The following is a 72,089-nucleotide window of genomic DNA, read 5'->3' as shown; positions in this document are numbered from 1 at the left end:
AACTTCCCTGCGACAAATGGGGTAACACACGATAAAGTAGATCCTGGGTCTATCAAGGCATAAGCATCGTGAGAGCAAATGGTTAACATACCTGTCACAACATCTGGTGAAGACTCCTGGTCCTGCCGACCCCCTAAAGTATAGCTATGAATTTTGATTACTACCTAAACTGGAACCTCTACCTCTGCCTCGACCTGTACCAACCGAAGACTAAGACTTGCGCCCTAAAGGATGCACAGACATAGATGATCCTGTTGCTGAATTCGCTGGTTGTGCCATACCCCAAGAATCTCTATTTGGGAAATCTCGCATCATATGCCCCGGACGTCCACATGTATAACAAGCATCGGAACCGGCTCGGTATTGGCCCAAGTGTCCTCTACCACAGATGTCACACCGCAGCATAAATGGCCATGTATGCCATGAACCTCGTTGTCACTGCAAACCCGACGCCCAAGAGCTTTCACCTGGTCCTGACTGAGTATAGCGGCCATACATGTAACCCTGTAACTGAGGTGGCGGAGGCCTAGGTGGCCGTTCAAAGTACTGGGGCCTATAACTACCCTGAGACTGCTCCTGAGACCTGGCAAATCTCATCCTCTTATGATGTCCTGACTGACTCCTATCCGTACCCTACTGCCGACGCCTACCCCTTTCTATATTCTGGGCGAATGCCTGAATCCGGGAGATATCCATACTATCCTGCAATGCAGCGGTAGCACATGCCTCGATCAACTCTGGGGCTAACCTTGCTATAAACCTGTGGATCCTGTCCCGCATAGTAGCAACTATGGACGGTGCCTATCTGGCCAATGAGTCAAAATGGAGACTATACTCTCGAACACTCATATTGACCTGCTTGAGGGCTAGAAACTGATTAACTCGAGCCTGTCGGATCTCCCGCGGTAAGTACTGGTCAAGGAAGGCATCTGAAAAATTTTCCCAAATAGCTGGAGGTGCATCACGTCCCCTGGACCTTTCCCATCTCTCGTACCAAAGGATGGCTATATCTCGGAGTCGAAAAGCTGCTAGCTCAACTGCCTCTTTCTCCGTGGCATGCATAACCCGAAAGATCCTGTGAAGATGATCTATGAAATCCTGCTGGTCCTCCCTCTGATCCGTCCCCGTGAACTCTGGGGAACTCAAAGCAATAAACTCTCGGACCCTTGAACTCCTAGACCCCTCAGAAGATCCTGCACTAGCGGGTGCCCTAGCATGTTGCTGGGTAGCTACCAACTATGTCAACAAATGCACCGCACTCCTCAAGTCCTGATCTGATGGAAGCGGAGGGAGAACTGGATGTGCGGTCTCCCTAGGAATCTCCTCAGGTGGTGGAGGAGCAGGTAATGGCTGGGTAGGGGTCTCTCCCTAGGCCTCCAATTGGACCCCATCTACTGGGGCTACCCTGCTGGTCCCCTCACCTACAGTTGTATATCTCTTCTAACTAGTCGTAGTCTTCCTAGTCACCGTCATATGTGCATGCAAATGCCAACACGTAAGTTTAACTCAAATTTCCTACAACTCAGTTCTATAGCACGATTTAGATTTGAAATAAGGGTAACAACTCCTAAATGCCCTATAGTCCCCTGCTTATATAATGTGGTGCACAACACATCTATAAACAAGACCCTACTAGACACGGCTTGTAGAATCCATAGGACAGAACTGCTCTGATACCACTTTTGTCACGCCCCGAACCTAGGAGGGGGCGAGACCGGCACCCTGTGCCTCACCTATCCTTGCGTACCAACTTGCGACTAAGGGACTATGAACATATAATGTCATACTTTGGCCATGGGCCACATTGCAAGACAATTTGCGAAGCAAAATATAAAACTGAATGGAAACCAACGCTGACTAAACATCAATATAAAGCTGGGCCGGCAAGGCCGTCATGACTACTACAACTGACAAACCAACAAAATATACATACAAGGCCTACAAGCCCAACATACTGCACTAACTGACAGGTTATGTCTACAAGCCTCTACTGATGGATGTACCTTGATCGGAACAGAGCTCCGACCTACTCATAACCTATATACATATATACACAAGATGTACATAAAACTCCTAGACCCGGCAACTCCGAAGGACATGGAGCTTACCGATAGAGCTGAACTCGGGCAACACCTACTAAGGAGGTCTACCCGCCTGTCTGTCTGAACCTGCATGCATGAAATGCAGTGTCCCCAGAGAAAGGGACGTCAGTACAAAATAATGTACCAATTATGTAAGGCAACAGAATAACTGAAAGTTGAAACTGAACTGGTAATATAATAACCGAAAGCAACTGAGAGTCAAAGATAATCTGAAGATTTGCCTACCTGCTGATACTGACTCAACTCTCTTAATATAGTAAGTAAAATAGATGTCCGGCCCTATAAGGCCCGGTATATATATAACTGCTCTATCGTAGTAGGCTCGCTCATAGGCACTCGACCATACTAGGCTCTGTATCTCTGCCAACTGAGCTCGCTCATAGACGCTCGACCACAGTAGGCTCGGTATATAACTTACCATCTGATCAAAGGTTGCCCAATAGGGGCCTGCCCATCGATTATAGCTCGATGGTAATGAAAATACTGTAATAATGTATATATATAGTCTCTCTGCTCTCTTGACTGGAAGAAGACAATACTCAATTAAATATGAAGTCCTGATAAGGAGAATACTGTAATTTATGAGACTAGGATAATGCATATAAATTCGGGAGTATGAACTTCTCTTTATGCCTCGTTATCAAATACATGTAAGATCATGCCAAAATGAAGGAAGGTCTTAGCCTTAACATACCTGAGCCGGTCCTCTGGACAACCCTTCTAGCACACGACAATTGTGACAAAATTCGTGACGGCAAGATCGGAGTAGGAAAAATACCGTATGATATTTTTGAGAAAGATTATACCGGACTTCTTTAGAATTGCCAAAAAAATATCACGTTTCTATGAGCTTGAATTCTTGAATTCTTGTTGAATCAGAAAATGTCACGTTACTAAGCTTCATATGAAATTGTTGAGAATCCAAATCCCATCCATTACTGAATCTCTTAATCCATCTCCTTAAGTGATTTTTGGAGGCATTTTTGTTATAGGGGTGGACCCCACATTGGCAAGGTGACTAAGCCATTGGTTCACCATATTTTGCCACTTTGAAGTGTGGCTTAAGAGCCACTAAATTGGGAAAGATGGGCTGCCACGTTGGGACCTCTTTTAGGACTTATCCAAGTCTTAATTTATTAATCACTAATTCCTTAATTAATTAATTAATTAATCTCCCATTAATCAATAATCAACCAATTACCCACATAATCAAGAATTATCTCAAATTACTTAAAATACTACTCATTTTTAATACACTTTATACATCATACTATCATGGTCATATGGTACCTTGTATGGCACTAGTCCATAAATACCGGGTATTATAGCTCGGACCGTATTTGTCCCAAATCGACAACCTTCAACGAAACTCATTTTCTTTGATTTGTTCACCCTTTATCTTTTACGGCACTTACTTATCTCTTGTTATAAATAGCATAAACGCTTATAATCTCAAGATAATCTCATCCCCGAGCTTACGTCGATTAACTTACGATGAAACTTTAACGTATGAAAACGCGAGATGTAACACTTATGATCTGCATGATTAGTTGCTTGCTATGCTCAACTTGGCTATGTCTATTTTAAGTATAAGTGTATCACCTAACTTTTGTCCCTCCATCACTATTGACTCTCCTTACTTGCTACTCATGCTATTCTGAACTCCTCATTACTAGCCGGCTGAAAGCCAAGGCTATCTAGGTTCTATTGTCGGCCTCCCTAGTGTGAGCACTGCTCGGGGTCCAATTGAGGCCCTTGTGAACTCTGACACACTAGGGCTTGGTCCTTAGTCACTCCCCCAATCTTAAAGTTGCTCCTATTCACTCTACTTCCCCCTGTTATGTGTTGTGTACCTAAATTGGTTGGTTCAAGTGATGTAACACTTGGTGTTGTGGTTGAGTAAATTGGTTTTGGACTCCTCTATGGATCCCTGAGTCGTGTATTGAATGTGGCTATTTATTGAAGGCATGGGTACGTTGTGTAAGAGTTATTGAAGGCCAAGGCAATGCTGGGTATTTATTTTTATTTGGTCCTGTTGTGGGCCTATTATTACTGTTATGAAACGTTGTTACTTTTACTCATTATTGGGCCTGTAATAATCTTTGTATAAACAATTGGGGTTGTTAGTAAAAGGGAATGGAGTAGATTTTAATATTTACGTACGATGGGTAGATAACATGCCTATAGGACTTAATAATGCGTTTGCTACATGTGCCGTTCACTCTCTATGTACACTATAGAAATCATGCTATTAGGAGAAGTACACACTCACACTACTTGTCTACTAGCAAAGCATGAGCTCAAATGCTTCAATTATCCTTGTTGCTGCATGTTATTACAAAACATGCCCATAGGAGTTGAACTTTCCTTCAATTTGCATTGCTAGAAATCATGCCTATAGGATTTGGATCATTTCATTTGCTACTGTATCGCACTGTTCACTAGAAATCATGCCTATAGGACTAAGTATAACAATATAATTAGTTCCAAGTGCTAATCGTTAAAGATCCTGCCTATAGGATACCATAATTCGCCTTAATAATGCCCCTCACAACATTGTTTATTGTTCACTTAGAACACTATCAAAAGCGTGAGTAATTCTGGGTTTCTCTCGATAGATTCCACTGTCTTTACTACATAAATCACTTAGATGCAACATCTACAGGATCAATAACTGGAAATCTGCAATTTCAACAATCAATATACGATAACTGTACAATCCTGTCTATGGGCGACTCTTGGTTTCTGAAACTGCTTGCATGCCTTAACACGTTGTCACATAGAAATGATGTCTATAGGGATCTAAGTTCTTAATTCTGAACTACTCAACATACAATTTGTCTTGCGTGTATTTGTTGCTTAAGTGTGGAGGCAAACTTGAGCCTTGACTACCTATATGTGAAGTCCAATGTGTTTCTTATGTCACCTAGTTTTGACATTTCTGAGCAGCCTAAGTGAGGTCTAGAACCATCCAAAGTAAAGGTCCAATACCTCCTGGACCATAGGTTTGGGACGGGTAGTGCACGCATAGGGTACGACCTATAATTGAATTAGAACGCTTTTTGGTAACAACTTTAACATAGTAATCGGGTAGTAGGAGATGATAGTCTTTGCCCGCTGAATAATATGAGTAACACCCCATCTTGAGGGAGTTACGAAGTATTATTTATGTTGCACGGGTTGATCCTTTAGGCTAAAAAACTTAGGACCCCTCTCCTCTTTATATGTTGTAATTATGTTCTTTGACTTCTAAATTCCCTTTGTTTACTTGATCACCTAGCTTAATCGTAATCCACATAATTATAAGTTCGGCCGGGACCCACAGTTGTGGACCTCGAGGAGTGCCTAACACCTTCTCTTTGAGGTGACTTGAGCCCTTACCCGATCTTTGGTGGCGTTGACTAGTCAAACATAGTTATCTGCATAATAGGTGCCCTAACACACCTTAAAAAATAGTTAGGTGGTGACTCTTCTCCTTTAGCACTCTATCTCCCATTCTAAAAGGAGTTGTCACGTGTCGAAGCCCGCTTTTTGCGAGAAAAATGGGGCGCGACAGTGTTTATATAAGGATACGCTATGTAACTGCTCTCCCCACTTAATTCCTAGCCGTTACCAATAATAACTACATTAATTGCCCATTGCTTAAATTATTCGTAACAGTTATGGTAATAATAAACAATCACGTATAATTAGGGATCAATGTTGATTCTTTTTCCATATTCGCAATTGTTCGATAAATCTTCCTCTTTTGTAGTCTTCATGCATCCCGTGGCTATCTCTTCTTTCCCAATTGTCAGGTATGATATCTTTTGTAAACAATCCCGTGGGTTTTTTTGTCGCGCCTCATCATTCTTCTTTATTGATCTTATTTAAATGTCACATGTCAATATATCATTAATCCACGTGTCATATCCATTTTCCACCAATACAGATAGTCCCCCCACTTTTCAAATATTCTCAACTGAATATTCGCGAAGTGGTAAGTATATTTATGGCGAGAATGCCTTGCCGCCTCTTCCCAATATCATTGTGTTTTCTTCATAAGCGAAGAGACATACATCTTTTTCATTTAATGCTTGAGACACATGTCACGCTAGGATTTGGCTCTGCAGTTTACACCGTCATTTTAAGGTTTTTGCGGTTGTGTCAGTTCGAAGTGACGATTCCATGATGATGGTTCATAATTACGTCTTTCTCTTATAAATACTGCATCACACACCATTAACAAACTTCCTCTACTGTCTTGCATTCCTTTCCAAGCTTCTTCTGCAATTTCTCTTCTCCTTTCGTGTTTCTACTATTAACAAAAAAATAGCTTCTCATTCTTCGAACCCCTCTCCATCATTTGATCCCCAGAAAACTATCATTGTAGACAAACTTCCTCCTTCTACAACCCAGTTAGAAGTAGAAGAGGTGGTAGACTTCGTAGTCTAAGTTCCATATCAAGTCGTAGCACCACTCTTTCCCAGGAGAATTCTTTTAAATCTTCTTCTTCTAAAGCTAAAGCTTCATCAACTCCTAAATATTCTTCCAAAGTTAGAGACCAAAACGAACCATTACCCGAGCCTGTTGTTTCTGAGATTGACCCTCGGGAATTTTCTTTCACATCGGACTGTGAAGCAAAGAGGAAAGAAGTTTCTTCCATAGCAACACTTAAACATGCCAATCATTACCCTTCTTTAATCACTACCGGCTTTCTTCCTTTAGTACGCCGTGAATGCCATTGGAAACCCAACTTCCCTGTCGTGTGATGTAGCATTCATGGTGGGAGATAGAGTTCTACTAAGAGTTTCACCCATGAAGGGTGTAATGAGGTTCGGGAAGAAGGGCAAGTTGATCCATAGGTATATTGGTCCTTTCGAGATCATTGAGAGGGTTGGTGAGGTGGCCTATAGACTTGCATTGCCACCCAGCTTATCGGTAGTTCACTTGATGTTCCATGTTTCCATGCTCCAGAAATATTATGGTGATCTATCACATGTGTTAGATTTCAGCTCAATCCAATTGGACAAGGATTTGACTTATGTTAAAGAGCCGACTGCAATCTTAGACAAGCAGGTATGGAAGTTGAGGTCAAAGAACATTGCTTCAGTGAAGGTTCAATGGAGGGGTCGACCAGTCGAGAAGGCAACCTGGGAGACCGAGCACGACATGCGGAGTCGTTATCCTCACATTTTCTTCACTTCAGGTATGTCTCTATGCACGTTCGAGGAGGAACGTTTGTTTTAGAAAGGGGAGAATGCAACGACCCGATCGGTTATTTTGTGTATTTGAGCCCCGTTTTTCTTTTTGATTCTTCACACATATGCATTTGTGGTTCTATGACTTGTGGGGATGGTTAGTTTTGTTTCGAAAAAGTTTTGGATTGATTTGGACCCTTTGGTTCTTAGTTTAGAAGCTTAAGTTGAAGATGTTGACCGAAGTTTGACTTTGGGGAAAACGACCCCAAAATGACTTTTTGATGGCTCCGATAGGCTCGTATTGTGATTTTGGACTTAGACGTATACCCAAAATTAAAATCGGAGGTCCCTAGGTTTATTTGTCATGTTTTGCCTAAAGTTGGCAATTTGAGGTATAAAAGTTTTTCTAAGTTTGACAGTAGGTTGACTTTATGTCTATCAGGTTCGTAATTTAGTTTTGGGGCTTGAAATAGGTTCGTTTTGCTATTTGAAACTTGTCTGCAAAATTTGGTGTAATTTGGAGTTGGTTTGATATGTTTCGGACGCTTGATTGCAATGATAGAGGTTCTTCAGTTTTCTTTTGAATTTCATGCGTTTTAATATTCGATTTGTGGTTCTAGATGTTATTTTGGTGTTTTGATCGCCTGAGCGAGTTCGTATGATATTTTCAGACTTATGTGGATGTTTGGTTTGGAGCCGCGAGGGCTCGAGTAAGTTTCGGACGTGTTTAGGAATTGTTTGGACTCAATTCTAGGTTGCTAGTGTGTTGGTGCTCCAATTATTGCTCCAGTTATCGCAATTGCGAGCACTAGCATCGCAATTGCGATCATAGCAGGGGGTCTCAGGTGTCGCATTTGCGATATCTTGATCGCAATTACGAAGAGAGGCTACGACAGGGTAGTTTCGCATTTGCGATTAAAATGTCGCATTTGCAATGGGAGCAGACTTCGCACAAGCGAAGTCAATGTCGCATTTGTGACTTCCCTTTAGGCTGTTTGGCGCCGCAATTGCGAACCTAGTGTCGCAATTACAACATCTGCACCTGAACAAAAGGGCTGAAAAGATGGGATTTGATCTCATTTCTCTTATTTTAGAACCCTAGACTTGATAGGAGGCGATTTTCACACACAATTATTGGTTAAGTGATTTTGATCAATATTCAACTATATTACATGATTAAATATGAGATTTCACATCAAATTCATGAGAATCTAAGAGAAAGTTTGGGAAATTTTGTCTATGTTTTTAAAAATAAAAATTTGGGATTTGAGAGTCGAATTGGACTCGGATTTAAAAACAAAATACATATATGGACTCGTGGGGTTATGGATAGTCGAGATCTACCCTTGGACTCGAGTTTTGACTGGGCGAGCCCGGGATTGACTTTTGGGGAATTGTGTAAACATCATAGCTTTATTAATCGTAATTGGTTTCTCTTTCGTTGTTTGATGATATTAAGTCATTTTTTATTAGATTTGAGCTGTGTGGAGGCGAATTTTAAGGGAAAGGCTATTTTTTGAGTGCTGATTTGGCCTAGTTGAGATAAGTATCTTGCCTAACTTTGTGTGGGGGAACTACCCCTTAGGATTGGGTTTGATTGTACTATTTGAGTTATGTGGAAGACGTGTACACGAGGTGACGAGTCCATACACAGGCTTATATGTAATATTTTACCGGTTTAGACTCTTAGGTTACCTATAAGCACTTAATTGAAGTTATTATTATTTGTTCTATCTTTCGTTGTCAAGTTTAGTCTTACATGCCTTGATTGAAGTTGTTATTACATGTTCTAGTTTTCATTGTCAAGATTACTATTATATGTATTTAGTTGTAGTTGTTGTTACATGTTATTCTCTCTATTGTTGAGTTATTTTCATGCATGTAGTCGTAGTTGCTATTTCTTTCTATATTTTTCATTGTAAGCTTATGTTATGTACTCGATTGGCAAGTTGCCATTTCATGAAAAATGCCTTCGTTGTTGAGTTATTGAAGTTGTAATTGTGGAAAGTTATTAACACGGTTGTGGTTGAAATTGTTGGTTATTGGAATACCTTTCCTTGTCGAGTTATTTCTCGTTCATTTTGTTGTTATTGAGATTCTTGTACGCATTGTAGTTGAGCCGTGGGCTATGTGTTGTGGTAACGTTCTTATTGTTGCTTTTGGAAAACGTTGTGGCATATGGGCATGTGTGGTGCGAGTAGATTATTATGTAGTGATATTGATACGCACGCGGCTGTATAAGAATGGGTATTGAAATACATGCAGTGAGATTGGAATTTATACGCGTGTTGCAGGTAAAGGAATTACTTGAAGCCACGCGGTGAGATAAAGGGGTTAAAACGCGTGTAGCTATTTTGAAAAAAATATTTTTAAAATAAATACAAGGCTCACGCGGTGATATAATGAAAATTGTGATTTATGAAATGGGAACATGAGGTATGGTACCTCGGTGTGATTTTTGGTGTACATTCTAAATTGGAAAGGTTCGTTGATTTGAACGGCTATTTCATTGTTTTCCTTAAATTCATTTCACTCATATTTTGACTGTATTTGATCATTGTTGCTTTTATCATATGTTCCCTCTTTGTTGTCCTTTATTGCTGTAAATTCCATTGTTAGCCGGGTTTGATAAATTGCTTATTTGTCATTTATTTTCTTTATTTTCCCGTTGTTAGATTATTATAATATTCTGTACAGGTTTCTATGTCTAGTAAGTATCTTGACCTGGCCTCATCACTACTTTATGGAGGTTAGGCTTGATACTTACTAAGTACCGTTGTGGTGTACTCATGATACGCTTCTGCATATTTTTGTACAGATCCAGGTACTTCTGCTCGTGTCGGACGCTAGTAAGTTGACCCAATTACTTCGGAGACTTCATGATATACATGATTGACGCTCGCATGCCTCGGAGTCACCTTCTTCTATTGCCTTCCTACTGTTTATCTTCGTTTCAAACAGAGTTGCGTTTAAAGATTACTAGTGCATTTTTCGTGGAGTTTATGACCCAATTCCACCGGCTTTGGGAATTATTTGACTGTTGTACCATTTTTATTTTATTATGATAGTTTACCAGTTTAATTTGATATCTTAATCATTATTTTTGCTAATTCTCCACGTGTGTTAGGCTTACCTAATCTTAGAGACTAGGCGTCATCACGACATCCTAAGGTGGAAATTTGAGGTCATGACAAGACCGAATTTTTTATATATGCCGCTTAGAAGAAGAAGAAGAAGAAGAAGAAGAAGAAGAAGAAGAGATCTGACACTAACAAGGGATGGAAAGAGTTTTCTGAGGCAGAAGAATACCATGGGTACTGATTCGGACAATGTCTTTGTACATCATCCGAAGAAAAGATCTGACACTAACAAGGGATGGAAAGAGTTTTCCAGAGGATAGTCAAAGTAATCCCCGAACCAATCCCAACCTACTCAGTTTCTTCTCTGAGCTAGATGACGTTTCTATTATCGTGGTGGATGATAGAGAGAATTCTCTAATTTGAGAAAGATATAAGTATTGCAAACACGTTTGTCTAAATATTATTCGGTACTGTAGAAAATTTCTCTGAGTATTAATCTTTCCTTGGCACTTTAAGAATTTATCTGAGTACTCATGTTTAGTCTTATATATATATATATATATATATATATATATATATATATATATATATATATATATGAGCACCTAATTTTTGACTATATTTAAATTTTTATCATCTTCTACTATGTAAATATTTTCAAAACTTTAATATATATTTTTTAGCTTTGTTACACTTTTTTTATATAGGGTAAAAATTAATAATAATTTAAAAGGTCAATTATTATTATTAGTATTATTTTTATTTTTATTTTAAAATAAAATGAATTAAAAAACCAAAAAGAAAAAGAAAAAACAAGTTAAATATATTTTTTTAAAAGAAAATCGGATGGGAATTAAAAAATAGGAAAAGTAGAAATATATAATTAAAAAATAAAAGTAGGTGAAAATTGTTTAATAAAAAAGTAAAAGAAAGTGGAAAAATAAAAAGTAAAAGTAAAAGAATGTGAAAATTTAAAAAAATAAAAAGTAAAAAAAAAGTTGAAATTAAAACATAAAAGTAAAGATAGCTGAAATGTTTTTAAAAAAAATTAAAGAAAGTGGAAATTAAAAAAAAGAAAAGTAAAATAAGTAAAAAATAAAAAAATAAAAGTAAAAAAAGTGGGAATTTAAATATAATAAAAGTAAAAAAGTGAGAAATTAAAAAATAAAAGTAAAGGAAAGTGGGGAATTATATTTTTTAAAAAATAAGAAAAACGAAAAGTGGGAATTCTTTTTAATTAAAAAATAATAAAATAAAACAAATCTGAAAAAAATCCAAAAAATTTTCTATAAATAGAAGAGAAATGTGAGGAGAAATAAAGGAGAGAAGGAGAAAAAAAATAGGGAGGAGGGAATTGAGAGAAATATTTTTGCTTATTTTACGCTAAGGGAATTTCTATTCGTGTCATTCTTTCTTCGACTTTATTTCGAAAAATCCAGCAATCCATCACCAAACTCTAACCCCGAAACCAAATGAAAACCAAGCTAAAAAGCATGATAAAAACGAGCCGAAAACCCAGCAAAACAGTCCCCTTTTGTATAGAAAATAATAGCTCCAAAGTTGAGTTGTCGAGTTCGAGCTCCGTTTGTCGATTTTGGTCGAGGCTCCATTTGCATCCTTGTCCATTATTCGAGCTTCAAAACAGTCTTGTAAAGGTCCATTTCTCCCATCATTGTTTTATTAAGATATTATTCTTGAATATATAATTTGATCTTATTTAGCTTCATGAAAATTGAAACGTTTTTTTTTGTATTAATTGTTAGGTCTCATTAGCTTTGTTAAATTTTGTTACTTTCTTGTTTGATTAACATGAAGATTGATGAAATCATGAATTTTGGGTACGTGGTGAATGTTTGAACTTTGGGGATAAAATCCATGTTTGCTAGTTGAAATTGAAAAATGAGGTTTGGACTTTAAAAAAGAAAATAATTGGGCCTAGTGATTGGGCTTTGCTTAATGAAATATGTACTACTGCAATTGACTAATGGATAGTGGAGTAGCTTGATGAACTAGTAACTGGGCATACTCATTAATTGGCTTTAAAAAGTCAATTGTGTTATGATCAATTTTAAGTTTTCTGGGCTAGAATAATTAAGAGAAAAAGTTGATCCTTTTCCACAATTGATTTCATAATTCATGGCCTCACTAATCTCAAATATTAGGAGAATAAATAATATCCGAATCTCGTAGCTTGCTTTAGGCACGATTAATAATAAATCATTATGACTATGGGTACGGTTCCCGTGGTATAGTCATGATATATAATTCTAAACTCAAGTGCGCGTTTCACGCGACTTGATCCCAACTTCAAATAATAAAAATCAATAAGTTGTAGATCGCGGGTGCGTTTTACGTGACGCGATTCGTAATATGTACAAAAACAAGCGAGTGCGCGACATCGCGACTTGTTTAAATAAATTTCATAATTGTTTAAAATAATTAAAATCGGTATAGAAGCATTAACACATAAAGGGTACTAAAACATGTAATAAATTAGATAATTAGGCCAATTATTAATAGTTAAGCGAACGTGCTAAAATTACGGAATTCGGGAGTGCCTCACACCTTCTCCCGGGTTAACAGAATTCCTTATCCGGTCTTTTGGTTTTCGCGGACCTTAAAACAGAGTCAAATTTTCTTGATTTGGAATTTAAAATAAACCGGTGACTTGGGACACCATCAATTATTCCAAGTAGCGACTCTAAACTAAATTAAATAATCTCATTTCGATTAATGTCACCTTATTTGGAAAAACTCTCTATCCCCCGGAAAAAAGGAGGTGTGACAATATATATTTGGATGCATAATTTCTGTGTGATGTCTTAAAGTTGTACCTTGGGGTATTTAAATTTTAAATAAAAGAGGGTCCTCATATATTTTTTAAACGTTATGAAGAGGACGTCTCCTCTTCACTCAGGCGTAAATAGGATTGATTGATCCGAATAGACTTTTAGTCTGAGGGAGTTTTAATCCTAGTAAGATATTGAGTCTAAGGGAATATATATATATATATATATATATATATATATATATATATATATATATATATATATATATATATATATATATATATATATATATATATATATATTAGTAGATTTGGCCCGAATAGATATTTAGTTTGATTGGATGTTGAATCTGAATTGGAGTATATGAACATACTTCCAAGTAGAGGGACACATGTCCGAAAATGATATTTGAGATTTTTATTAATGTATACGGGATAATCGATCCGAATATAATGTCAAGTAGTAAGTCATTTACTAATAAAATGGGATAATATATCTGAGACATAATAAAATAAGCCGTTAAGAAAGGCTTATATATTTAACTTGAATGGTTATTGCTAGACCAAATATAAGTCACATGTTTGTTCAAAGTAAACTTTTTTTCCAGTGGTATATTTGTGTGTATTGATCTTAGAAAAGTTTCATTCTCGACTCGGATATAAAACTCTCGTATTTTTTATCGTGGAATTCGTAACTCTGATATGAAGTTCTTGATCCTTTTTGTGCACGTGTAGTATATGTATTTTTGAAGAATTGGTTCAACACTATTTGAAGTGTATATGCTTGATATGAGCAAGGCAACTGACTGATTTGAGATGGTGATAAATGATGCTGGAATACTCTCAGGAATTCTATCTCCCAAGGCGATCGACTGTCTGTATCACTTCAAGTATATGTAGTCCCCTAGTGTTTGAGTTTTGAGGTATGTGAACTCGAACGCGAAAATCATAATTTGACAGTCCCGAGTTTAATAGTCCCAGTAGGATAGCTAGTTTCGATGTTGATAGAATTTCAAATGGTCCGATTCCTAGAAAGAGAAATAAAGAGACGACACCGGAACACTTTTTATCAAATAATTTTTACTCTGGCTAGGAACTACGGAGGTTCTGAAATATTATTGAGGATCATGTCATATTTTGATTTGAGCTAGTCTTACTGGCTTTGATGAGTTTTCGATTTAAAGCCTTATTACCGGAGTAATTTTACAGCTCCCTTTATGAATTTCTCGCATCACATATTCTGTTTGTCTAGGTCCTTGGAATTTAGTTTTGGAACCCTTGAATATTCTCTATTATAATTCTCCTTCAACAAGGCAATATGGGAGATGCGCATTTGAGTTGCCGAGAGACGCGTACTTATCTTATTTTCATTCTAATTGATGATAGATCAGGGATCGTTCGAATAAAGGATGACTCGATCTCGAGACTGTTTGACCAGAAGACGATATTTCTCAATAAGAGCTTAGAGTTGTTTCCGAATTTAGTGATATAAGCAGTAGATTTGAGACCAGCGCATGTGGCTGGGCTATCTCGGACAGCATAGTTTTTTTGGATTTGATTGATTAAGAGTTAAGAATTACTCTTTAACTCAATATTTTTGCTCTGAGTCCCTGAGCTAATTCGAGCCATGTAATATATATACTTCATACTCGGCTTCGTTAGTAATAAAATAACTTTTATGAATTTTTTTAACTACTTCCCCGATAGGTGCATTAAGTATTATCCCTAACTCGAAAACTTTAATATTTATGAACCTAATCGTGTAGAAGGTCCAGATCCCAAGAATTATCTTGAAAGTAACATGTACTTCTTTTTCAACTTTGGATAATATGTTCGAGCTAAAAATCAACCATGAAATCTACTAAAACTTATGAATTTATTGCCATATGTGGCTTGTAAATAATACCATATTCACTAAGTTCGACTATCCATTTAGCTAGCCTTCCTGACAATTCGTGTTTATGCAAAGTATTGCATAATAAAAATATAGTGACTCTGGAAAGTGGATGACATTGAAAATAAAACCTTAGGTTTAGGTAACTACTATTAATGTCAACTTTTCAAAACGTAAATACCTAGTTTTCGTGCCTAAGAGTATTTTATAATAGATATGAGATAATGTACTTTTGTCTTCTTGAACTAAGAATGTACTTACTGAGACCTCTGAGACAGCTTGGTATACCAACAATCATCCTCCTCCTCGGAGTTGTGAAAGCAATGGTGGGTTGGTGTTTAGCTAGCGAGTCCGGATAATTCGAATTTATGGACTAAACTAACCTTTCGAAGTTTGGTAACTTTATTTTTTATTATTTGACTTTGTTTCTTCTTTTGCTTGATCGGATTATAGAGCGGGCCAATATTGAGCATATAGGTCATTACCTCCGGTGGTATATCTGTCATGTTGGCATGGGAGCAAGCAAAGCAATTTGTGTTAGTACGTAAAAATTTAATAAACTTACCTTTAAGTTCAAGGTCGAGTCTCGACCAACGTAAGCTTTCCCATATGAAAGTCAATGATAGTTTCTATTTTCTTCGGTATTTGACCTCATGGCTTCTGACTCTTTCGGTTTAATAAGTGTGTCAAAAAATATTTGTCTAATTTTTTATCTACATTCGAGTTTCCTTCAATTGATGGCCCCGTGAAATTTTGCAATTTAGCAAGGTGATTTCGTACATGTTTGGGAAGGTCCGGATCTTTTCCAGCCCATGAAGGAAATCACATCTCTCTTTTCTTGGACCTGTTTTTCAAATTTTTGCATTCAGATTCGGATCTCCTAGGAATCACCTATTTTTGGTCTCTGAACTTGTTTTCGACTTTCGATTGAAGCTCTGTATCTTCCTCTATTTGGAGTTTCGTATTACACCGGTTATAAATTTTATTCCATGGTTCCGGAAAGATCCGACGTTATTCTTCTAACTCCTTCGATCATATTCGGAATCATCTCTGTTTAGTTCCCGAACCTATTTCTGAACATCCTATTAGTGTCGATTCGACTTACCGTGTCTTCTTCTGTTTGAAGCCTGGTGATGTAACGGTTATGCATATCATTCTCGTGGGATAGTTGGAAATTACCGGAGGTGTTCTATCCGCTCATTTTGTTTCTTGATCTGTTTCTGTAAGGTTAGATCTAAATTTTGCGAATCGAAATTAACTGGTGTGTCTGAACCTCCTATACTAATAGTATGGTACCAATATGTTTAGTACTGTTGTCCATTCTCTATTTATCTTTGTTCATTACTTACCTATCATTATTATGGCTATTCTTCCATTTTTATTTTGCCTGGTAAAGCCATCTCCAACTTGATTGTCCTCAACTATATTGATTGGTAAATTTCGACTATGATGAAGGTTTAAACTGGTAATAAGTGAAGATTAACAAAAATTGTTAGTATCTTTGGACGAATAAAAAATTTGCTTGAGTTCTCGGCAGCGGAACCAAATTGTTTAACCAAAAAAATATCTTTCAAGGTCAAAATAATTAATTTTATATGATGGGCCACAAGCAACCGATTCGATCCGAAATATATAAATTTTCATTAACACAACATGATAGAGAAGTCAAAAATGAATTCAATGACAGATAATATAGTAAAAATAATACAAAGAAGAAATAATTCCTATTGGATGATCCTTGATAGGATGATGAGCTGAACAGAGCTTGAAGAGCTGAACTATGGCAAACTTGGAAGCAAATTGCTATGAATTACAATGTGTAGAATTGTAGAGAAGAAAATTAGATGATTACAATGATGGTAAAGTATGTCTATTTATATGATTAGATCTAGGTAACCATTCTTCTTGAAATATGGATCCATTGTGAGCATTTACTCAATCCATCTGTTACTTTTGGAAGACTTGTAACGGCTAAGTAAATGCTGAAATTCTGTAACTGATGAGTTAATTCCATAATTGATGAGTCAATTTCGTACCCGTTGAGTCAATTTCGTACATGTTGAGTCAATTTTGTAATTGATTGCCTTGTTTTGCCCGTTACAACATTTATTGCATTTATTATACTTTACATAATTGATTTGTAATTGATGGCGTAATGATGGTAATTGTGAGCTATTCTCCGTACCTGATCTGGGCTATTCTATGATGATCAGTTCCGAGACTAATAGGCACAGTATAAGTATGTTCGGTCCCGAGGGTATTTGACATATCTTTATATGTCATTCTTCACTTTTCTAATAACTTCGCTGACACGTTTTGCCAATTAATAGACTCATGTGGCGAGTCTATTTTCCACTTATACACTTTTGTTAATTATGTTAGAATTATCTTTATTTTTGGAAAATAAAGGACAAAGCACACATATAACCCTAGATTAGTTTACTTTCTACCCACTGATATTTTATCAAGGCTTAACTATTGAAAAAGATGATAAAACCCTATAAAGTCCAAAAGATGCCTTTTTCTACTATTGCGTTGTACCTAAAATGCAGAAAAATATCTGGATTACTTTTTCCTCCCAAATTCAACACAAGTACAACATCTTCATTTAATAGTTAATTGTTTACTAGGGGGCTGGCTTGGGCACGTTACTTACTGCTTTGCTTGGAAACAAGCCATGGGAGTTGGTTTTAATTTTAATTTTTTGTTTACTGTTTACTACATGTTAATTGCTAAAGCGTGTGGAAAACCGTAGACCTAATTTAGGAAATGCATTCTTATTCTTTTATTTATATTTTCTTCTTCTCTCTAACTAATGGTTATAAGATATTAGGACTAACGACTAACCATTATGGAATTCAATTACTCTAAATCACTAACATAAAATAGTAGCAAAATATTCATTTACGTTATACCTAGAAAATGGTGTAAAGATGATGAATGTTAACTAAGTTCTAAACCTTTGCGCATTTTTTCTTAAATGTTGCTAGTTGAAAAGACAAACTACAATGGTATAAATGGAATTAAAAAGTCCTGATGTCTTAGCATAACACGATTTCCTTTACAATAAAATCTAATTAGGTAGCAGTTAATATGATTTAAAAAATCATGGACAATTATGTAAAATGAATATAGTGTCAAAAAGAAAAAGAAAAACATTAAGAATGGAGACAAGTAGAAACAATAGAACCGGCAGGTAGAGAAGAAATATGACTAATTTTTCAACCAAGAAAAGAGGCTGCATGGTCAACAATACAGTTTACCTGCAAGACTAATCACAAAGAAGAAACCTCTGTTTTCTCCTTTATGCTTCAAACACATTTCTAACTTTACAAGCTTCAATTCACCAAAATCTTCCATACTTCAAATAACCAACAACAACAACAAGTTTTTTGGCAAAGACAAGAAGTCCAAGAAATCTCCTTTTTAACACTTGCATTTTTTTTCCCTCCCCATACAAATATTACACAGGGGATTATGGTTGGTGTGTTAGCTCATCTCCTCTTGTCATCTTCTCACAGCTCTCCTGATTAACCAAACTTCCCTCTCCCTCTCTAGACTTTGATTCTCTACCCTCTTTTCATCTCATTCTACTATGGAACTTCCGGTTACAGCACCGGATTCCGGTGGCCGGAATAAAATTTCTTATACCATAGAAACCAGAAATCTTTCCTACGCACTCCCTAGTTTATATGATGAATTCAGTTGGGTTTTTTGCTGCAACATTCCTAAGAATTCCCAGAAGTTCATCATTAAGGATGTAAATTGTGAAGCAAGGCCAGGACAGATTACAGCTATTGCTGGTCCTAGTGGGGCTGGTAAAACAACACTGCTAGAAATTCTTGCAGGGAAAATATCACCAACAAAAGTCACTGGCCAGGTACTAGTTAATGGTCATCCTGTGAATGCCAAATGTTTTCGAAGATTATCGGGGTATGTCACCCAAGAAGATGCTTTGTTTCCTCTGCTTACAGTTGAAGAAACACTCATGTATAGTGCTCTTCTGAGGCTACCAGGTGGGAAAAAAGAGGCTGCAAATAGAGTTGGAGTGCTGATCAAGGAGCTTGGTTTGGAACATGTAGCTAGTTCCAGAGTTGGGGAAGGATCTAACATGGGAATTTCAGGTGGTGAAAGGCGTAGGGTTTCGATTGGAGTTGAACTAGTACATGACCCTGCTGTGATTCTCATTGATGAACCAACTTCTGGGCTGGATTCAGCATCAGCACTTCATGTCATATCACTCCTACAGCTGATGGTGGCTAATCAAGGTAAGACAATTGTCTTGACTATCCACCAACCTGGTTTTCGGATTCTTGAACTGTTTGATCGACTTGTTTTGCTGTCAAATGGTTGTGTTCTTCACAATGGTTCACTGAAATACCTAGAAGAGAGGATCAAGTTTTCGGGTCTCCAAATTCCACCCCACATCAATGTGCTTGAATTTGCCATTGATGTCACAGGAAGCATAGTAATTCAAACTTCTGAAACTCCCAATATCCATTTCTATCTCAAGGATCATGGTGAAAAAAAGGAAAGCCTAAGGGTAGATGATGAGGGAATTACAATTTCCAACCACAATGACATTGTAGAGAAGTGTCCTTTCTACTCAAATTCTCACATTGAAGAGATTTTAATGCTGGGAGGAAGATTTTGCAAGAACATATTCAGAACCAAGCAACTTTTTGCAACCAGAATAATACAAGCATTGGTAGCAGGCTTTATATTGGGGTCAATATTCATGAATGTTGATAACAATCTAGGGCAGGTTGCTTTACAGACCAGACTAGGATTCTTCGCGTTCAGTCTAACATTCTTGCTCTCCTCCATGACAGAAGGCTTGCCCATTTTCCTGCAAGAGAGAAGGATCTTTATGAGGGAGACTTCAAGAGGAGCATACAGAGTATCCTCTTATGTTGTGGCTAACACCTTTGTCTTCCTTCCTTTCCTCTTAATGGTTGGCCTTCTCTACACAGTCCCAGTTTACTGGCTCGTTGGTCTGAGGCGAAACATGGATGGGTTCCTCTACTTTGCTATGGTGGTTTGGATGGTTGTCTTAATGTCAAATTCTTTCACTGCATGTTTCAGTGCACTTGTGCCAAATTTCATAATGGGAACATCTATTATTGCTGGCTTGATGGGGTCTTTCTTTCTGTTCTCAGGCTATTTCCTTTCAAAAGAGAAGATACCTAATTACTGGATATTCATGCATTACTTAAGTCTGTTTAAGTACCCATTTGAGTGCTTCTTGATAAATGAGTATGGAGGCAAGGGAGGGAAAAGATGTTTAGAAAGTGAAAGAGGAGAATGCAAGTTGTTTGCAAATGACTTCTTGAAACAGCAAGACCTCAAAGAGTCACAGAAATGGAGCAACTTAGCTGTGATGCTGTGTTTCATCTTAGGTTACAGAGTCCTCTGTTACCTAATTTTATGGTACAGATGTTACAGAACCAGAAGTTAGGCTTTTCATTCTTTTGTCTTTTCCAGTTTTCTTTCGCTTCTTATTCAGATTATTAAATTGATTGGGAAAGTAGATGTAATTACACTGAAGAAGATGGATTAGTTATTAAGGTGAATATATTCTTTCATGTTCAGAGTTCATATGCAATAAAAGTTCTCCGATTCATGTTATAATTATGAGACCTTAAGGTAAACTTGGTCCACGGCAAATCTTACATCAGGCGAATCATTACTGTCATTCACTATCCATGTCTACAATGGCGAAGCCAGAAAATTCAACACCCTTTGCCAGTGGGCTATGCAATGGTGTTCAAAGTCTATTTTTAATCAATAACAAGTAATATTTTACCTTATACGTAGTAAGTTGACCACCCTTGGGCAAACATAGCTTCGCCCCTGCATGTCCACAATGCACTTCGCGCATAGGGAGAGTAGTGTATACTGTATACTGCTGGTGACCATGTGAGAATTACGGCAAGATAATTAATAAATGATGACTCAAGCCATTTGCAGTGAACCAATACACCAACACTGTAAATTCCTTGGAGGCTTTATGCTTACAAATCATTGCGCATTTCCAAGAACATTGTCTCTCGTGGTACAATATGACATGTACTTAAATAGAAAAAAATGGGAAAAGTCTCAATGATTCATCGACTAATTATACAAATTCGAGGTCATATTTACAGCTTAGAATACAATTGAAGTGAAAGAACTCCTAATTCCACAAGCTAGAGAGCAAAATCTTACCAAGAAATAAACTCAATAGATAAAAGGATGATAGACAAGGACATGGGCTTTACCATGCTGTGTTTAGCTCAGCTATTTCGGTCATTTATTGATGTGAAAGTCATAGTTCCATGTGTCATTGTTGTGTTCATAGATGAAGAGGAATCAACTTGTTTTCCTGAGCCAGCAGACAGTGAGTCTGATGAGGTATTCTTGTTACTCCTGAGACTCAGTAGGTCTGATAACATGCCTGGTTCAGATATCTCTTCGGCATCCACTTCCATCTCACCAATCAGCAATTTCACAACAGTGGACATCGATGGCCGGCTCTTGGGCATGACTTGGGTGCATAAGAGAGACACCTTCAAGAATCTGCAAGCCTCATCAACATTGAAGTCGTCTCCCAATGACGTATCTACCAATTCAATGAGCTCCCCCTTCTTGTACAGTTTCCATGCCTGCATATCAAGTTATTGTATGTTATACAACTCTCCCTTATATCTAATTTCTATTTGAGCTGGGGATGGCAATCATATTTCTTTTTCATTGGTTGGCTAAATATTTGTTACATCAAATGTCAAAATTGCTATATTTTTTTTTCTGCTCTTAAGCAAGCCATTATGTCAAGATTATATCAATAAGCCTGCCTGAGAAAAACAATATAAACTACGGATTAGATGGGCTTCGGACTATAAGCTGCTTCAACCACGTTACTTTCCATTACAAGGTTAGGGTTGAAGGATGATGTCGGCAGGAGCGCAAATAAGAATTTAAACCAATGACCAAATAATTTAACAACCTACGTTGATCATCCCATCATGTTCTATGAGCAGTTGAGAATGCAATGGCTATATATCTCTCATATTTAATAATGTATAGAAACAATTCTGTTCTTCTTAGATATTTTCTTTCTGCAGGAAATAGGGATCCAACAGAAACAGAATAATGTTAAAAGCAACTACATACCCGTTCAAGTAGATATTGTTGTTCAATAGGTAACCGCTTGTTTGTGTTGCATCTTCCACTAACGATTTCCAAAAGGAGAATCCCAAAACTGTATACATCTGCTTTCCGGGTCAACTGCCCTCTGATGGCATACTCAGGGGCCAAATAACCTCTACAAATAAATAAGCACGTTAAAATTTATACACAATGAAAAACAAGAAAATAATGCCATGTTGTCTCTAGTTTTAGCTTAATGTATAATAAGACTATCAATAGCCTTTCTGCATTTTCATTTACAACATACCAGGATCAGGAAGGAGAATATATAGAGCTGGATGTGAACTGAAGAAGTAAGTATACAAAAGAAATAGCCCAGTTATAAACTGGAAAAGAGCGAGAGCCTATGAGATAGTCAGGAGTGGAACAGACTTAAAAAAGATCAAGGCATTGTGTCTCAAGGTAATGGCAAAAGCTCTTCTACATTCTCTTTCTTGCAGTTTAATCTACTAACACCAAATATATTGTGTCATTAACTCCTCACTACTGCTAAATTAGACAATAAAGTTGCACTTTGTTGACGAAATATAGTCACTGAGACATACTTATCAAAGAAAAAAGTAATCGTTACATAATTTAAACATCTGCCAATCTGCCTGTACTTCAAATTTTCTTTGTTACGTCACTTTAACATCACAATTGTTTTGACTAGCCTTGATAGTAAAAGTGCTACGCCTTACAGCACAATTCTTTTATTCAAATTTCAAGATGGAGCATTCCTCAATTTAGGAAGATCAAGTATTATGAAGAAGAACAAGATGCTTTGACATTGCGAAATTTAAACATCCAATGATAAATGTGAAGAATCAAATTGATATAAATACAATGTTTCATTGATATTTCACTCATTACAATCCCAGCTTTATAATCTAAATATAGTTTGTCCACTCACCAATTAATCCTACGACCGTCCAAATATAAGTCTGTCTATCCACTACAAAGAAGACAAGAAACTCTAGCTGGTATACCTAGAGGACTACTTAGCACTCTCACATCAAGCTCAAATCGATCAAACCACCCAACTCCAGGCATTACACATTCCTAGAGTAACTTACCATCTTGAGTTCATCATTCACAGTAAGGGAACTATTCTGGATTAAACAAACACTATACAACCTCAGCTATAACTCCTGGAAAGAGCAGTGCAAATATCACATGCAACTTAAACTCATTGCTTTGTTTCAGAGAATAAAGGCAAGGAAAATTATAAAGAACAAGATAAGGAAAGAAAGACTATCAGATGAGCGACATGCTTGACCTCTCCAAGATCCAGAGTAGAATTAGGAAATGCAGAAAGAAGTTAATGTGAAGGTCAAGTGCAAACTAGAAAATCCACCTCCTATAATTTAGACAAGGGAATTAGTATTCCTAGACTTGGAAGCTCATCCGTCGAATATAAAGCTAAAAATGGGAGCACTATGAATAGGAAAAAGATTATACCCATTGAGTCTGAACAACAAAAAGTAGTGAGACCACCACTCTCATGGTTCTTCTAAACACAAGTGGAAGAAGCGTTATCCAGACTAGAGGATAGAAGAGGACAAAAATATGAGTTAAAGTCAAAAATAAACTTCCACAGAGTCAAAGTCTGAAATAGGTAATTTTCCAGATCTGGTGTTGGTTTCTGAATCCACACATTTTAACCTTTCTATGCCAAAAGGTATTTTAGTTTTGGTATGATAAGATACCAAGTTAAAATATGTAAGATGCCAGTCTAGCCAAGCCAGACCCTCCTTCCGCCTTACACCGTCAAATTAGATCCAACTAAGTGAGACTCTCTATTCTTTTTATTTATTTTTTATAAGGTAAGATTTTATTGATAAAGTACCAAGATGGTACAAACTAGTACATCACTTAGACAGAAGACAAAAAGAAGCAAACTACTACATCCTTCTTCCTAGTAATCCAGAAAATTCATATACAGATCAAGATTAACTAGCAGACTGCTTTTACACCAAAAGTAAAGATTACGTAAACATCTATTTTTAGTTCTAAAAATATGTTCCTTTTCCCCCCTCAAAGTATGCCCTATTCCTCTCAAGTCAAATAGACCAAAAGATACAAAGATGGATTGTCTTCCATATCAGCTTGATCTCTCCAGGTATCACTTGATAGACAGCTTACCATTAAACCCTTAACAGACCTTGGTATCTATTTATTGTCCATCAAGAAATATCACATACGACAAGTTGATCTTGTATACCCCCCCCCCCCCCCTAGAGATCCTGATGATTATGTAAAGATATCTAAGGGAGCAATAGCTTGAATAAAAGGAATATAAATGTAAGCTCGCCAAACAATAATATTGTTACGAGTACTCATCATCTTGTTCTTTGGGTATTCTTAGCTCAGAACAATCCTCATTGTTTCTGAATGGCATATTCATTCTAATTCATAAACCAAACCAATGGATTAACCATAAGCATTTTGTCTAAGAAAATATAAAAGCATAATAATCTGTAAACTTACAAAGTTCCTGCCACACGAGTGCTAACATGGGTCATATCAGCTGGAATAAGCTTAGCAAGACCAAAGTCTGAGATCTTTGGGGTCAGGTCTCTGTCGAGAAGGATGTTACTTGCTTTAATGTCTCTATGAACTATATAAGGCTGGACTTCTTCATGGAGGAATGCAAGTCCTCGTGCAACACCAATGCATATTTTAGTTCGGGTTTTCCAGCTAAACTGGAGGCTACTATGGGCACCACCTGTGAGTAAGCAAACTTTACTATCCATGCCACAAGTACAAACCAAAGAAAAGGAAGAAGAAAAAGTTAAAAAATAGCAATGACAAAGGACTTCAACTTACCAAGCAGAGTTTGAGCAAGACTATTGTTTTCCAGGTAGCCATACACCAATATTCTATGATCCCCTTCCGCACAACAGCCATACAATTTCACCAGGTTTTCATGTTCTATGTTTGAGATCACCTTTATTTCTGTCAAAAACTCCTTCACACCTTGTTTCGATTCAACAGAAAGTACCTTAATAGCAGCCAATCTTCCATCTTTTAGCCTCCCCTAACAATTAGAATATAAAGTTAGCTTATTAATTGCACGGAATTGCAAAACCTGAAGATCTTTTTGTAGAGAATAAAATACCTTGTATACAGAGCCAAACCCTCCTTTGCCTATTTTGTTTACAGGGCAAAAATCTTCTGTTGCAGCCTGCAATTCCTTGTAATGATACACCCTTGCGTTCTCAATGGTTGAAATTTCTGCAACAATTCGAAATCTAGTGAGGAATCTTTACATGTATTGAATGAAAAAACAACTTGAATCATTTTTTTTTATGAAGATGGTGTTTGGTCTAGCTTGCCCGTACCTCGATTATTCCACCGGATACCTGCTACCTCCCACCAGCATAGGTACCGGGTAACTCTGCCAACCAAGGCTTAGGCAGATCGCTAGAAATCATCTACTCCACTGGGATTTGAACCTAAAACCTCATGGTTCTCCTCCCACTTCATTGACAACTACTTGAATTATTATTGAGAGATCATGTATGGAAAAAGCAATGCCTTTCCACGCTTAAGAAGAGCAAAGAATAAAAGAAAAAGAGCAGCCCGATGCACTAAGCATCTCACATTCACGCAGAATTCGAGGAAGGGCCGCACCCCAAGATCAAAGAATCTTTAATTATATTTTTTTTGATGAAGTAATCAAGGATCTTTAATTATAACAACTCTGCTATACTGCTAAAGAAGCTGGGAACAGTTACAAGAAGGAGAAGAGAGAATTGAGAAAATTTGAAATTTCAACCTTCATCAATTTCTGTTAGATTGTTGTGTGTTGGAGATGCAATCCCTCTTAGGCAGAGACCAAAACAAGTCATTTTTACACCACTTTTGCTGTTAGAGTCAACACACAGAAAAACGAAGAACTCTGCTGCCAAGCCTGTGACATGACAAAGCAACATGTTACCACTTCATTTCAACAAAATTTAGTTCCCTTTAACACTGATAAAGATACGGTAAAAAATGGAGAAAATTTACGTCTTGCACCTAAAATTCTTCCAAAGAAACGAATTGAATAAGAAATAACACCATAAAGAAACCCAAAAATATTTTCAAAAAAGCACAATTTTGAACCTACTGTTCAGAAGCTACATTTTCATCACTACTAACAATAAATCTAGACAAATTCAAAAGAACATGGCAACAAAGAACAGATAATAATTACAGCTATAACAAATTCAAAGATTTAAAAAAATAAATAAACTGAGAAGTAAGAAATTACGTCAAAATTAGTATGCGTTTATATGCAGCAGTAGGAAAATAAAGTACAGTTTCCAAAAATAGAAATGAACCTTTTAATAACAACAACAACAACAACCCAGTATAATCCCACTAATGGGGTCTGGGGAGGTAGTGTGTACGCAGACCTTATCCTACCCTGGGTAGAGAGGCTATTTCCGATAGACCCTCGGCTCCCTCCCTTCAAGAACTCCCCGTCTTGCTCTTGGGTGACTCGAACTCACTAAGGGTTAGAGAGGCTGTTTCCGATAGACCCTCGGCTACCTCCCTCCAAGAACTCCCCGTCTTGCTTTTGGGACTCGAACTCACAAACTCTTGGTTGGAAGTGGAAGGTGCTCAACACCGGTAACAAATAATGACTAAACACTAATAATAATGACTTAAAAGCAGCTCAGCAGATAAATTAAGAACCACTTTTTTTTAGCTCAGACCACACCCAATAAAATCGAAATTTAATAGATAGAATAAACGTATGTAATCCAAATCCACTAACTTTTAAGTTATTATAGATCTGCCACGAGAGAAAACACTAACCTGATTGACCAATGAAAAAGCACAAAAATCTCAAAGATCGCTTCAAGTAAAATAGCTAATTGTTTTAGCTCATTAAAAGCAGTGAAATTTACAAGAGAACAAAGATGAAAATTCAATAACAGGGCATAAATATTTGAATTACTTGTTGAAGCAGCCACCAGCCAGCAGCAGAAAGGCGTGGGCGGAATGAAGAGTAGAGAGAGAAAGTCTTTTTTTGACTTTGGGAGAGGAAGAGCTTGGTTTTGATTGCAGGCCATTGTTATATTTGTTAGCAAGTCATTAGCAAAGCAGTAAAGCTCTTACACGCTGAAAAGAATTCACCTGCGTCTTTTTCTTTTTATACGTGGAAAATGTGGACAAATGGTAAACTTTAGGATTGACGCTGTAAAATGTCAAAGCACATATTGTGAATTCAGACATAATTTCCTTAAACTTTTCTTAATATAATTTAAAGGCGGATCCAGAAAAATTAAATTTAAGAAATTCAATTTTTAAAATTTTTAGCCATAAAATATAACTCTTACAGAAATAAACTCATGTGGTCCGGCCTTCACTGAAACCCGCACATAGCAAAAATTTAGTGTATCGAGTTGTCCTTAGCATATAAAATATGAGTTCCTATCTGTTAAAAATATCAAAGCACATAATATTAATTCAGACATAATTTCCTTAAACTAGTCTAAATATAATTTACATATTTACAAAACTACATAAAAGTATCATAAGTAATGGAGTAATAGTTAATAATTTAAAATATTTAAAATATATATATTGGAATTGTAATAATAATTATTTTACTCTTTAAATAGTAGTAGTGTCACGTGAGTAAAAATTAAGTTCAAAATCCTACTTTGACTTATTTGGCTAGTAAATAAAAATATTATTTTAATTTTTTTCGATGAGAAATCTTCATGTTGGACTTTTTATAAGTCTATCACCTAGCTTCTTCTTTTTTCCAGCTAATCAATTCAAACAGATAATTTAGTGTTAAGCCACCTGTTCACTATATATTGGCGTCTAGTATTTTTATTTTTATAAGAAAAGAATACAACGGAAAAGACAAGGAGATAAGGTTGGCTGCACAAGTGAATGCACACGGCAAAATTATAGCTGCTCTTTCTTTATTGGACAAAAGAAAACAATAAAATGCTAATACCATAACAAAATTTTGCTCTCATAGAACACAGTAATAAAATTACTAAAATCTACTCTATTTATGTTACACCAGAAAAATTACAGAAAAAAAAAACATATAGTGACATCTCCCTTCCAACGGCCAATGTTCAAGAATTAACTATTGAGGCCTACATTGCCCGATTCATTAAACGTTCGCTATGTGCGGGTTCAGGAAAGTACCTCATCACAAGGGTCTATTGTACGCAATCTAATCTTATATTTTTGCAAGTGATTATTTCTACGGCTCGAACACGTGACCTCCTGGTTACATGACAATAACTTTACCAATTATGTCAATGCGCTCTTCTACCTATTGAGACTTACATTGAGTCATTGACCAAAAAATACTATCGGGAGTGGGGACTTAGGAAAAGGATTACTCCATTAAGTACTGAAATTGTCCTTTAGAATCATACTACTGCAACTTTGCTTCTGGCATACCTTAGGCACTTACAACATGCTTTATTTGGCCAATAGAAAGTTTGGAAAACTTACATAAATATCTCAAATAAGTCTCAACTTACCAATCTCTATCAATTAGTCATAAACTTACCAAAACTAATCAAGCACATATAAAAATTAAAAAATCAAATAAATAAGATTCTTTCTCTCAAAGAATCACATGCAAAAATCTTTTTTCATATTTTTAAACGTGATTAGCAACATTAGATGCAAGACGGAAAGGAAATTTCATGGATGAGGTAGCAAATAAGGTGATGAAATACAAAAATAAAATACAATATTCTAAAAATTTAAGCAAAAAAGGAATTTTTTCAATGGATATAGTTGAAATTCATTGAAAACATATAGATAAGTCAATATACAAAATTTGAGGAAGATTAGAGGTGATTTGAACTGGTTTTGTATCAAAATTCGTAATTAAATCAAGTTCAAAAAATGCTTATGCGACACATGTATCACGCATGTATCTCACACACGGATATACATGTGATACGCAATTGATACAAATATGATACATATGTGATACACAAATGATACACAGTGCGATAAACATCATTTTTTCATGTTCAGTTTTTACTTCGAATTTTCAATTCAAACCACGTCAAAACTTCACCAAATCATCCCAAAACTCAGATTCAAGCTCCTTAAGATGTACCCAATCTATTCTAATAACACTCGCTTAAAAGAAAGCAAAAATTTGACTTTTTTTGCTACAAATAATTAATTGGCTAATATTAGTAATATTTTATGAATTTGCCAATTTTTGTAATAAACTACTTATAAATGGACATAGTTGGTAATTTTTCAATAATATAATATGCAAAACATCGAACTCGTAGCTCTTGTGAAATCTTACCATAGCAAAATGAAATTTGGTGACGTTAAACGACTTTATTCCATAAAATTTAATGAATTTCAAGACTTTTAAATCAAAATGCCAGATATTGCAGCCCAATTGAAAGAAGTCTAATTAAAAGTCAATAGAAAATACTTGTTATGTTATTTCCATATTAGTGGCTAAACTTTTGCCTCTTTTGATGAGGTCGAAATGGAGTTTCCCTTATTGAGAATGTAAAACAAATCTGTAAACGTAAAATAACAAAATGCATAACCCATCCTTAACGCATATTCAAGATTAAAGAAAGGATAAACACATTCACTCGAAATCATCAGTTTTCGTGCTTTTTCGATATCAACGGTTGACTTCAGCTGCAGTTCCCACCTTACAAGTATGTGAATCTGTTATTGACTTCAATAATCCAGCAATGATAGAAACAACAAATGATGTGATCATGATACAAGAAAAGTGAATTATAAGAAGAGTGGAGAGTAAGAGAGTAAACTTGTGCAATTTTCATTTAATGATTCCAAAGGAAGAGTATAGAAGCCATGTGTATAAATCCTTATTCTCAGTAATCTACTAATAGAAACTACTAGCACATGGACACCGACTAACTTGCTTAAATAACTTCACTGACTAGCTAGTTGCTCTGCAGGTGTAGTCACACGGCCTTAAAGTAGTATATATTTTTAGAATATATGTATTCTAAGTCCACACCAATCGCTAAACAAGAGAAGTAAATGTAGTGATACTCCACACTACTGAATCTAGAATCCTATATTCACCTCTGTTATTACTTTGATGAGATTCAGCTTCGTCATATTATACCATGCTAAACCACAATAGTCTTACTAGCATGCATGGGGTAATTAATTGGCAACGGACAATATGATTCATGAGCTTGCTAAAACCATTTGACGAAAGATTGCTTACATGCAAAAGGCTCCGTTTTTGGTAATAAAGGAGACTCCAAGTGGATTGATTTACACTTTACAGTCACCAGAGATTTGTCAACAATAATAGGAGCAGCAAATCAGGAAAACTTCTCTTCTCCCAGGGGTACAATCGGAGTCAACAACGGTGAGCTACAATTAAATTCATTTTAGGTAGCCCAACTTTTGCATTCTTTAAGACAGAGAATAATCTAAGGGCTTTTCCTCCACTTAAAACATTGTAGGAAAGCAACTCAACTTTGAAATGTCTATAAAATAATCAATACCTCTTTTAACAACACGAATAAAAAACAATTGAGAAAACCAATCACCATTTGTAATCCACATCACAAACGTGTACTTGAGAATTCAGTCGTGGAAGAATTCCACCAGGCTCCTTCACGTTATCAGCATTCAAAAGAAACTTACTACGCCTATTTGTCAAAAAACATCCTTACAAGATGTATATTGTTTTTGAAGTTATAAGCGAACAGTTCCGTATTTCAATAAAACATCTCCACACATGTTATCCTGTCGAAATGAAAAACATAATACGACCCAAAGAGATGATGGCTTCTATTGTGTCCCCAGGCATCTTACATTAGAGTTCTTGATGGTCCGCTTGATGACAACTGCAGATTCAAGCTCATGCGACTGTAACTTATACTATTCAGAGGGAAGCAACAACAGACCCAGTATAATTTCACATAGTGGGGTCTCGGAAGGGTAGTGTGTACGCAGTTTTACCCCTACCTTGTTGAGATAGAGGTTGTTTCCAATAGACGCTCAGGAAGCATAAGCACCACATTAATAAAGATAAAAACAAAAAGCACAACAATGATGTAAAAACAACATAAATAACAACCAGATAGTAATATGACCAAAATGAGATAAACGACAGATCAATTGGGAGGGAAAGACCGGCATAAAAAGCGATGGCATTGAATAGGAAATTAGCAAATGCGACTGAGTTAACTCGTATACAGCATTTCTTTTATTTTAAGTGCACACTGATGGCCAAAGTTTATTACAAGTTTACAACTATGGGTAACTATGGGTGCCTATATAATCCTAAAGACGGAAGACAGGCAAAATGATTCTACTTAGAAAACCATCTTCTTTGCTAGCACTAGTACTTCCTTGCGGCCAATAAACTTATCTGCAATGGCCAGTGCAAACTCCATGGTAGTTCCTGGTCCTCTGCTAGTAACAAGATTGCCATCAACCAACACCCTATTTTCTGCTTCGCTTGGATCTGACAGCTTATTGCACATAGCTGGAAAGGCAGTAGCCTTTTTACCCTGGATAGCAAGAAACAACGAATGTCAACTAACAGAGCCAAATATTCAATTCAGATATGGAGCAGTCAAATTCTCAAACGCATAAACTTGTCTAATGCAAGCATGTTATTCTGCAAGAGACTTAAACCAACACGCCTCGTGCAGTGCTTGAGGTAATATTCAGGACTTTCAAGTCATGGCTTTCTTCTCCTGATAGCCAAGGTAATTTACAAATTGTAGTACTTGAGGTAATATTCAGTTGCTTTACAATAGTTCAACAATCAACTTCCAAGGGCTTGAAAAATATCTTCTTACCTTGAGCAACCCATGGTGCTCTAGGACTAGAGCCGGAGATGCACACATTGCTCCATACGGTTTGCTTGATTCTCTCTGCTTCTTCAGCATGTCAACCAACTTTTCTGAGTTGACAAATGCTTGGGCACCGCCAAGACCACCCTGTGTATTTGTAGATTACAGTAAGACAAGAACTTCAAGGAGCTTTATAACATTTCATAAGATTGCACTCACCGGCAGGACGATAAGATCATATGACTGCTTAGCAGCTTCATCAAGGAGCACATCTGCTACTAGCTTAACTTTTCTGGAAGCGACAATCTCCAATGTATCTTCCAAAGATGCCACTACTACTTGAGCATTTGCTCGTCGAAGTACATCGATAATAGTAGCTGCTTCAATTTCCTCAGAACCATTCGCAATAGGTACAAGAATCTGTCGAACAAGTATTTCAAAATATATTTAGTAATTTCAAAAAATATTTAGAAATATTAGGTAGCTGAATACTAACATGGTAATGGTTCAGCTCCAAAACTCAAAAGAGGTACATACTGCTGTTTCTTCAGAAGCTAAATATTCTATCTAGAAATTGGTCACTGCTATTACTTCAAATAAAGAATCTTATTAATAAGACTTCGCCTGAAATCTTGCTAAACCTACACTTTGGAGGAGTCCGGAATCAAAGAGCGGTTCTTTTGGACTCAAACGACAAAAATAGGTGCAAAAAAAAAACTGACTAACATTTGAACTTTCCTGCCCCACCAATAATTCAGCTGCACTTTACTGACCTACCAATAATTCACATGGGTATATACAGTGCATGCAGTATGCGCGTTACATATATAGTGCCTATTATGCATGCATTATACATGAAATAATTGTACCCCCGGGACTGGTTTTGTTTCTTATTTAAGGAGTTTCAGAATTTGGTAAAAATTCATTAAGGATCCTTCCGATCTTCCGAAATATTTGTTCGTTAAGTTATTTTGCATTTTGTCATAATATACGAAGAGCGAAAAACTAGGGTTTCATTATATCGGGGGGCGAGGTTGTGGTAGAGAGTACGCTATAGTTGTTCTCCATAGTGTCATGTTAAGTTGCCACTTACAATGAAATACAATAGATTGGTATCGTTGTTATTTAAAAAAATGAGTGTGAGCAAACGTTCGGTTAATATTAAAGTAACCGGAAGATATCCCTATTCTGTTACCCCGGAAGGTGTTGCTTGTCATACTGAGTTTAACATCGAGGACGATAAAACTATGACAGATTTTTTAAGGACTCCGGATGAACACCGGGAACTTCTTGTGATAAAAATGTTGGAAATGTACGTCAAGGCTGAAGACGTTCGCAATAATGAGGTTTCGCAAAATAGGGATATCCCTGAATCAATGGGTGATTTTTTTGGAGCAGTTTTATCCGAACAGGTTCCGGGTGAAAGAGTTTGGCCAGATCTAAACTTAACTCCACGGGCGAATGAGGAGCGAGGACATAATTTATCCCCAAGTTTACATAATCCACAAGCCGAGTGGCAAACTTCAATTTTCCTTTGTGTTACGAAGTTTATTTTTATGTATTGAATTTGTATTAAAACTCATATATTCCACAGGGGGTACCGGCCAGATATGAATTTTACAAGCTATGAACCAACGGACAGTTGGAATATGCATAGTTTTGGTGTGTTGCATCATGGTGGTCCATCCGGGAGTCATCAGCAACAAGACAATATGTATCATGGGATATCAACACATTTTGATTTGTAAGTCAAGTGATAAATTTTTTATGTAAAGTTTGGATGAATTTGGGAAACTCGTTATTTTATTGGTTGTGCAGTGAAAACGAGCAACTTGAAGGTCTTGTCCTTACTCAATTGCCCGAAGACATATTTAATCGGGATTTGGCAGATGCGCAGAATCAGGAAGATGATAGTGATTATGACAACAATGTTGATGAGTCTGGAGATGACACACCCTTCCCTTCCTTGATGAGGGTGATGATGATGAGGACGAAAATGATGAACCTGATTTGACGAGGGAGCATGCTCCACCTCCCGTTAGACCAAGAGTGTACGAGTCCCATGTGCTGTTTCATTCAAGGGTGATTCCCTACCTTGATCAGTTGCCAAGTATGCCGGATGTGAATGCCCTCATAAGGGATCTTGACGAAATTCAGACAGCAATGTGGGATGAATCTAGAGCAACAGCAATGTCAAAGGGCATGTTTTTTGCTAATAAAGCGCGCCAAGTAGGGCGGTGCGAATGTACAGCATAAAAGAGTGTCGTGAGATCGTAGTTTATGAGTCATCTCCGAAAGTATACAAGGTTATTTGTCGTAGATGGTTTCATGGTTGTAATTCGATGTTGCTTGCGAGAATGTTGAAAACAAATATGTGGATTGTGGGGAAATACATTGGCACCCACAATTGTGAAATGGACACATTCAGTGGGAATCATTTTAACTTGAATGTTGACTTGATTTGTCTTGAATGTTGACTTGTCTTGATTCCATACATTGAAGCGTTCATAAGGTAAAAGATCAAAGAGTGTATAACATTTGTCCACCAGGTATATGGATGTACCATTACCAAAAGAAAGGCATTTCTCGGGCGTAAACGTGCATTTGAAATTGTTTATGGTAACTGGGATAAGTCATTTGCCGCTCTACCCAGGTACATGGCTGCATTGCAACACTTTAACCCCGGGACTGTTGTTGAATGAAAGCTTGCGCGGAGTCCAGGAATACAAGAATACATATTCAGATGTGTTCTGGGCATTTAAACCAGTCATTAATGGTTTTGTGCATTGTCGGCCAGTAATATCCATAGACGGCACTCATGTCTATGGAAAGTATGATATTAAGTTGTTGATCATCGTTGCAGTAGATGCTAATGGAAGTATATTTCCCCTAGCATTTGCTATTTGTGCCAATGAAAGCCAAGAGACGTGGACATTGTTTTTGAACCACTTGAAGGAGCACGTTGTCAAACAGCGTTCAGGTATTTGTCTAATATCTGATCGGCATGGCGGTATTTTAAGTTATGTACAGAATTTGCGTGAATGGCAGGAACCGTATGCCTACCACCGTTACTGTGTTAGGCACTTGAAGGCCAACTTCCAGAGGGCTTATCCGAACAAGGACTTACATGATTTAATGTGGATGACTGCAACAGATCACCAAGAGTGTAAATTCAGGAGTCGAATGGAATTAATTAGACAAGAAGACCCAGAAGCCTATCGTTGGTTGATGCGGCAGAAGCTTGACAAGTGGACTTTGGTAATGGTACATCGATATACTTGGTGGACAGATGTTATACACTCTTTGATCTTGTACCTTATGGACGCTTCAATGTGTGGAATCAAGACAAGAGAAATCAAGTCAACATTCAAGTTAAAATGATTCACACTGAATGTGTCCATTTACCAATTGTGGGTGCCAATGCATTTCCCCACAATCCACATATTTGTTTTCAACCTTCTCGCATGCAGCATCCAATTACAACCTTGAAACCATCTACGACAAATAAACTTGTATACTTCCGGAGATGACTCATGAACTACGATCTCACGACACTCTTTTATGATGTACATTCGCATTGCCCTGCTTAGGTGCGCTTTATCAACAAAAAGCATGTCCTTTGACGGCACCGTTGCTTTAGATTCATCCCACATTGCTGTCGGAATTTCGTCAAGACCCCTTATGAGGGCATCCATATCCGGCATACTTGGCAACTGATCAAGGTAGGGAATCACCCTTGAATGAAACGGCACATGGGACTCGTATACTCTTGGTCTAACGGAAGGTGGAGCATGCTCCCTCGTCAAATCAGGTTCATCATTCTCGTCCTCATCATCATCACCCTCATCAGGGAAGGGAAGGGTGTGTCATCTCCAGACTCATCAGCATTGTTGTCATAATCACTATCATCTTCCTGACTCTGCGCATCTGCCAAATCCCGATTAAATATGTCATCTTCGGGCAATTGAGTAAGGACAGGACCTTCAAGTTGCTCGTTTTCACTGCACAACCAATAAAATAATGAGCTTCCCAAATTCATCCAAACTTTACATAAAAAGTTTATCACTTAACTTACAAATCAAAATGTGTTGATATCTCATGATGCACATTGTCCTGTTGTTGATGACTCCCGGATGGACCACCATGATCCAACATACCAAAACTAGGCATATTCCAACTGTCTGTTGGTTCATAGCTTGTAAAATTCACATCTGGCCGGTACCCCCTATGGAATATATGAGTTTTAATACAACAATACATAAAAATAAATTTCGTAACACAAAGGAAAATAGAAGTTTACCACTCGGCTTGTGGATTATGTGAACTTGGGGATAAATTATGTCCTAGCTCCTCATTCGCCCGTGGAGATAAGTTTAGATCTGGCCAAACTCTTTCACTCGGACCTGATCGGATAAAACTGCTCCAAAAAAACCACCTGATGATTCAGGGATATCCCTATTTAGCAAAACCTCATTATTGCAAACGTCTCCAGCTTTGACGTACATTTCCAACATTTTTATCACAAGAAGTTCCCGGTGTTCATCCGGAGTCCTCAAAAAATTTGTCAGAGTTTCATCGTCCTCTGATGTTAAACTCAGCATAACAAGAAACCCCTTGCGAAGTAATAGAATAGGGATATCTTCCGATTACTTTAATATTAACTGAACGTTTGCTCACACTCATTTTTTTTTACATAACAACGATATCAATCTATCGTACTCCATTGTAAGTGGCAACTTAACATGACACTGTGGAGAACAACTACAGCATACTGAGTTATTCTCCACCACAACCTCACCCCTCCAATATAATGAAACTCTAATTTTTCGCTTTTCGGACATTATGACAAAATGCAAAATAACTTAACGAACAAATATTTCAGAAGATCGGAAGGATCCTGAATGGATTTTTACCAAATTCTGAAACACCTTAAATAAGAAACAAAACCAATCCGAATGGTACAATTATTTCATGTATAGCGCATGCATAATAGGCGCTATATATGTAGCGTGCAGTGGCGAATCCAGAAAATTCAATAAGGGTGTTCAATTTTGAACACCCTTTGCCAGTGGGCTATGTAAGGGTGTTCAAAGTCCATTTCTAATAAATAACAGGTAATATTTTACTTTATACGTAGTATAATTTTTCGGCGAAGGGTGATCAGTTGACCACCCTTGGATCAACATAGCTTCGCCCTTGGTAGCGTACATACTGCATGTGCTATACCCATGTGAATTATTGGTGGGCCAGTAAAAATGCAGGTGAATTATTGGTGGGGCAGGAAAGTCCAAATATAGCGCTTAACGGACAAACATGTTGCACCTATTTTTGCCGTTTGAGTCCAAAAGAACCACACTTTGGTTCCGGACTCATACACAGATGCCCATACAATACCTCATCCTCGACTTGTGCTTTGAGTACATATATCATGATTCACACTGGTTTGCGAAGATATTTATCAGCTCAACAATGTATGCATCGACATACAAATAATAGTAGAATCTTTCACTATATGCAAAATTCAAATGGATCACTTGTTCAAGTACTAAGTACATAAATGATTGAAGAGAAGGAAAATGACAGAGTCGTACCCTGGACGGAAATAATTCTCGGTGAAAATCTTACCTGTGGCTTACTCGTAAATGTCCAATTTACTGAATTGAGCTCAGCAAATGCAAATTCTTCGATGTGATTTGGGCGCATCACCTGAAATATGAACAATTCCAAATTTTCATAAATAAATGGCACCGGGCAAATCCTGGACACCAGGACTACAGCATGACAGTAACATCCAATGGTCCCCTATAGCAAAGCTAAAATGATTAAGGAAAGCATCGACTTAGTAGAGTGTAATCTAATACCAGAAGAAGCCTAAGCAAGAGTGATTGAAAAAATTGTATGTATAACAATAACTATCAGGATATAGTGTAGCCCAAAGTGATATAAGATGAGGCAAGAAGATATGAGGTCTCAACGTTGCATTCTGCATCTCTATCTTGTATAAAATAAAGAAAGCCAAGCCAATGCTTTGAATTTTCAATTATATTCGTCATAATCACTCTACTCCTCCAAATGATTTAGTTTCTTTGAAAAAACAACTCTGGTATCCAGCCTTTAGCCAATCATGCATCAATTTAACACCTGAAATTCCTCGAGCTACTTGTTCACATCACTATGACATACGAATATATTCAGACTCATCCTTTCTGCAGCATAGCAAGATACTTTTTAACTTTTTAGTTGGTTCGCCTCCTCAGAACTAGAATCATGCATAAAAGCGAAAGGAATCCATTTGTTGTTTTAGCGTATCCACCACCATAAGATGCAGATGCAAATCACGTGTCCTCAATATCCCAAATTTTTAGATCTACAACACCTGTCGCGCATCTTGCCTCCTGTTTCATGATAATATGAAAGGGATGGATTATAAACATACGAGTGGGCCAGAAACTTCATCAGCCTTCTCTTTTCCATACAACTCCTCAACCAATGCAACAGCATACTCGATCGCAGTTCCTGGTCCTCGACTTGTCACAACTTTTCCATCCTTTTGGACTCTTGACTCAACAGCAATGGTATAAGATGATAGTTCCTCCATATACGACGGATAACATGTTGCCTATCAAAGAACCAAGAGAAACAGGTTCTAACTTTCAGGCCCTTCAAAAGAAACAACATCATTGAATTTTAAATAGCAAAAAAATGAACAACTTCTAACTTTCAGCCCCTTCAGAAGCCCCCATGATCCAAGTGCTACAGCAGGAGCAGCGCATATTGCAGCATAAAACCGTCCATTTTCAGCTTGCTTTTTTACTATGCTTTCCAAAGTCTTGCAATTCCTTAGGTTGGTTGCACCAGGAATCCCTCCCTGCAGAATGGAAACAAATGTTAACCAAAAAAAGAATTGTAACTAAGGTAAAAGGCTATCTTCATATGTCCCTTAATGAGACTTGAACATCATCAACGGTGGCGGAGCCAGAAATTTCATCAAGAGGTGTCAAAATATAAAAAATTAGATACATCGAAAAGTCAAGGGAAGTCAACGTATAGTAAATATACATAAAATAAAATAAAATATCTAGCAATATAGTGTAATTTTCCGGCGAAGGGGTGTCGCTCGACACCCCTTGGTTCAATGTGGCTCCGCCACTGAGCATCAAAAGTACTTAAATACCAAGCATCATATTGGTTAGGGAAAAGGGACAGTACAAGTAAGAAATCCTTCTTGTTGTATTCGTCATTTCCAGTTATCACCAATATAACCAGAGGCAGATGCAACATTTTCGATGCGGGCTTAACCGAAACCACCATTTTTGACAAAGAGTATATAAAAATTACTAAATTTTCAACAAATATTAAATTCCGAACCCATAATTCCAAAAGTGCAATAGGTTCAACAGTAAAATTTTAAAGGTCGAACCCATAGCTGAACATAACTAGAAGGGATTTACTTCCTTTCCATTACTAAAGGTCTGGAAAATGGACAAGAATAACGTATGCATCTTATTTCACCTCTCACGTTTCCCAGCCCTAAACACTTTGCTTCTTGTCCTGTATCTTTTTAACTCATAGAGAGTACAAAAGGTAATGTAAAATGCATGTCTTAATCTTTAATTGGATTAACACTTTAGGTGAACTCACACAAAGTGTATTTTGAGTCTTTGGCCAAACATCAGATAAGAAAATTAATACACGGTGAATAATATTACATGGAATCTTAGCCAGTGAATAACATAAGTTATGCAGGTATTATTAGTTATTCAGAGTGTTATACCCGGGAACAAAACAATCCCTCGGGACTTAGGACAGCTCAAGTCGTTAAAGCTATACAATGTTTATTCGCGAGTTTGAATAAAACGCATACCGGAAGTGAGATAAGGTCGAATTCAGTATCCGCACAATCAGAAATTAGAGCATCAGCAACGATCTTAATTCCGTGCACTCCTTCAATCTGAAGCTGCTTCTCAACTGAGGCAACAGTAACCTCCGCACCAGCTCTCCGCAAAATATCTATGGGCACTATAGCCTCAATCGGCTCGGTTCCGTTCGCAATCGGAACCAATACCTATAACAACCAAATGTATGTCACAAACATTTTTCAAAACGAGAAAAAATAATTGACGATTTTGATAATACGCACCTTCTTAGTAGCAGAAGCCATGACTGAAAATGAAGTTACGAGGGAGAATCGTTTCTTCTTACGAGGAGCGGAGAGAGTGAAAAATGAGTGGCTTTGGGAGAGTAATTGGAGTTTTATAAAGGAAGAAGGGACGGGAGTGAGGTGGCGCATTACTGGTGCTGCCATTTTGTTAAAGTCAAGAGAGTTTTCTGGAGACGTTGGCTTAGAAGGCTCGAGCCAACGATAGCTTAGTCGGTCTCTACATTACAGATTACAGTTGCACACATTTTTGCTCATGGGTCCCATGATGGATTCATTTAGGGTGTCTTTTGTGGCTTTAGCAATCTCCTCTAAGAGGTCGGTCACCGCAAGCTAAATACATATGGGGGCAGCTAAAGGTAACGCAGGGACAGGGGTAAACATGTTAAACATGCCGGGACAGTCCACTGGTCATCCGGTTGACCCGGGTCAACCCGGTCCGCTAAGGGGATGGAACGGGTTGGTGAGGGTTAGGAGTTTAGCCGGACGGGGCGGGCCTTTTTTGGTAATCGATGCCCCGGAATCCGGTAAGCCCGGTAACCCACTAACGAGTTTTTACCGGGCTACAGCCCGGTTACCGTTATGAAATTTTTTATTTTTTATATTTTTTTTACCGTTGCCAACGGTCAAATTCAAAAATGACCATTGGGTAATGGCCATATTTTGCATTTTTGGTCATTTCGGACTACCCCTTAAGAAAATAGCCACTGCCCCTAATAATTGATAAATTATATTTTTAACCTTTAAAAAACTATAAATCCCCCCCCAATAGCCCCCCTTCTTCTTTATTTTTTTCTCACAATTTGCTCTCTTACTACTCTAATTCTCTCTCAATTCTCTCTTGATAATATTGCTTATTACTCTCAAATTCTCAATTACTTATTATTTCAAGTTTTATTAAATATTTATTTTAGCCACTACAAAATTATAATTATCAAGTGAAGTGTGGTATAAATATCATCAAAAATCAATTGAAGTGTGATATCAAATTTAGTGCGGTATCCAGATTACAGTTGTACACATTTTTGCTCATGGGTCCCATGATGGATTCATTTAGGGTGTCTTTTGTGGCTATAGCAATCTCCTCTAAGGGGTCGGTCACCGCAAGCTAAATACAGATGGAGGCAGCTAAAGGTAACGCAGGGACAGGGGTAAACATGTTAAACATGTCGGGACAGTCCACTGGTCATCCGGTTGACCCGGGTCAACCCGGTCCGCTAAGGGGGTGGAACGGGTTGTCGGGTTGGTGAGGGTTAGGAGTTTAGCCGGACGAGGCGGGCCTTTTTTGGTAACTGATGCCCCGTGTGATGACCCAAAATGTCATTTTTAAATTTAATAATTAATTGTGTGATCTAAGCATTATTTACCATTACTCGACTTGCGTGTGCAGTCCGTAAAAATTTTACGGAAAGTTTTCAGGTGAAAAATGGATTAAAATGTGAATTAGATGTTTAAAACACAACTGAGTTGACTTTGATCAATATTTTAAGCAAACGGACTCGGATCAGTATTTTGACCATTTCGGTAGGTCCGTATCGTGAATTGGGACTTGGGCGTATGCCCGGAATCAAATTTCGAGGTCCCTAGCCCGAGATATGGAATTTTGATGAAAAATTTAAAGTTTAAGTTCAAATAGTGACCGGATATCGAATTATGTGCAAATGACCCCGGAATAGGATTTTGATGATTCCAACAGTTCCGTATGGTGATTTTGGACTTAGGAGCGTGATCGGAATTTTATTTGAAAGTCCGTAGTGGAATTAGGCTTGAAATGCCGAAAGTTAAATTTTTGGGAAGTTTGATCGAGGGGTTGACTTTTTTGATATCGGGGTCGAAATCCGATTCTGAAAATTTTTATAGCTCTGTTATGTCATTTATGACTTGCGTGCAAAATTTGAGGTCAATTGGACTGGATTTGATAGGTTCTGGTATTGTTTGTAGAAATTGAAAGTTCAAAGTTCATATATTTTGATTTGAGGTGCGATTAGTCGTTTTGACATTGTTTGATGTGGTTTGAAACCTCGACTAAGTTCGTATTGTATTTTGGGACATGTTGGAATAATTGGTTAAGGTCCCGAAGGTCTCGGGTGGAATTCGGAAGGTAAAGGGAATGGATTTCGGACAAAAAAGGTTACTGGAAATTTGCAGAAATTTCGCCAGAAATTTGCAGAAATTTTTCTGGTATGTTCAGGCAAATTTGGAAGCTTATATCTCGTAATTCATAAGGAATCAGAAAATTATCAAAACATGAAAGTGTAGTCGTTTGTTTCTAGTTTTCAGAAAATTAAACCATTCATTATTTGGACACTTGTACAGAAAGTTATGATGGATTGAATGAAGGCTGGTAGAGCAGTTTCGCTAGAAATTCTGATGCATGGAGCCGATTTTGGAAGATTATATCTCGCAATTCATAAGGAATCAGAAAAGTTGCAAAACATGAAAGTTGTAGTCGGTTGATTTTAGTTTCTAGAAAGTTAAACCATTTATCATTTGGACATTTGTACATAAAGTTATGATCAATTGAAGGAAGGCTGGTAGAGCAGTTTCTGGTGGACTTTTAGTGAAAAAAAATGGACTTTTAGTGACGGATTGGCAGAAACTTAAGGACCAAAAATGGTCATTTCATTCATTTCGTTTTGGATTTTTGGAGCACGGTTCTTGGGCGATTTTTGGGCGATTTTCACGGGAAAATATTGGGGTAAGTGTTCCTTATCCTATATTGATTATATTTCATGATTCCACACTCATTTACATCATGAATCCGTGAATTTATGGAAGAAAAATCAACATTTTTGCAAAATCTTCCAAAAACGAAAATTTAAGATTTGGAGATCGAGTTGTTATCCGATTTTGGTAAAATTGGTATGGGTGGACTCGTAATTGAATGGGTTATCGGATTTTGTAAGTTTCGCCGGATTCCGAGATGTGGGCCCCACAGGTAAATTTTGAGCTAATTTCGGATTTTAATGAAAATATAATATTTTCTTATGAAATTGATTACTATAATTTTTGTTGACTGTATCGAATTAATTATGACTAGATACGAGTTGATCGGAGTCGAAAAATCGAGGAAAAAACATAATACTTGGTTAAATTGGAGTAAGTCGAGGTAAGTGACTTGTCTAACCTTGTGTTTCCCGTAGAATTGATATTAATGTGATTATTAAAATATGTTGAAAGTCGTGTACACGAGGTAACGAGTGTGTAAATGGGCTAAATGTGAAAGATTATATTTTTAAATTGTGTAGATCATTGTTGCGCATTTATTAAATTATTTTATCTTGTTATATTCTTCATCATTGATCTGTGATATATATTTTTTAGATTTGTTTACCTGTTTAATTGAAACTTGGTTTCTTTTATACTGTGCACTATTTGTAGGTTAATTTTCTTTAAATTAAATATTATTAATATGAAGTATTTGACATTTTTAAATTTGATATTGAAGCAACGTATTACAAATTTGAAATATTATTTTTCTAAATTATTTATTCTTGAATATTTTCGTAAGATTTTTTTTGGATTATTCTGGCATGAGTCGTGAGCTCTTTATTATTGAAAAATATTGTTGTTGATTTTTTTGTGGAAAAATTAAAATATTGGGCACTTGATGTGCAAATTGTGATATATTGTGATATTGATACACATGCGGTGGTATAAGGTCTGGGTGTTGAAACGCATGCGGTGAGATAAGGGTGGCTTGATACGCGTGGCTAGTAGGGGTGACTACTAGAAGTCATGCGGTGTGATAAGGGTGGCTAAAACGCGGAATGCTATTTCGGAAAAAAATATTTTCTTTAAATAAATTGTGAAGGCTCCCGCGGTGATATAAGGAAATGAGATATTGTGAATTTATTTATGATTTGGGACTACGAGGCGGTATCTCGGGAGTGCCCTTGTTGATATTGATTTATGGCTGCAGTTGCCTTTGATTATTATTGTGATTTTCTTCAATTTGAAAAGAATTCTGTTTTATTTCCACGAGGTATTTATTTGCCATTATTTGATGTAATTAAATGTGACATACTACTTGATTTATTTCCATTGTCATTTTATCTTATAATATTGTTTAAACATTTTACCATGCCATTATTTATTCTCCAGTAGGGCCCCACCTGACCTCGTCACTACTCTACCGAGGTTAGGCTTGGCACTTACTGGGTACCGCTGTGGTGTACTCATACTACGCTTCTGCACATCTTTTTGTGCAGATCCAGGTACATTTTACCAGCCTAGACGTCAGTGAGTTACCTGCGCACGGAGACTTCGAGGTATATCTGCCAGCGTCCGCAGACTCCGGAGTCCCCTTCTATCATTTTATGTTGCTTCCTTATATTTTATTTATACCTTGACTTATAGAGACATTGAGAATAAATTCTTAGAAGCTTGTGACTTATTTCTACCGGGTTTTGGGAGTTGTAATCATTTGAATTGTAGATTATTTATTTTCAAATATTTATGATTATTCCGCATTGATTGGCTTACCTAGTCTTAGAGACTAGGTGCCATCACGATATCCTACGGAGGAAAATTTAGGGTCGTGACAAGTTGGTATCAGAACACTAGGTTCATAGGTGTCATGAGTCACAAGCAGGTTTAGTAGAGTCTTGCGGATCGGTACAGATACGTCTGTACTTATCTTCGGGAGGCTATGGAAATGTTAGAAAAATATTCACTTCTTTGATTCCTTATCGTGTGACATTGATTTAGCTTGAAACATATATCTTATATTCCTTTGTATCCACTTATGTATGACATTGTGCACTCGGTGTCAGTTGTGCGTCAATGGTTCGTGATGTCGTAGATGGACTATGAGGGAGCCAGAGATGCTCAAACATTGCCTCAACGTGTGGTTCCGACTAAAGATGCGGGGTCATGTATTATATCAGTTTTGGCCTGAAATGTATATATGTGGTACTGAAAGGTTCCCTAAAATTTACACATATTTAAGACCTGAGATTTTGTAGAGGATAAGGTTGGGACTTGCGGTATGTCCGCCTCCTTAATAATCCTATACTTCAGTACCAAAGGAGTTATAGAAACAACTCTAAATTTACAAAAGGTCTACTCAGCGTGGACGTCACGGTTGCGGATTTTGGGGTGCTTTGGAAGAAGTGCAGTTGTTGACGAGATTCTGGACTATGTGGTTCGTTCCAAGATTTGTCTGTATGGAGCTCTACTTTTGTGATCGTTGTGTATAAATAGGGGTAAGGGTTACCCCAAGGAAGAATCGAAGAGTGTGTTAAGAAATGGGTCAACTCAACAGTGTTAAGTCAACATAACAAAAGAAGAAATTTGCCTTGGGAGAGATAATTCTCCACCGGTGTTCGTGGCAAGCCTATGAAGAGGGCAGACCAGTCAATGCAACACCGCCCACTTGGCTCAGTTCTCAGAAACACTTTTGAAAGAGTTTATTTCCCGAACTCTCCGTAATGTGTGATGCATAGGGTTTGAACAGTTGTGCCATGTCACCATTGACGGTGTCAGAATATTCCATCAAGTTCAATAAGTTAGCCCGTCATACTCCTACTTTGCTTCTTACAGCTAGAGGGCGAGTCCATAGACTCATTAAAGGACTCAATTATGATCGTAAAATTTTGTACGACTCGGGAGCTATAAGCCGATACTTCATTTATGCTAGTTATACAAATTACAAAGATATTAGAATGTGTTCGGGGTGAGGAAAAAGGAAACTAAGGAGACCAAGACGTCTCGAGGTTCTGGGGGATTCAGTGGATTCTACTCTGCAAGTATAAATCACTATGGCGGGGGCTCGGGCAGTCGGCCAGCCCAGTCCGCACATCGGATTACTCGGGGTGCTCTAGTAAGTTCTTTTAATGCACCACCGACATGAGTTCCTACAATGGTTATTCCAGTTATCTGGCATAGACTCAATATGAGCAGCTTAACCCGCAAAAAGGTTGTTATGAATACGGTGATACTAGGCACACCATAAGAAAATTGTCCCAAACTTGGGAGAGACTTATTTCATCAAAGCACTCAGGATAAGTGCCCCATTGCAGTTACTACACCACCCACACGTCCAGTTAGGGGTGGAGGACAGACGGGTAGAAGGCGTCCTAGAGGTGGAGACCCAACCGTTGTTATATTTGTTTTATGGTATGGCGGAGGTCGCTAAATCAGTTGGTGTCGTTACAGGTACGACCTTGATATAATATAAAGGAATAATTTCCTTAACTTGATTCAGTTCTGAGTATCGAGACGAGTCCTCCTATTGTGCTCCACTTATTAGTGAGTTTCATAATTCTATAATCTACTTATGTATTTACTCCTGTTGGGAGATTCCATGGAGATAACTACGCCTATCATTCCATGTTGGTCACTAATAAGACCCGTGAGGCTAAATGTGGTTTTCTGTTACTCATTTCGGTAAGTTTTGATATAATTTACGGATAATTAATTACAAATTGTGAATTATATGCCCTACCGGTGTGGGGTTCATTATGTGTTCTGATTTTCTTTTTTAACGGAAACTATTTAGAATGAGCAAATGAAAAGTTTCAATTGGCACGATGTGCATATTACTTGTGATTCAGAACTGAGGACGAGATCCTCACATTTTTATATAAATTGATATGTTTAAACCGGGTTACGAGCTGCGGTGGAAGTTATATAAGGACGAGATCCTTGTGAGGAAAATTCTTGTGTTTAAGTTCTCCCTTGTGAAATTTAATTTGTACTATAGTACTAATAGGGAGTCATGCTTGTTAGGTTTATTTAAAAATTCTATATGAAATTCTCTGTGCATACTTGCCAATTTCGTGTTGTAATTATTAATTTTTAACCTACGAGGTAGGTGCCCGCCTAGGTGGCGTTAAATGTGACTCGTTAATTTGGGTAAATAATTATGAGGTCTTCATGCCTCGCATCTAGTTATCAGTATTGTGAAGGTTTGCAACGAGATTTTTGTTAACATGAGGTTAAATGACGATTCTGTAATTGATTATGAACAACTATTAAGACCAAATTGATCCAAGAGGGTGCCCCATTTACAGAGTCAGACGAGTGTGAGTTGAGCTTTCAGAAGCTCAAGATCACTTTGACTCCGACACAAGTATTGGTATTACTTACATGTTTAAGGTCTTATACTGTGTATTGTGATGCGTCGCGTATTGGTCTCGGCGCGATGTTGATGCAAGACGGTAGGGTGATTGCCTACGCGTCCAGACAGTTAAAGGTACATGAGAAAAAAATATTCGGTCCACGGCCTTGAGTTAGCAGCTATTGTTCGTGCCTTGAAGAATTTGGTGGCATTATTTGTACGGTGTCCATTGTGAGGTCTACACCGATCACCGAAGTCTACAATATCTGTTTAAACAGAAGGATCTTGATTTGTGGCAGCGGAGATAGTTGGAGTTGCTTAAGGATTATGATATCACCATTCTCTATCATCCTGGGAAGGTCAATGTAGTGACCGATGCCTTGAGTCATAAGGCGGAGAGTTTGGGCAACTTAGCATATTTACCGTTAGCAGAAAGGCCGTTGGCCTTGGATATTCAGGCCTTGGCCAACCAGATTGTCAGATTAGATGTTTCCGAGCCGAGTCGAGTTTTGGCTTGTGTGGTTTCTCAGTCTTCTCTTTATGATCGTATCAGGGAGCGTTAGTATGATGACCCCTATTTGCTTGTCCTTAAGGATACAGTTCAGCACGGTGATGCCAAAGAAGTCGCAATTGGAGATGACGGTGTATTACGGATGCAGGGCAGGCTATGTGTGCCTAATATAGATGGTTTTCGTGAATTGATTCTCCAGGAGGCTCATAGTTCGCGGTACGCTATACATCCGGGTGCTGCAAAGATGTAGCAGGACTTGAGGCAACATTATTGGTGGAGGAAGATGAAAAAAGACATAGTGGAATATGTATCTCGGTGTCTAAATTGTCAACAGATGAAATATGAGCATCATCGACCAGGTGTATTACTTCAGAAGTTAGAGATTCCATAATAGAAATGGGAGCGGATCATTATGGATTTCGTTGTTGGGCTCCCACGGACTCAGCGGAAGTTTGATGCAGTTTGGGTGATTGTGGATAGGCTGACCAAATCAGCTCATTTCATTCCTGTGATTACTACTTACTCTTCAGAGCAGCTGGCTCAGGTATATATTCGTGAGATTGTCAGACTTCACGGTGTACCAGTATCTATCATCTCTGACCGGGGTACACAGTTTACCTCACGGTTTTGGAGGGCAGTACAGTGTGAGTTGGGTACTCGGGTAGAGTTGAGTACAACATTTCACCCTCAGACGGACGGGCAGTCCGAACATACTATTTAGATACTGGAGGATATGCTTCGTGCGTGTGTAATAGATTTTGGGGGTGCTTGGGATCAGTTCTTACCACTTGCGGAGTTTGCTTACAACAACAGTTACCAGTCAAGCATTCAGATGGCTCCGTATGAGGCCTTGTATGGTAGGCGGTGCCGGTCTCCAGTGGATTGGTTCGAACCAGGCGAGGCTACACTTTTGGGTACAGACTTGGTTCAGGATGCCCTAGAAAAGGTTAAGTTGATTCAGGATCGACTTCGTACAGCCCAATCTAGGCAGAAGAGTTATGCGGATCGGAAGGTTCGTGATGTTGCATTCATGGTTGGTGAGCGGGTATTGCTCCGGGTTTCGCCTATGAAGGGTGTGATGAGGTTCAGGAAGAAGGGCAAGTTGAGCCCTAAGTATATTGGGCCTTTTGAGATTCTTGAGAGAGTTGGAGAGGTGGCTTACAGACTTGCACTACAACCTAGTCTTTCTGCGGTTCATCCGGTATTCCATATTTCTATGCTTCGGAAATAACACGGCGATCCGTCTCATGTGTTAGACTTCAGTTCAGTTCAGTTGGACAAGGATCTATCTTATGTTGAGGAACCAGTGGCTATTTTAGATAGGCAGATTCGAAAGTTGAGGTCAAAGAACATTGCTTCCGTAAAGGTTCAGTGGAGGGGTCATCCAGTCGAGGAGGCGACTTGGGAGGTCGAGCATGATTTACGCAGCTGTTATCCACACTTATTCACCAGCTCATGTACTTTTCTAACTCCGTTCGAAGACGAACGTTTGTTTTAGAGGTGGAGAATGTGATGACCCAAAATATCATCTTTAAATTTAATGATTAATTATGTGATCTAAGCACTATTTACCATTACTCGACTTGCATGTGCAGTCCGTAAAAAATTTTCGAAAAGTTTTCAGGTGAAAAATGGATTAAAATGTGAATTAGATGTTTAAAACACAACTGAGTTGACTTTGGTCAACATTTTGAGCAAACAGACTCAGATCAGAGTTTTGACAGTTCCGGTAGGTCTGTATCGTGAATTGGGACTTGGGCGTATGCCCGGAATCAAATTTCGAGGTCCCTAGCCCGAGATATGGAATTTTGATGAAAAATTTAAAGTTTAAGTTCAAATAGTGACCGGATGTCGAATTATGTGCAAATGACCCCGGAATAGAATTTTGATGATTCCAATAGCTCCGTATGGTAATTTTGGACTTAGGAGCGTGATCGAAATTTTATTTGGAAGTCCGTAGTAGAATTAGGCTTGAAATGTCGAAAGTTGAATTTTTGGGAAGTTTGACCGAGGGGTTGACTTTTTGATATCGGGGTCGAAATCCGATTCTGAAAATTTTTATAGCTCCGTTATGTCATTTATGACTTGCGTGCAAAATTTGAGGTCAATTGGACTGAATTTGATAGGTTCCGGTGTTGTTTGTAGAAATTGAAAGTTCAAAGTTCATAGATTTTGATTTGAGGTGCGATTAGTCGTTTTGATGTTGTTTGATGTGGTTTGAAGCCTCGACTAAGTTCGTATTGTATTTTGGGACATGTTGGAATAATTGGTTAAGGTCCTGAAGGTCTCGGGTGGAATTCGGAAGGTAAACGGAATGGATTTCGGACAAAGAAAGTTGTTGGAAATTTGAAGAAATTTCGCCAGAAATTTGCAAAAATTTTCTGATGTATGGAGCCAACTTTGGAAGCTTATATCTCGTAATTCATAAGGAACCGGAAAATTATCAAAACATGAAAGTATAGTCGTTTGTTTCTAGTTTCCATAAAGTTAAATCATTCATTATTTGGACACTTGTACAGAAAGTTATGATGGATTGAATGAAGGCTGGTAGAGCAGTTTCGCCAGAAATTCTGATGCATGGAGCCGACTTTGAAAGCTTATATCTCGCAATTCATAAGGAATCAGAAAAGTTGTAAAACATAAAAGTTGTAGTCGGTTGATTCTAGTTTCCAGAAAGTTAAACCATTTATCATTTGGACATTTGTACATAAAGTTATAATCAATTGAAGGAAGGCTGGTAGAGCAATTTCTGGTGGACTTTTAGTGACAAAAAATGGACTTTTAGTGACGGAAAATGGATTTTAGTGACGAATTGGCAGAAACTTAAGGACCAAAAATGGTCATTTCATTCATTTCGTTTTGGATTTTTGGAGCACAGTTCTTGGGCGATTTTTGGGCGATTTTCACGGAAAAACATTGGGGTAAGTGTTCCTTATCCTATATTGATTATATTTCATGATTCCATACTCATTTACATCATGAATCCGTGAATTTATGGAAGAAAAATCAAGATTTTTGCAAAATCTTCCAAAAACAAAAATTTAAGATTTGGAGGTCGAGTTGTTATCTGATTTTGGTAAAATTGGTATGGGTGGACTCGTAATTGAATGGGTTGTCGGATTTTGTAAGTTTTTCCGGATTCCGAGATGTGGGCCCCACAGGCAAATTTTGAGCTAATTTCGGATTTTAATGAAAATATAATATTTTATTATGAAATTGATTACTATAATTTTTGTTGACTGTATCGAATTAATTATGACTAGATACGAGTCGATCGGAGTCGAAAAATCGAGGAAAAATCATAATACTTGTTTAAATTGGAGTAAGTCGAGGTAAGTGACTTGTCTAATCTTGTGCGGGGAAAATTTTCCCTAGAATTGATGTTAATGTGATTATTGAAATGTGTTGAAAATCGTGTACACGAGGTGACGAGTGTGTAAACGGGCTAAATGTGAAAGATTATATTTTTAAATTGTGTAGATCATTGTTGCGCATGTATTAAATTATTTTATCTTGTTATATTCTTCATCATTGATCTGTGATATATATATTTTAAATTTGTTTGCCTTTTTCTGCTAATTGTTTTACCTGTTTAATTGAAACTTGGTTTCTTTTATACTGTGCATTATTTGAAGGTTGATTTTCTTTAAATTAAATATTATTAATATGAAGTATTTGACATTTTTAAATTTGATATTGAAACAACGTATTAAAAATTTGAAATATTATTTTCTTGAATTATTTATTCTTGAATATTTTCGTAAGATTTTTTTTGGATTATTCTGGCATGAGCCGTGAGCTCTTTATTATTGAAAAATATTGTTGTTGATTTTTTTGTGAAAAATTGAAATATTGGGCACTTGAGGTACAAATTGTGATATATTGTGATATTGATACGCATGCGGTGGTATAAGGTCTGGGTGTTGAAACGCATGCGGTGAGATAAGGGTGGCTTGATATGCGTGGCTAGTAGGGGTGACTACTAGAAGTCATGCGGTGTGATAAGGGTAGCTAAAACGCGGGATGCTATTTTGGGAAAAAATATTTTCTTTAAATAAATTATGAAGGCTCCCGCGGTGATATAAGAAAATGAGATATTGTGAATTTGTTTATGATTTGGGACTACGAGGCGGTATCTCGGGAGTGCCCTTGTTGATATTGATTTATGGCTGCAGTTGCCTTTGATTATTGTTGTGATTTTCTTCAAGTTGAAAAGAATTCTGTTTTGTTTCCACGAGGTATTTATTTGCCATTATTTGATGTAATTAAATGTGACATACTACTTGATTTATTTCCATTGTCATTTTATCTTATAATATTATTTAAATATTTTATCATGCCATTATTTATTCTCCAGTAAGGCCTGACCTGACCTCGTCACTACTCTACCAAGGTTAGGCTTGGCACTTACTGGGTACCGCTGTGGTGTGCTCATACTACGCTTCTGCACATCTTTTTGTGCAGATCCAGGTACATTTTACCAGCCTAGACGTCAGTGAGTTACCTGCGCACGGAGACTTCGAGGTATATCTGCCAGCGTCCGCAGACTCCGGAGTCCCCTTCTATCATTTTATGTTGCTTCCTTATATTTTATTTAAACCTTGACTTATAGAGACATTGAGAATAAATTCTTAGAAGCTTGTGACTTATTTCTACCGGGTTTTGGGAGTTGTAATCATTTGAATTGTAGATTATTTATTTTCAGATATTTATGATTATTCCGCATTGATTGGCTTACCTAGTCTTAGAGACTAGGTGCCATCACGACACCCTACGGAGGGAAATTTGGGGTCGTGACACCCCGGAACCCGGTAATCCACTAACGGATTTTTATCGGGCTACAACCCGGTTACCATTATGAAATTTTTTATTTTTTATTTTTTTTACCGTTGCCAACGGTCAAATTCAAAAATGACCATTGGGTAATGGCCATATTTTGCATTTTTGGTCATTTTGGACTACCCCTTTAGATGGAATGGTTGACCGAATGTTGACTTATGAGTAAATGACTCCGGAATGGAGTTTTGATGGTTCTGTTAGCTCCGTTGAGTGATTTTGGACTTAAGAGCGTGTTCGGATTGTGATTTGGAGGTCCGTAGTGGAATTAGGCTTGAAATGGCGAAAGTTGGATTTGTTTTTTAGAAAGTTTGACCGGGAGTGGACGTTTTGATATCGGGGTCGGATTCCGATTCCGAAAGTTGGAGTAGGTCTGTAATGTCATTTGTGACTTTTGTGCAAAATTTGGGGTCAATCGAACGTGATTTGATAGGTTTCGACGTCGTTTGTAGAAGTTGGAATTCCTTAGTTTCAATAGGCTTGAATTGGGGTGTGATTCGTGTTTTTATGTTATTTGATGTGATTTGAGGGCTCAACTAAGTTCTTATCATATTTTAAAACTTGTTGGTATGTTTGGTTGAGGTCCCGGAGGCCTCGAGTTAATTCCGGATGGTTAATAGATAAAAAGTTGAAGTTGAGAGATTGCTAAAGTTGGACTCTGCTGGTGCAACCGCACTTGCGGAGCTTTGATCGCAGGTGCGAGCTCGCAGGTGCGGGTTGGGTTGTGCAGGTGTGAGCTCGTAGGTGCGGGTTGGGTTGCACAGGTGCGAGTTTGGAGGGTAGTGTGCAGGTGGCCGCAGGTGCGAGGAAATTGCCGCACATGCGTGACCGTAGATGCGGCAGGGGGACCGCAGAAGCGGAATTGGGCAAGGGAGTTGGGTTCTGCAAAAGAGGCATGGAGTCTCGCAGAAGCGAGTCCGCGGGTGCGGAGGAAGGGACCGCATGAGCGAGGGAAGCCGCATAAGTGGGTATGTTGTTGCTTCTGCGATGCCGCATATGCGGCTAAGTTTCCGCAGAAGCGGAAGTGCTCGACAGAACACTTAAATACAAGGGTTCACGATTTTGCTTCATTTTAAACATTTTAAGGTCGGTTTTTTGCGATTCTTGAGAGGATTTTCGAGGGGTTTCTTGAGATAAATCCCTTGTGCTCATTATTTATCAATAATCTTGTTTCTCCATTGAGTTTTCCACCTAGTTGGTGTGTATTTAAGGTGTAAATTAGGAGTTTGAGGTTAGGGATTTGGAGAGTTTGATTTGGGGATTTGGGTGATGATTTGGTGTCGGATTTGGTAAATTTGGTATGTTTAGACTCGTGGTTGAATGAGCTTTCGGGTTTTGTGACTTTTTCGAATTTTGAGACGTGGGCCCGGTGGTTGGCTTTTGAGTCGATTTTTGACTTTTAATTAATAACTTAGTATTTTCTTATGGAGTTGATTCCTTTAGTCCGTATTGATTATATCGAATTGTTTATGGATAGATTCGAGGCATTCAGAGGCCGTTTCGCGAGGCAAGGGTGTGTTGGAGTAGAGTTTTGCTCGGATTGAGGTAAGTAACAGTTCTAAATTTGGTTCTGATGGTACGAAACCCCGTATTATGTGTCATGTGTCTAGTTTTGAGGTGACACACATGCCAGGTGACGGGCGTGTGGGCATGTACCGTAGGGATTGTGACTTGGTCAATTCCATGGAACTGTGTAGTTGAATAATCTGCTATTATCCGTACATTTTTCACGTATTAGAGAAATTGAACTGCAAATCATGTTAGAAATCATGTTTAGACCATGTCTTGACACTGTAGAGACCCACAGAGGTCGTGTACATGTTGAATTATCTGCTAATTTGTTATTTTGTGCTCAGTCATAGCTTTATTTGCATATCATATCTTAGTCTCTACTGTTCCTTGTTGATACAATATAATATTTCTTTTTGGGTTGATTTTCATGATTTTCGAGAGCCTGAGAGACTGGAGAGGTTGATGACTGAGTGAGGCCGAGTGCCTGATTGTGAGGATATTTATGGGATCGGGCTACACGCCACAGCATGTTTCATTGATATATACCATGATTGGCTTGTTATAACGCTTGGGCTGAAGAAGCCCCTCCGGAGTCTGTACACACCCCCAGTGAGCGCATGTACCTACTGAGAGGATGCATTGACTTCATTATTTTTGCACTTCAGCTGTCATATATCATTATCTTGAAATTTCTCATAGATATTATCTTCTATTTCAGTTGAACTTAACATAAATTAACTGTTTTGGCCTTAATTGTCGAACTTGAAAGCATGCCTACCTTCCTATGTTGAAATTATTGTAATTGAACTTTAACTGTGAAGCTCGTTACTACTTTTAGTTCTTTATTTAGTCTTGTTACTTACTGAGTTGGTTGTACTCACGCTACACCATGCACTTCATGTGCAGATCCAGGTGTTTCCGGACACGGTAGGTGTTAATTGCATCGCACAATTGATCTTTTAGAGATTTCAAGGTAGCTGCCCGGTGTTTCACTGACCTTGTCTCTCCTTCCCTATCTTTCCGCTTATTGTATTTAGTTTCAAACTATCGTAGACAGTATTTTCCAAGATTGTGATGTATAGATGCTCATGTACTCTATGACACCCCGATAGTTGGGAACTTCCGCGTTGAGTTTTGGGTTTCTATCCATGTTTATGAGAACTTTTGTTATTTAAACTGCTTTAACTCGTTTTCTGTTAAAAAGTGTTAGAATCATTTCGTAATGTCGTCTTGCCTAGTACTACATTAGGCGTCATCACGACCGGTTAGGATTTTGGGTCGTGACAATTTGGTATCATAGCCTATGTTACATAGGTCTCACGAGTCTTGAGCAGGTTTAGTAGAGTCTTGCGGATCGGTACGGAGACGTTTGTACTTATCTTCGAGAGGTTGTCGAACCCTTAGGAAACTTCACATTCTTGCATTCTTGTCGTGCGGATTTGTTGGTTCTGGTAACTAAACTTATGTATTCTATTCTCTCACATAAGGGGAGGAGACGTGCTACCTGACAGGATGGACAGCCACCAGTACCACCAGCTAGGGCCACGCGAGGCCAAGGTTGCGATAAGGGTCGCGATAGGGGCATAGGTGCGACTCGTACAACAGTTAGGGTAGCACCTGCTGTTCCACCAGTCGCTCCAGCTCAGGAGCGGGTACTAGATACAGTTTAGCCAGTGGGGCCAGCTCAGGCACCAACTGTGTCCATTTTGATTCCAGGCCTTCAGGAGGCTTTGGCTCAGATTCTGACTGTGTGCACTAGTCTTGCTCTGGCGATCTCTATTCCTGCTGCAGCAACCACTTCTCAGGCTGGGGGAGGTACTCAGACTCCCGCCGCTCGTACTCTAGAGCAGGTGATGTAGGAACTCCAGACATCGGGGGTACTACCAGCCCAGCCGGTTGTAGCTGCTCAAGCCTAGGTGGTCCCCGTTATGAATGATGATAAGCAGAGGATATTTGAGAGCTTTGGGAAGCTTCAACCTCCATCATTTAGCGGTATTGAGTCAGAGGATGCTCGGGGCTTCTTGGATAAGTGCCAGCGGATTCTTTGCACGGCTGGTATTCTGGAGACTAGTGGGGTCTCGTTCACTACTTTTCACTACTTTTCAGTTCACTAGGGCTTCCTTGAGATGGTGGGAGGCTTATAAGAGGCGCAGGCCGATCAGTGCAGCACCACTTACATGGCAGGAGTTCTCCATTCTCTTCTTGGAGAAGTTCGTACCGCAGTCTCGCAGAGAGGAGCTGCGCAGACAGTTTGAGTAGCTACGTCATGAGGACATGTCTATGATGCAGTACGAGATGAGGTTTTCTGAGTTGGCTCGTCACGCAGTTTGGTTGGTTCTCACTGATAAGGAGAGGATTATGAGGTTCATTGATGGACTCACATATCAGCTGTAGTTGTTTATGACTCGGGGGAGGGTGTCTGGTGCTACTTTTGATGAGGTGGTTGACATTGTTCGGCAGATAGAGATGGTCGGTAGCCAGGAGCGTTGAGAGAGGGAGGCCAAGAGGCCTCGTGGATTAGGTGGTTTCAGCGGTGTTCCTTCTGGGGGTCCGTTCCACCACGGCAAGGGTCACCCTTATAGGCATGCTCAGACGGCTCGTCCAGTTCACCGTGGTGCATCATCCAGCCATGGTTCATACAGTGCTCATCAAGGTCAGTCATCTCTAAGTACCCTTCCAGCTCAGAGTTCATCCCGCGCTCCATCAGTTCAGGGTTCATCTATGCTAGGTCCTTCTAGCAGTTATCCCAGTGCTCGGGGCTCCCTTCAGGCCCCACCACCAGCACTGGGGAGTTGCTTCGAGTGTGGGGAGTTTGGGCATATGTGGAGGTAGTGTCATCGTTGCCCGGGAGGTCCAATGCATTAGAGGAGACAGGTTGCGACTTCAACACCAGTTACTTCACCACCCGCCCAGCCAACTCGGGGTAGGGCTCGGTCAACTAGGGGTCGCCCAAGAGGGGGAGGTCAATCAGGTGGAGGTTAGGCCCGGTTCTATGCTATTCCTGCCAGGACCGATGTTGTTGCTTTCAATGCAGGGATCACATGTATTATCTCAGTATGCCACAATGATGCCTCTGTATTATTTGACACTGGTTCCACTTATTCGTATGTATCATCGTATTTTTCTCATTATCTATATATGCCTTGTGAGTCCTTAGTTTTATCTGTTTATGTATTTATGCCAGTGGACAATACTATTGTTGTGGACCATGTATATCGGTCATGTGTAGTGACTGTTGATGGATTGGAGACTAGAGTTGATCTCTTATTGCTTAGTATGGTGGATTTTGACATAATCTTGGGTATGGATTAGTTGTCTCCGTGTCATGTTGTTCTAGATTGTTATGCTAAGATCGTGACGTTGGCGATGCCAGGGTTGCTGAGGATTGAGTAGAGAGGTTCTCTAGACTATGTTCCCAGCAGAGTGATTTCATATTTGAAGACCCAACGGATGGTTGGGAAGGGTTGTTTATCTTATTTGGTGCTGATACTACTACTATTGATTCTTTTCCGGTAGTGCGAGATTTTCCGGATGTGTTTCCTGCAGACCTGTCGGGCATGCCTCCCGACAGGGATATTGACTTTGGTATTGACTTGGTGTTGGGCACTCAACCCATTTCTATTCCACCGTATCGTATGACACTAGTTGTGTTGAAGGAATTGAAGGAGCAACTTCAGGAACTTCTTGATAATGGGTTTATTAGGCCTAGTGTGTCACCTGGGGGTGCACCGGTTCTGTTTGTGAAGAAGAAGGATGGTACTATATGATTGTGCATTGATTACAGGCAGTTGAACAAAGTTACAATCAAGAAGAAGTATCCTTTACTGCACACTAATGATCTATTTGACCAGCTTCAAGGAGCGAGGGTGTTCTCTAAGATTGACTTGAGTTCTAGGTATCACCAGTTGAAGATTCGGGACTCGGATATTCTAAAGACAACATTCAGGACCAGTTATGGTCATTATGAGTTCCTCGTGATGTCTTTTGGGCTGACCAATCCCCCGGCATCATTCATGCATCTGATGAATAGTGTATTTCAGCCTTATCTTGACTCGTTTGTCATAGTGTTCATTGATGACATCCTGGTGTACTCTTGTAGCTAGGATGAGCATGCCCAGTATTAGAGGATTGTGTTGCAGTGGTTGATGGAGGAGAAGCTTTATGCCAAGTTCTCCAAATGTGAGTTTTGGCTTAGTTCAGTGGCGTTCTTGGGGCACGTAGTATCCAATAAGGGGATTTAGATGGATCCAAAGAAGATAGAGGCGGTTCAGAGTTGGCCAAGACCGTCCTCGGTTAGGAGATTAGGAGCTTCCTCGGCTTGGCCGGTTACTATCGTCGCTTCGTGGAGAAGTTTCTCGTCAATTGCATCGCCTTTGACCAAATTGACCCAAAAAGGTGCTATTTTCAGGTGGACTAATGAGTGTGAGGAGAGATTTCAGAAGCTCAAGACTGCCTTGACCACAACTCCAGTTCTAGTTTTGCCTTCAGCTTCAGGCTCTTATATAGTGTATTGTGATGCTTCTCGGATCGGTATTGGATGTGTCTTGATGTAGGAGGGTAGAGTGATATCTTACGCTTCGCTTCAGTTGAAGTCCCATGAGAAGAACTACCATGTCCATGATTTGGAGTTAGCTGCCATCGTTCATGCATTGAAGATTTGGAGGCATTATCTCTACGGTGTGTCTTGTGAGGTGTTTATATATCATCGGAGTCTCCAACACTTGTTCAAATAAAAGTATCTAAATTTGAGGCAACAGAGATGGTAGGAGCTGCTAAAGGACTATGATATCACAATTCTGTATCATCCCGAGTAGTCTAATGTGGCAGCCGATGCCTTGAGTAGAAAGGCAGTTAGTATGGGTAGCCTTGCATTCATTCCTGTTGGTGAGAGACCTCTTGTAGTTGATGTTCAGGCCTTGGCCAACCAGTTCGTGAGATTAGATGTCTCGGAGCCCATACGGGTTCTAGCTTGTGTGCTTTCTCGGGCTTCCTGATATGATCGCATCAGAGAGCGTCAGTATGATGATCCTCATTTGCTTGTCCTTAAGGACACGTTTCAACACGGTGATGCCAGAGATGTTATTATTGGGGATGATGGGGTATTGAGGATGCATGGTCGGATTTATGTGCCTAATGTGGATGGGCTGCGTGAGTTGATTCTTGAGGAGGCCCACAGTTTGCGGTATTCCATTCATCCGGGTGTCGCAAAGATGTACCAGGACTTGAGGTAGCATTATTGGTGGAAAAGAATGAAGAAGGATATAGTGGGGTTTGTAGCTCGGTGCCTCAACTGTCAGTAGGTAAAGTATGAGCATCAGAGACCGGGCAGATTGCTTATGGGATTAGAGATTCCATAGTGAAAATGGGAGCGGTTCATCGTGATTTTGTAGTTGGGCTCCCACGGACTTCGAGGAAGTTTGATGCTATTTGGGTGATTGTGGATCGGCTGACCAAGTCCACGCACTTCATTCCAGTTGGGACTACTTATTCTTCAGAGCGGTTGGCTGAGATTTACATCTGCAAAATTGTTCGCCTTTACATCACAGTTTTGGAGAGCCGTGCAGCGAGAGTTGGGCACTTAGGTTGCGTTGAGTATAACATTTCACCCTCAAACGTATGAACAGTCCAAGCACACTATTCAGATTTTGGAGTACATGCTACACGCTTGTGTCATTGATTTTGGGGGTTCTTGGGATCAGTTTCTGCCGCTCGCGGAGTTTGCCTATAACAACAGTTACCAGTCGAGCATTCAGATGGCTCCATATGAGGCTTTGTATGGGAGGCGATGTAGATCTCCGGTGGATTAGTTTGAACCAGGTGAGGCTAGGTTGTTGGGTACTGACTTGGTTCAGGATGCTTTGGATAAGCTTAAATTGATTCAGGAGCGACTTCGCACAGCGCAGTCTAAACAAAAGAGTTATGCCGACAGGAAGGTTCGTGATGTTGCTTACATGGTTGGGGAGAAGGTCGTGCTCAAGGTTTCACCCATGAAGGGTGTTATGAGGTTCGGGAAGAAGGGCAAGTTGAGCCCTCGGTATATTGGACCGTTAGAGCTAGGTACTTCAGAGGATTGGGGATGTGGCTTACAATCTTGCCTTGCCACCAAGTTTGTCGAGTGTGCATCCAGTGTTTCATGTTTCTACGTTCCACAAGTATGTCGGCGATCCGTCTCATGTTTTAGATTTCAGCAAGGTTTAGTTGGATGGTGATTTGACTTATGATGTGGACCCGATGGCCATTTTGGAGCGGCATGTTCGAAAGTTGAGGTCAAAGGACATAACTTAATTAAAGGTGCAATGGAGAGGTCAGCCAGTTGAGGAGGCTACTTGGGAGACTCCAGGTACGTTTCTAGACCCGTTCGAGGATGAACGTTTGTTTAAGAGGGGGATGATGTAACGACCTGGCTGGTCGTTTTGAGAGTTGTAGCCCCATTCCCCCATTTACTTCTCATTTTATACTTTATAGATGTTATGTGACTTGTCAGGGTAGTCCGTTCGGGTCCGAAGAGATTTCGAAATGAAATGAGACACTTAGTCTCAAGGTTAAAAGCTTAAGTTGGAATGGTTGACCGGATGTTGACTTATGAGTAAACAACTCCGGAATGGAGTTTTGATGGTTCTGTTAGCTCCGTTGGGTGATTTTGGACTTAGGAGCATGCCCGGATTGTGATTTGGAGGTCCGTAGTGGAATTAGGCTTGAAATGGCGAAAGTTGGATTTTTTTTTGGAAAGTTTGACCGGGAGTGAACATTTTGATATCGAGGTCGGATTCCAATTCCGAAAGTTGGAGTAGGTCCGTAATGTCATTTGTGACATGTGTGCAAAATTTGGGGTCAATCAGACGTAATTTGATAGGTTTTGACGTCGTTTGTAGCAGTTGAAATTCCTTAGTTTCAATAGGCTTGAATTGGGTGCAATTCGTGTTTTTTATGTTGTTTGATGTGATTTGAGGGCCTGACTAAGTTTGTATCATGTCTAAAGACTTGTTGGTATGTTTGGTTGAGGTCCCGGGGGCCTCGAGTTGATTCCGGATGGTTAACGTATCAAAAGTTGAAGTTGAGAGATTGCTGAAGCTGGACTCTGCTAGTGTAACCGCACCTGCGGAGCTTTGGTCGCAGGTGCGGGCTGGGTTGCGCAGGTGCGAGTTTGGAGTGGAGTGTGCGGGTGGCCGCAGGTGCGAGGAAATTGCCGCACCTGCGTGATCGCAGATGCGACAAGGGGACCGCAGAAGCGGAATTGGGCAAGGGGGCTGGGTTCCGCAGAAGCGGCTTGGAGACTCGCAGAAGCAAGTCCGCAAGAGCGGAGGAAGGGACCGTAGGAGTGAGGGAAGCCGCAAAAGCGGGTATGTTGTTGCTTCTATGACACCGCAGATGCGGCTAAGTTTTTGTAGAAGCGGAAGTGCTCGACAGAACACTTAAATACATGGCTCGCGATTTTGCTTCATTTTAAGCTCCGATTTTGGCGATTCTTGAGAGGATTTTTGAGGGGTTTCTTGAGGTAAGTCCCTTGTGCTCATTTTTGATCAATAATCTTGTTTCCTCATTGATTTTCCTACCTGGTTGGTGTGTATTTAAGGTGTAAATTGGGAGTTTGAGGCTAGGGATTTAGAGAGTTTGATTTGGGGATTTGGGTGACGATTTGGTGTCGGATTTTGATAAATTTGGTATGTTTGGACTCGTGGTTGAATGGATTTTCGGGTTTTGTGACTTTTTTCAAATTTCGAGACGTAGTCCCGGGGGCCGGCTTTTAAGTCAATTTTTGACTTTTGATTAATAACTTAGCATTTTCTTATGGAGTTGATTCCTTTAGCCCGTATTGTATCGAATTGTTTATGTCTAGATTCGAGGCATTCAAAGGCCGTTTCGCGAGGCAAGAGTGTGTTGGAGTAGAGTTTTTCTCGGATTGAGGTAAGTAACAATTCTAAATTTGGTTCTGATGGTACGAAACCCCGTATTATGTGTCATGTGTCTGGTTTTGAGGTGACACACATACTAGGTGATGGGCGTGTGGGCGTATACCATAGGGATTGTGACTTGGTCAATTCCATGGAACTGTGTAGTTGAATAATCTGTTATTATCCGTACATTTTCCACGTATTAGAGAAATTGAACTGCAAATCATGTTAAAAATCATGTTTAGACCATGTCTTGACAATGTAGAGACCCACAGAGGTCGTGTACATGTTTAATTATCTACTAATTTATTGTTTTGTGCTCAGTCATAGCTTTATTTGCATATCATATCTTAGTCTCTATTATTCTTTGTTAATACATTATATCATTTATGTTATATCAAATTTAGTGCGGCATCCAGACTTCTGATACACTCGTTCCATCTCTTTCTCTTCTTTGGTGTTTATTTTTATTATTTAGAATTATTAATTTAATTTTTTAATTTAATTTACATAATGGATATAGTTAGAGCAGCCAAAAAAAACATGTACTAGTATGGGTGGTGCTAGTAAGAGTAAAAATTCTAAAAGATCAAGAAGTGGTACTGGTTCTTCTAGTAGCTTTACACATATTTGTGAAAGTTCACTTGAAAATTTAAATGTAGATTATGAGCAACTTCAAGAAGATTAATGGTATAAATGATAATTTAGATGATATTCAATCACCTGATAATCTTAAAACACCACCATCTACACCTGGTACTGCTAGTCAAAATACTAGGGGTGATGGTCGTGGTAATACAGGTAGGCCTCCCCTCCCTATTAAGAAGAATCAAAGATTACGAAGTAAGTGTTGGCAATTTTTTGAAAGATTAGAAGAAGATAAAAATTATGTAAGATGTACTATTTGTAAGGAAGTTTATAAATATGATACCGGAGGTAAACAAGGGGGAACGAGTCAACTTCGTAGGCACATGGTAGATAACCACCCTATTACATGTGGTGTTGATGAAGAATCTGACCAACAAAAACTTAACACGGGTACTGACGGTTTGATGGGTAAATATGATATAGTGAAAGATCGGGAAGAATTAGCTAAAATAATTATTTTAGGTTGTTTACATTTTAGTTTTGCTGCTTCACCATATCTTGTTACTTATATTCAAAGAATTTATAACCCTTTGTTTAAAGGTATTCCTATAAGTACTTGTAGAGGTGGTATCTTTAGGCTTTTGGACAATATCAGACATATAGCTGTTATTTGTTCGCTACTCTTTCTTGTATAGTTTCTCTTACTTCTGATATTGGTCGTGCTGTTAATGGAAATAATTATTTGAAAGTTATATGCCATTGGATATATGATAATTTTTGTATGCAAAAACGCATTATTGCATTTAAATATGATGAAGATCAAAGTCATATTGGTGCATTTATAAGTGTAATGACCCGGCCAGTCATTTTGAGAGTTGTAGCTTCGTTCCCCTATTTACTGCTCATTTTGTACGTTATAGCCGTTATGTGACTTGTCAGGGTAGTCGGTTCGAGTTCAGAGAGATTTCGGAATGAAATGAGACACTTAATCTCAAGGTTGAAACTTAAGTTGGAATGGTTGACCAGATATTGATTTATGAGTAAACGACTCTGGAATGGAGTTTTGATGGTTCTATTAGCTCTGTTGGGTGATTTTGGACTTAGGAGCATGTTCGGATTGTGATTTGGAGGTCCGTAGTGGAATTAGGCTTGAAATGGCGAAAGTTGAATTTATTTTTTGGAAAGTTTGACCGGGAGTGGACGTTTTGATATCGGGGTCGGATTACGATTTCGAAAGCTGGAGTAGGTCTGTAACTTCATTTGTGACTTGTGTGCAAAATTTGGGGTCAATCGAACGTGATTTGATAGGTTTTGATGTCGTTTGTAGAAATTGTCCTTAGTTTCAATAGGCTTGAATTGGGGTGCGATTCATATTTTTTATGTTGTTTGATGTGATTTGAGGGCTCGACTAAGTTCGTATCATATTTTAAGACTTTTTGGTATGTTAGGTTGAGGTCCCGGAGGCCTCGAGTTGATTATGGATAGTTAACAGATCAAAAGTTGAAGTTGAGAGATTGCTAAAGTTGGACTCTGGTGGTGCAACCACACTTACAGAGCTTTGATCGCAGGTGCGAGCTTGCAGGTGCGGGCTGGATTGCGCAGGTGCGAACTCGTAGGTGCGGGTTGGGTTACACAGGTGCGAGTTTGGAGGGGAGTGTGCAGGTGGCCGCAGGTGCGAGGAAATTGCCGCACCTGCGTGACCGCAGATGCGGCAGGGGGATCGCAGAAGCGGAATTGGGCAAGGTAGCTGGGTTCCGCAAAAGTGACATGGAGACTCGCAGAAGCGAGTCCGCGGGAGCGAAGGAAGGGACCGCATGAGAGAGGGAAGCCGCATTAGCGGGTATGTTGTTGCTTCTGCGACGCCACAGATGCGGCTAAGTTTTCGCAGAAGCGAAAGTGCTCGACAGAACACTTAAATACAAGGGTTCGCGATTTTTCTTCATTTTAAACATTTTAAGGTCGGTTTTTTGCGATTCTTAAGAGGATTTTCGAGGGGTTTCTTGAGGTAAATCCCTTGTGCTCATTTTTTATCAATAATCTTGTTTCCCCATTGAGTTTTCCACCTAGTTGGTGTGTATTGAAGATGTAAATTGGGAGTTTGAGGTTAGGGATTTGGATAGTTTGATTTGGGTATTTGGGTGACGATTTGGTGTCGGATTTTGATAAATTTGGTATGTTTGGACTCGTGGTTAAATGGGCTTTCGGGTTTTATGACTTTTTTCGAATTTCGAGATATGGGCCTGGGGGTCGACTTTTGAGTCGTGGGCCTTGGGCCTGGGGGTTGAATGGACTCGTGGTTGAATAGGCTTTAGCCCGTAATGATTATATCGAATAGTTTATGGCTAGATTCGAGGCATTCGGAGGCCGTTTTGCGAGGCTAGGGTGTGTTGTAGTAGAGTTTTGCTAGGATTGAGGTAAGTAACAGTTATAAATTTAGTTCTGATGGTACGAAACCCTATATTATGTGTCATGTGTCTGGTTTTGAGGTGACACACATGCCAGGTGACGGGCATGTGGGCGTGTACCGTAGGGATTGTGACTTGGTCAATTCCATGGAACTGTGTAGTTGAATAATCTGCTATTATCCATACATTTTCCACGTATTAGAGAAATTGAACTGCAAATCATGTTAGAAATCATGTTTAGACCATGTCTTGACACTGTAGAGACCCACAGAGGTCGTGTACATGTTGAATTATCTTCTAATTTATTGTTTTGTGCTCAGTCATAACTTTATTTCATATCATATCTTAGTCTCTATTGTTCCTTGTTGATACATTATATCATTTATGTTTGGGCTTATTTTCATGATTTCCGAGAGCCCGAGAGACTGGAGAGGTTGATGACTGAGTGAGGCCGAGGGCCTGATTGTGAGGATATTTATGAGATTTGGCTGCACGCCCCAGCATGTTTCATTGATATATCCCATGATTGGCTTGTTATAGTGCTTGGGCTGAAGGAGCCCCTCCGGAGTCTGTACACACCCCTAGAGAGCGCAGGTACCTACTGAGTGCGAGTGTCGAGTGCTGAGTGATTGAGAGGAATGAGTGACTGTGAGGAAAGAGTGATTGTGAGGTTGAAGTGAATGGGATGACTGCGTGACGGTTGCTCTGAGAGGATGCATTGACTTCATTATTGTTGCGCTTCAGCTGTCATATATCATTGTCTTGAAATTTATGAGAGATATTATCTTCTGTTTTAGTTGAACTTGACATGAATTAAATGTTTTGGCCTTAATTGTCGAACTTGAAAGCATGCCTACCTTCCTATGTTGAAATTACTGTAATTGAACTTTAACTTTAAGAGGAGGAGAATGTAACGACCCGACCGGTCGTTTTGAATATTATAACCCCATTTTCTCATTTACTGCTCAATTTATGCCTTGCTATTGATTTATGACTTATCGGGTTAGTTGGTTCGGGTCCGGAAGGAATTCGGAGTGAAATAAAACACTTAGTCTCCTAATTGAAAAAAATATTAAGTTAGAAAAGTGGACCGGATATGGACCTATGTGTAAACGACGTCGGATTCGAATTCTAATAATTCCAATAGCTCCGTATGGTGATTTCGAACTTAAAAGCGTGTCTGGAAGAATTTTTGGAGGTCCGTAGAGGAATTAGACTTGAAATGCCGAAAGTTGAATTTTTGAAAAGTTTGACCGAGGGGGTTGACTTTTTGATATCGGGGTCAAAATCCGATTCTAAAAATTTTAATAGGTATGTTATGTCATTTATGACTTGTGTGCAAAATTTGAGGTCAATCGGACGTAATTTGATAGGTTTCGGCGTTATTTGTAGAAATTAGAAATTTCAAAGTTCAATAGGCTAGAATTGGGGTGTAATTCATGGTTTTAGCGTTATTTGAGGTGATTTGAGGATTCGACTAAGTTTGTATGATGTTTTAGGACTTTTTGGTATATTTGGTTAAGGTCCCGAGGGCCTCAGGTGAGTTTCGGATGGTTAGCGGATCAAATATTGAACTACAACAGCTGCTGCAATTTCCTTATGTTGGAAATTTCTTCTGCCAGATTCGAGCCCAAAAATCTCTCAGAATCGAGCCCAAAAATCGAGCCCAGATCGAGCCCAGGGTCAAGGGCCACGATCGAAGCCATGATCGAGCCCAGGGTCGAGGGTCACAGTCGAAGGCAGGGTCGAAGACATGATCGAAGGCCTAGGATCGAGGGCCAGGATCGAGGACCTCGATTGAAGGCCAAGATCGAGGCAGAACCGAGGTTGTCTGGGCTGAATTATAAAAATAGGGACTTCGTCCCATTCGCCATTTTTGAAACATTGGAGCTTGAGGAGAGGCGATTTTTGATATATTTTCAAGAAAAACTTGAGGTAAGTCCCTTGTTATCATTTCTACTCCATAATATTGAATTATCATCGAATAATCCGACTAAATTACATGATTTTGAGGTGTAAATCGGAGATTGAAACTTAAAAATTTGGTAATAAGATTTGTAGATTTAAGGGTCGAGTTGAGGTCGGATTTTGGTAAAATTGGTATGGGTAGACTCGTGGTTGAATGTGCTTTCAGATTTTGTAACTTTTGTCGGGTTCCGAGATGTGGGCCCCACAGGCGATTTTTGAGCTAAATTTTGGATTTTTATGAAAAATTAGTATTTTCTTATGGAATTAATTCCAATAAATTTTATCAACTGAAGCGAATTATTTGTGACTAGATTCGAGGCATTCGGAGGCTGATTTGCGAGGCAAAGGCATAACACAGTAAAGAGTTTCACGTTTTGAGGTAAGTAACAATTTTAAATCTGGTCCTGAGGGTATTAAACCCCAGATTTTGGGTATCATGTGATTATTTTGGAGGTGACGCACATGCTAGGTGACGGGCGTGTGGGCGTGCACTGAGGGGATTGTGACTTGGTCCGTCCCGGGAAACTGTAAAGTTGAATAATTTGTTGTTAGCTATATGCTCTCTATGTGTTGATAAAACAATTGACTGTAAATCATGTTAGAAATCATGCTTAGGCTATGTGATAGTACTGTTGGGACCCACATAGGTCCCGTACTTGTTGAATTGCCTGCTAAATTCTATATGTACTCAGTTTCAATTTTTACTTGGACATTTTATCTCAGTATCTATTATTATTATTATTGATACATCATATCATTGTTGTTTGGGCTGATTTCATGATTAATGAGAGCCCGAGAGACTGGAGAGATTTATGACTGAGAGACGCCGAGGGCCTGATTGTGAGATATTGATATCATAGCACGTGAGTTGTCCGTGCAGCACATGAGTTGGCCGTGCAGTTCCTTATATTACACTATAGCACGTGAGTTGTCCGTGCAGCACGTGAGTTGGCCGTGCAGATCCTTATATTATACTATAGCACGTGAGTTGGTCGTGCAGCGTGTGAGTTGGTCGTGCAGATCCAGATATTTATATTATGGCACGTGAGTTGTCCGTGCAGATTATAGCGCTTGGGCTGTAAGAGCCCCTCCGAAGTTTGTACACCCCTAGTGAGCGCGGGTACCCATTGAGAGTGAGTGATGAGGGCTGGGAGCCCAGTGAGTGATTGTTGTCCAAAGAGGTTGTACTTGATTTCTATTTGTTGTTGCGCTTAGTTGCTATATGTCATTGTTGTGAAATCTCTGAAAGATTGTTGATATACGGATTACATAAATAGGAACTGTATAAAAATTGATTTGACATTAAACTGCCAGATTTGATAGAATGTCTATTCTTTGCTGGAATTACTGGAAATGAACCATAACTGTGTAGCTCGTTACTATCTTCAGTTCCTTATTTATTATTGTTACTTGCTGAGTTGGTTGTACTCATACTATACCCTGCACTTCGTATGCAGATCCAGGTGTTCCAGGACATAGCGGGTGTTGATCCTTTCGCGCGGTTGATTGTCAGGAGATTTTGAGGTAGTTGCCGTGTTCCGCATAATTTATCTCTCCTTCTCTATCTCTTTGTTTACTGTATTTGGTCTCAAACTATTATAAACTTTATTTTTCAGACTTGTATTCATATTAGATGCTCATGTACTCAGTGACACTGGATTTTGGGGAGTGTTTGTATTGTATTTAAATATTATATTTTCAACCTTAAAGAGAAGTTTGGTTTATTGAGACTATCGGCTTGCCTAGTATCGAGATAGGTGCCATCACGACAGGTTGGGATTTTGCGTCGTGACAAGTTGGTATCAGAGCCTAGGTTACATAGGTCTCACGGGTCATTAGCAAGTTTAGTAGAGTCTTGCGGATCGGTACGGAGATGTCTGTCCTTATCTTCGAGAGGTTGCAGAACCCTTAGGAAAATTTAACTTTCTTGTATTCTGCGTGCGAATTTGTTGATTCTGGAAACTAAATTTCTGCTATTCTATTCTCTCACAGATGGTGAGGACACGTACTACCGGATCAGACGGTCAGCCACCAGTTAGGGCCGCGAGATACCAGGGCCATGGTAGAGGTCGAGGTGTAGCTCGTACCACAGTTGGAATAGTACATGTAGTACCACCAGTTGTTCCAGCTCAGGAGCAAGTTCTAGATATAGTTGAGCTGACAGGATCAACTCAGGCACCAGTTGTGCCCATTGAGATTGCAGGCATTCATGAGACTTTGGCCCAGATATTGGCAGCTTGCATTGGTCTTGCTCAGATGGTTTCGGCTCAGGCTGCACCTGCCACTTCTCAGGCTGGGGGAGGTACTCATACCCCCATTGCCCGTACTCCAGACCAGGTAGTACAGGGACTTCAGATATCGGGGGCACTACCAGCCCAGCCGGTTGTAACTACTCAGGCCCTGGTAGTTCCTGTTATGGCAGATGATGAGCAGAGGAGACTTGAGAGATTTGAGAGGCTTCTACCTCTACCATTTAGCGGTACTAAGTCAGATGATTCTCAGGATTTTTTGGATAGGTGTCAACGGATGCTTCGGACAGAGGATATTCTGGAGACCAGTGGAGTCTTATTCACTACTTTTCAATTTTCTGTGTCTGCATTCAGATGGTGGGAGACTTACGAGAGACGTAGGCCTGTTGGCGCAGCACCCTTTACTTGGCATCAGTTCTCCGTGGTCTTTTTGGAGAAGTTCGTACCTCAGTCCCATAGAGAAGAGCTGCGCAGATAGTTTGAGCAATTTCGCCAGGGTGATATGTCCGTGACGCGGTACGAGATGAGATTTTCTGAGTTGGCTCGTCACGTAGTCTGGTTGGTTCCCACTGATAGAGAGAGGATTATGAGGTTCATAGATGGCCTCACAAATTAGCTGTGGTTACTTATGACTAGTGAGAGAGTATATGGTGCTACTTTTGATGAGGTAGTGGACATTGCTCGGCATATAGAGATGGTTCGTAGCTAGGAACGTGGAGAAAGAGAGAGTCTAAGAGGCCTCGTTGTCCGGGTGATTACAGCGGTGTTCCTTCAGGGGATCAGTTTCACCATGGTAGGGGCCATTCTTACAGACACGCTCAGGCGGGTCGTCCGGCTCATCGTGGTGCATTAGCTAGCCATGGTTCTTACAGTGCTCACTCAGGCCAGTCTTCATTCAGTGCACTACCAGCGTAGAGTTCTTATCATGCCTCATCCGCACAGGCTTCTGCAAGTCATTCCTCGGGTTATCAAGAGCAGCAGTTCCGTCAGATGAGGGGTTGTTTCGAGTACGGAGAATTTGGTCATTTCAAGAGAGAGTGTCCTAGTCTATTGAGTGGGGTTTCACAGCAGAGTTCTCGATCGACGGCACCAGCACCATCAGTTACACCACCTGCCCTACCATCTCGGGGTGGGGGTCAGGCAGCTAGGGGTCTCCCAAGAGGGGGAGGTCGATCAGGAGGCGGGCATGCTCGATTCTATGCTTTTCCTGCCAGGCCAGATGCTGTTGCCTAAGACGCAGTGATCGCATGTATTGTTTCAGTGTTCCACAGGGAGGCTTCTATATTATTTGACCCTGGTTCCACTTATTCATATGTATCATCATATTTTGCTCATTATCTGGATATGCCCTGTGAGTCTTTAGTTTCACCTGTTTGTGTATTTACACTGGTGGACGATATTATTACTGTTGATCGTGTGTATCGGTCGTGTGTGGTAACTATTGGGGAACTGGAGACTAGAGTTGATCTCTTATTACTCGATATGGTTGATTTTGATATAATCCTGGGTATGGATTGGTTGTCTCTATGTCATGATATTATGGACCGTCACGCAAAAATCGTGACGTTGACGATGCCGGGGTTGCCAAAGGTTGAATGGAGGGGTTCTCTAGATCTTGTTCCTAGGAGGGTAATTTCTTATTTGAAGGCCCAACGTATGGTTGGAAAGGGATGCTTGTCATATTTGGCCTTTGTGAGAGATGTTGATGCAGATGCTCCTATTATTGAATCAGTACCGGTTGTGCGAGACTTTTCGGATGTATTTCCTATAAACCTGCCGGGTATGCCACCCGACAGGGATATTAATTTTGGTATTGACTTGGTGTAGGGCACTCAACCCATTTCTATTCCTCCGTATCGTATGGCACCAGTTGAGTTAAAAGAATTGAAAGAGCAACTTCAAGAACTCCTTGAAAAGGGGTTTATTAGGCCTAGTGTGTCACCTTGGGGTGCACCGGTTCTGTTTGTGAAAAAGAAAGATGGTACTATGCGGATGTGCATTGATTATAGGCAGTTAAACAAAGTTACAATCAAGAATAAATATCCATTGCCGCGTATTGATGATTTATTTGACCAGCTTCAGGGAGCGAGGGTGTTCTCCAAAATTGATTTGAGGTCTGGGTATCACCAATTGAAAATTTGGGATTCGGATATTCTAAAGACGGCATTCAGGACTTGTTATAGCCACTATGAATTTCTTGTGATGTCTTTTGGGCTAACCAATGCCCCACCAGCATTTATGAATTTGATGAATAGTATATTCCAGCCATATCTTGAATTATTTGTCGTGGTATTTATTGATGATATTCTAGTGTACTCACGTAGCCAGGAAGAGCATGCACAACACTTGGGTATTGTATTACAGAGGCTGAGAGAGGAGAGACTTTATGCTAAATTCTCTAAGTGTGAGTTCTCGCTTAGTTCGGTGGCATTCTTGGGACATATAATGTCCAGTGAAGGAATTAAGGTAGATCCAAAGAAAATAGAAGCAGTTCAGAATTGGCCCAGACCATCCTCAGTTACTGAGATTCGGAGTTTTCTTGGCTTGGCTGGTTATTATCGTCGTTTCGTGGAGGGATTTTCGTCTATTGCATCGCCTATGAATAAATAAACCTAGAAAGGTGCTCCGTTCAGGTGGTCAGATGATTGTGAAGAGAGCTTTCAAAAGCTCAAGACAACTTTGACTACAACTCCAGTATTGGTGTTGCCTACAGGTTCAGAGTCTTATACTGTGTATTATGACGCGTCGTGGATTGGTCTCGGCGCAGTACTTATGCAAGACGGTAGGGTGATTGCCTATGCATCCAGACAGTTAAAGGTACATGAGAAGAATTAGCCAGTCCACGACCTTGAGTTAGCAGCTATTGTTCATGCCTTAAAATTCTGGC

The 72,089-nt window shown here is 39.1% G+C and overlaps 3 protein-coding genes across 4 annotated transcripts; 1 reads left to right on the top strand and 2 right to left on the bottom strand.

Annotated features, from left to right (window-relative positions):
- The first annotated feature begins 18,262 nt into the window (after positions 1 to 18,262).
- LOC104111692 (ABC transporter G family member 10-like) lies at positions 18,263 to 20,675 on the top strand. Its single transcript, XM_009621444.4, has one exon. It carries the CDS (start codon positions 18,640 to 18,642, stop codon positions 20,500 to 20,502), a length of 1,863 nt encoding a protein of 620 aa, XP_009619739.1. The 5' UTR covers positions 18,263 to 18,639; the 3' UTR covers positions 20,503 to 20,675.
- Positions 20,676 to 21,014: 339 nt separating this feature from the next.
- Positions 21,015 to 27,323, bottom strand: LOC104111691 (cold-responsive protein kinase 1-like). 2 transcript variants are annotated; one of them, XM_009621443.4, is made up of 7 exons: positions 27,163 to 27,323; positions 25,993 to 26,127; positions 25,333 to 25,448; positions 25,041 to 25,251; positions 24,702 to 24,939; positions 22,197 to 22,347; positions 21,015 to 21,688 (listed from the first exon to the last, which is right to left on the bottom strand). In XM_009621443.4, exons 1-7 carry the CDS (start codon positions 27,275 to 27,277, stop codon positions 21,320 to 21,322), a joined length of 1,335 nt encoding a protein of 444 aa, XP_009619738.1. In that variant the 5' UTR covers positions 27,278 to 27,323; the 3' UTR covers positions 21,015 to 21,319. The 2 variants fall into 2 exon arrangements, with proteins under 2 accessions (XP_009619738.1, XP_018631670.1); XM_018776154.3 differs by lacking the exon at positions 27,163 to 27,323 and adding an exon at positions 27,021 to 27,105.
- Positions 27,324 to 31,337: 4,014 nt separating this feature from the next.
- Positions 31,338 to 40,424, bottom strand: LOC104111690 (protein DJ-1 homolog B). The gene is made up of 8 exons (XM_009621442.4): positions 40,161 to 40,424; positions 39,885 to 40,085; positions 38,739 to 38,888; positions 38,457 to 38,639; positions 37,646 to 37,726; positions 32,240 to 32,440; positions 32,027 to 32,167; positions 31,338 to 31,732 (listed from the first exon to the last, which is right to left on the bottom strand). Exons 1-8 carry the CDS (start codon positions 40,323 to 40,325, stop codon positions 31,535 to 31,537), a joined length of 1,320 nt encoding a protein of 439 aa, XP_009619737.1. The 5' UTR covers positions 40,326 to 40,424; the 3' UTR covers positions 31,338 to 31,534.
- Between the last annotated feature and the right edge of the window lie 31,665 nt (positions 40,425 to 72,089).

Source organism: Nicotiana tomentosiformis, chromosome 7 (genome assembly GCF_000390325.3).
Source record: "Nicotiana tomentosiformis chromosome 7, ASM39032v3, whole genome shotgun sequence".
NCBI classification, from domain to species: domain Eukaryota; kingdom Viridiplantae; phylum Streptophyta; class Magnoliopsida; order Solanales; family Solanaceae; genus Nicotiana; species Nicotiana tomentosiformis.
This window is presented reverse-complemented; position numbering and strand designations above follow the sequence as displayed.

Excerpts from the sequence above, each read along its gene's own strand:
- LOC104111691 (XM_009621443.4), bottom strand. The coding sequence starts at position 27,277 with ATGGCCTGCAATCAAAACCAAGCTCTTCCTCTCCCAAAGTCAAAAAAA. Across the intron at positions 25,449-25,992 it reads TCTAACAGAAATTGATGAAG|AAATTTCAACCATTGAGAAC; the intron begins GTTGAAATTTCA and ends GAATTGTTGCAG. Across the intron at positions 21,689-22,196 it reads AACAATATCTACTTGAACGG|GCATGGAAACTGTACAAGAA; the intron begins GTATGTAGTTGC and ends CTTGATATGCAG.
- LOC104111690 (XM_009621442.4), bottom strand. The coding sequence starts at position 40,325 with ATGGCAGCACCAGTAATGCGCCACCTCACTCCCGTCCCTTCTTCCTTT. Across the intron at positions 38,640-38,738 it reads GGCTTCTGAAGGGGCTGAAA|GCAACATGTTATCCGTCGTA; the intron begins GTTAGAAGTTGT and ends GTTCTTTGATAG. Across the intron at positions 31,733-32,026 it reads AGCACCATGGGTTGCTCAAG|GGTAAAAAGGCTACTGCCTT; the intron begins GTAAGAAGATAT and ends CTTGCTATCCAG.
- LOC104111692 (XM_009621444.4), top strand. The coding sequence starts at position 18,640 with ATGGAACTTCCGGTTACAGCACCGGATTCCGGTGGCCGGAATAAAATT.